This window comes from Chiloscyllium punctatum, chromosome 51, assembly GCF_047496795.1.
Source record: "Chiloscyllium punctatum isolate Juve2018m chromosome 51, sChiPun1.3, whole genome shotgun sequence".
Taxonomy (NCBI): Eukaryota; Metazoa; Chordata; class Chondrichthyes; order Orectolobiformes; family Hemiscylliidae; genus Chiloscyllium; species Chiloscyllium punctatum.
In genome coordinates, this window is record NC_092789.1 from 29,483,414 (window position 1) to 29,555,502 (window position 72,089).

Here is a 72,089-nt window from a genome sequence, read left to right on the forward strand (position 1 = left end):
CACAGAAATTACATCTCCAGGATCACCATTATCCATCTACCTTGTTCCTTCTTTAAAGAACTCGAACCAATAATGAAACCATTATTTCTCCTTCGTACAATTATGCTGACTATGATGGATTACAGTTTGATTTTGCAAAACTCCTGTCGTTTCTTCCTTGAACCTGGATTCTAACAATTTTCCTTCAGTTTGCTCATACTTTTTATTCCTCAGTGCACCTGGTTATTCGAGTTTCTTCCCTTTCTATAACCTCTACGTTCCATTTCACTTCCTGCGTAGTGAGCTCAAGGTCATAAAATCTGCTCCGGTTGCTATTTAAGAGGTTTGAGTAGTTGAAAGGAGTCATTCTTTTCGTGATATGCAATCTCGATGGGCTCACTGTCCTCCGAGTGTTCCAGCATTATATTATCGATGGGCTGAATGTCCTCCTAGTATTTTTACTTTCTAGTCTCAAGGGCTTGAAAACCTTGTTCCTGTTCCATAGTAAGAAACTCAAGCCCTCCTTTTCTCCTTCTGGTGATGCATAAGAGCTCTGAGGGCTCATGGAATCTCCCTGTAACCGTTTGAATGGCTGAAGAGTCTCCTGATTTTCCTCCAAATTAGGTTCAGAGATATTAAACATTCTCCTCCTGCACGTGCGTAATTGGCTTTCTGCTATTCCCTTAGAACAACCACGTGGCTAATTGATTTCCTCATTTCCCATAAAAAGTTTAATGTATTTTCGTAACCTTCTCCATTACCCGTTCAAATTGCTTGGTGTGCAGAGAAGACTCCTGTTATTCCAGTGGAGCAATCTCTAGTCACATTGTGGGCCTTTCCAGTTCCTGTATTGTAGACTTCACGAGGCTGAATGTCCTTTTCCTGTTCCTGTATAACTGTTACTGGTGCTGCATGGATACTCTGGGTCCAATGGTACTGGCTCGAGAGGCTGATTGTTCTCCTCCTGTGACTGTATAAAATGCACCTTGTGCTCATTATTCTCTTCCTTCACTGCTGGAACAGGGTCAAAGGTCTGAATATATTTTTGCTGTTCCTGTGTAACAGGCTGTTCTCCATTTACTGTGTAATTGTGAAGCTTTGAAGGGAAGACAGGCAATTTTGTTCCAGGTTGTTCTCCGATTGCATGTGCTTCAACATAGCAAATGGACGATAACACAAATGCCAAATTGAGACTGATATTTGCAGAAAACGAATTTCCCTTACCTGCATTGGTTATAATACGATTAATTTAAATGGTGCAGGTATTGGATAGCTTATTCTAAAGCGAGATCGCACAGGAACAGAACTATTGCATTGGAAGTTTACTACCTGTATTTGTAACAACATTCTCAGGTGCACCATATTCATATCCCTCAAAGATGCAAACAGTTAAAACGAAAAAATAAATCAACTATGGTTAATAAAAGAAGATAAAGTTTACATTAGATCAAAGGAAGTCGTTCAGAAACACGGCAGATTGTTTTTTGGTGAGCCATAGATTCAGGACCCACCAAAGGAAGGGTAAGAACCTGATAAGATCGTCAAAACAAAAGACAAGAATGCAAACTGGGAAAAAAGGATAAAGTCTGCTGAAAGCCTCCACTGATATTTGAAAGGAGAAATGAAAGTAAGATCAAATGTGGAAAACTGAATTTTCGGACAGGATAATGTACTGTACTCAACAAGGAAATTAGTGGAAACTACAGGGTTTCTTTGCGTCTGTCTTAAACGTGTAAGATGCAGAAAGTCCTAACTACCCAAACCTGACATATACCTCCTCCTTTATTCTTCAACAGAGCTTCAATATCCCCTGCCAAGTCCTGAACCCGTTGCTGCTCGCATTGCACCCTCACACTAACAGGAACATGCTGTCTCTGAACTGTTATTATCTCGCTTTTGAAATTTGCCCACTTGTCAGATGTCCATTAACTTGCAAACAGTTTTACCAATTTTGCAAATACCATCAAAATTGACCTTGCTCTAATTTAGAGCTGAAAATGTGTTGCTGGAGAAGCGCAGCAGGTCCGGCAGCATCCAAGGAGCGGGAGAGTCGACGTTTCGGGCATAAGCCCTTCTTCAGAAAAAGGGCTCATGCCCGAAACATCGACCCTCCTGCTCCTTGGATGCTGCCTGACCTGCTGCGCTTTTCCAGCAACACATTTTCAGCTCTGATCTCCAGCATCTGCAGTCCTCCCTTTCTCCTTGCTCTACTTTATATCATTAACTTGTTGAACAGTCGTCTCCTATTCCGTAACGATTGCAAAACTAATTCAAGTATGGTCACTGGTCCCAAAAGTGCTCCCAGTCGAACAGCTCAGTTACTTGCTCTGCCTTATTTCTGGTGGAAATAAAGTTGATGCCCAGAGTAGATCATCCATGGTCTTACCGAATGGCAAGTCAGGCATAAGGGGGCGAATGTCTTCATATGGCTGTGTGTATTTTGTTGTATTTATCTGTGTGCGTATCTGTTTTCGTGTATTAATGTGCGTGTCTTGGCAGATGCATCTCTGACCAGTTGGATTTCTGTTGTTTTGGGGGTGAATCCATTGAAATTGGAATCAAAATGTCCGTCTTCACACTCTTTCCGTCTGTCTCTTCCTGTTGTGTTTAAAGTTAAGTAATACTACTCGCTGCTGGCTGCCACACGACGCTGCTTTGTTTGGAAAAAGAATCAAAGATAATGACACTCACACATTTGAATTTAGTTGGCTTTATTTTCAGAAGCATTCGAATGTGTGCAGTGAAAAGTTTGCAATGTTGTTGGTGATTCAGCCATCTTCGGTACAATATACCTAAGAACAGATTCTTCTGGTATTTGTAAAAAATTGAAATACTAGCAAATGAAACCCCAGCAAAACGAAAAAAAAAGAAAAAGGAATGGATAATATTTACTGTCCTCTCACCCCAGTCTCTGACAGCACATCGTCTCCAGGCAACACCAAGCCCTATTTCCTGACCGGACTGGGCCCAGTTTCCAGATCACACCAGGCCCAGTCTCAATAACGCAATAGGCCCAGTCTCCAGACAGCACTGTGCCTAGTCTCCAGACCACCCCAGGCCAAATCCACAAACCTCACACGGCTAAGTCTCCAGATCACTCCAGGCTGAATCTCCAATCTGCACTGAGCCTAGTTTCCAGACCACATTGGTCCTCGTCTGCAGGATGTGCTGGGCCCCGCCTCCATACTACAACAGTCCAAGTTTCCAGACTGTGCCAGGCCCAATCTCCAGAGTGCATTGGGCCACGACTCCAGACCGAACCAGACCAAGTATTCTGAGCTAATAGGGTCCAGTCCCCAGACCACACTTTACCTGGTCCACAGATTGTATGGCACCCAGTGTCCAGATCACATCAGATCATATTTTTTGATTGCACTAGGTCAAGTCAGCACTGCCCTGTCCGAGACTTCAGACCACACTGCTCCTAGTCTCCAGACCACACCATGCCAAATCCCCAGACGGCACAAGGGCAAGTGTCCAGACCACAAACTTGACCGAGTCACCAGAGCACACTGGTTTAAGTCTCCAGACCACACCAGGCCAATTCTCCAAAGCACACTGGGCTGCGTCTCCAGATTGCACCAGACCAAGTCTCCAGACCTCACCTGGCCAAGATTACAGGTCACCTTGGGCCAAGCCTGCAGACAGCATTGGGCCAAACCTCCAAATCACACTGGGCCGTGTCTCCAGACCGCACTAGGCCACATATCCAGAGCACAACAGGTCCAGTCGCTAGACTGCACCAAAACCAATCCACAGACTGTTCCAGGCCCAGTCTCCTGGCCACATCAGGCGATATGTCCAGACCACACCACACCAAGACTCCAGATTGCAAGAAGTCAAGTCTGCACTCCTTACCGTGTCAAGTGTCCTGACGGCATTTAGCCCAATCTCCGTATTGCACCAGGTCCAGTCTCCAGACTGGACCAGTCCCAGTCTACGGGCATGCTCGGCCCAGTCTACAGACTGCACTGGACCAAGTCTCCATACCGTAGCCGGCAATATTTCCAGACTCCACCAGGATGTCTCTCCAGATTGGACCAGGCCGAGTCTCGAGACAGCACTGTGCTAAGTCTTCACGCTGCACCAGGCAGAGTCTTCACACCACACCGGGTCCAGTCTCCAGATGACACCAGGCCAAGTCCCGAAACCGCACAAGGCCAAGTCTCCTGACTGCACCAGGGCAAGTATTCAGAACACAGTAGGCCAAGTCTCCCGACCACACCACGCCAGGACTCCTGACTGCAAGAAGGAAAGTCTGCACACCCTACTGTGCCCAGTCACCTAACGTTATTGAGCCCCGCCTCGCAACCGCACCAGGACCAGTCTGTCCCAGTCTACGGTCGTGCTGGAGCCCGTCTCCAGACTACACCGGGCCCAGTGTCCAGTTCGCATCAGACAGAGTCTCCATGCTGTTCTTGGCCATGTATCCAGGCTGCATCAGTCCGAGTCGCTAGACCAAACTAAACTAAGTATTCACAAAGCATTGGGCCGAGTCTTCAGACTGCACTGGGACTCGTAGCCAGACTGAAACGGGTCCAGTCCAGATACCAAAGCCGGGCCTAGTCTCCAGACCGCACTGAGCCAATTTCGAGACTGCACCAGGCTTCAAAGCCTGAGGACTCACGTCCCACGCCAGCGTCTGGTAAACGACTCGCCTCCAGGACTCATTCCCCCGGACCTCATGCCCCAAGGTCAAACTCTGGTCTGGGACTCACCTCTCTATTCACCACCAATTAACGTTAGAAGGTGAAATGTTTGGGGAATGAAATCACTCCATGAAAACGAAAAAAATGAACAAAGAGCAGTGTAGCAGAAGAGCTCCGGCAGGGACATTCTGACTCTGATGTCATCGATAGAACATTTAATGGGTGATTTCTTCTTCAAAGAATGACTTTGGAGACTCAGAGCTGTTTTGTCCGATTCCTTGCAATGCTGTCCCTTTAATATTAACAGAAGGAGATGAACATGCACATTGCTGACCCGTATGTTGCCACTGGGTTTGTTTCAGGACTCTAGAATCCATTCACACTATAATTTGGAAGAGTACATCAAAACACATGCGAAGTTCCTGACAGTATAATAAAATTTATCTCAATCTCTTCCGACGTGTTTTACTTAGAGTGGCCAAGATAGAATGATCCTGCTGTTGTCTGCATAGCTCCTGTTGGGATACTGCTGTCTAGTCGGGGTTGAAATATCATACACTACAATGGTCTGCACAGCATTCTACTCTGGGCAGATTTCGGGGTTGGATCCAGCTTGGTATATACAGTTTTGCATGCTGAAGGGTTATGTCCTCTGGGTTTATGATGCCTGGACCAGTTCTGTGAGGGGATTTGAGAATGTGACATAACTCGTCATTACAGCTGATCTGTCAATGCCTTTATTTTATGTTTTCATTCCTGTGACTGGACCCTCAAGCTCTCACTCCCTGACTGTTGCAGTGTGACCATATACGGTAAATTATGTTGGTGAATAGTCACTGTCCTGGCAACAGCCGCAGTCTCTTCATTGAGAAATAGTTAAAAATTCCCATCGCTTTCGGGTCTCCACTTACTTGGATAAAGGCCACCACCATGTCCATAAAACCCTCCCCCTCACCACTCCCCAACCTTCCCGCCAACCAATCAAATGAAAATATCTCTTGTTTACTGAGAGCCGGGGGAGGGGGGGGGTGTACCGTGAACTTCAAGGAGTAAGCCATCTGGAGGATGGAGCCACACTTCCGATGTCTGAACGATTCAGAATGAACCAACTACCACCCACTGTATCAGTAAGCCTTGTAATCTCTTTCCACTTAATTAATATACTACCTTTTGTTGTTCCTGAAAAAAAGGTCGACAGTGACCTACATTATATTCCAACTGCTTAGTTGTTGTCCATTTTAAACTCATTTACAGATTCGCTGCCTCTTGTTAATTCCTCAATTTCCTGCCTATATTAATGTTGTCCACCAATTTATTTAAACTGTTGATATAACATGCAAATCGTTGAGAATCCAGCACTGATCACTGTGACATTGCAGTCCTCAACCTTTGATAAACCGATAGAAACTAAGTTATCCTTGGAGATTCTGTGGACAGCAAAGACAGTTATCTCAGATTACAACGGGATCTCGACAAGATGGGTCAATGGGGTGAGAAGTGGCAGATGGAGTTTAATTTAGATAAATGCAGGTGCTGCATTTTGGGAAAGCAAATTGTAATGGTCAGGTCCGAGGGAGTATTGCTTAACAAAAAGACCTTGGAGTGCAGGTTCATAGTTCCTTGAACGTGGAGAGGCAGGTAGATAGGATAGTGACGAAGGCGTTTGGTATGTTTTCTTTTATTGGTAAGAGTATTGAGTACAGGATTTGAGAGGTCATGTTGCAGCTGTAAAGGACATTGGCTAGGCCACTGTTGGAATATTGCATGCAATTCTGGTCTCCTTCCTAACTGAAAGATGATGTGAAACTTGAAAAGGATCAGAGAAGATTTACCAGGATGTTAGCAGGGTTGTAGGATTTGAGCTATAGCAAGAGGCTGAACAGGCTGAGGCTGTTTTCCCTGGAGCGTCGGAGGTCGAGGTTTACACAATCATGAGGGGCATGGATATGATAAATAGACAAAGCCTTTACCCTGGGGTCGGGGAGTCCAGAACTAGAGTGCATAGGTTTAGAATGAGAAGGGAAAGATAAAAAGAGACCTAAGGGGCAACGTTTTTCACACAGAGGGTGATACGTGTATGGAATGAGCTGCCAGAGGAAGTGGTGGAGGCTGGTAAAATTGCAACAGTTAAAAGGCATCTGGATGGGTATACAAATAGGAAGGGTTTGGAGGGATATGGGCCGGGATCTGGCAGGTGGGCCTAGATTGGTTTAGGATATCTGATCGGCATGGACAGGTTGGAGGGATCAGTCTGTTTCCATGCTGTCCATCTCTATGACTCTATTACTGCAACATTCCGGCTCAGAAACCAGTCTTAACCAGTAGAGAGTGTAGGCAATATTCTAACACATGGAATACAACGTTGGTAAATGTAAGGTCGTCCATTTTGCTGGAATAATTTGTTAGCACTAGCAGTAAAATAAAGGAAGATTCAAATGGAGAAAACCTGCAGCATTCTGCTGTGTGCAGGGATCTGTGTGTCCATGTGAAGGAATCGATAGAAGCTGGTTTGTACGTGCAGCAAATAAACAAGACAAATGGACGTTGTCCTTAAATGCTAAAGGGATGGAGTTTGAAAACAGGACGATAATGTTGCAGCTATATATAGAGCTGATGAGGCCAATCATGGAGTAATGTGTTCAGTTGTGATCGCCCTCCCTCAGAATGGATGTACTGGGACTGGATTGGGTGCAGAGCAGGTTCACGAGGTTGATTCTGGAGTTGGGATGTTTACCTTATGAGAAACGATTGTGTACAATGGGACTATACTCATTGGTGTTAGGAAGAATGATGGGGGTCTTAAAGAAAATCACAAGCTTATGAAGGGAGTAAATAAGATCAATACAGGGAGGCTGTTTCTACTGATTGATGAAACATTGCATGAAAAAGGGGGGAGCAGATTTAAGACTGAGTTGAGGAGGAAATTCTTGACCCAAAAGCTTATGAATCTTGATTAGATTAGATTGCTTTTAGTGTGGAAACAGTCCCTTCAAAACAACAAGTCCATGCCGACCCACCGAAGAGCAACCCACCCAGACCTATTCCCTTACACCTAACACTACGGGCAATTCAACTCGGCCAATTCACCTAAACTGCACATTTTTGGAATTTGGAAGGAAACCAGAGCACCAGGAGGAAACCCACGCTGACACGGGGAAAATGCGCAAACTCCACAGTCAGGTGCCCGAGGCGGGACTTGAACCCGCGTCTCTGACATGTGAGGCAGCAGTGCTCACCACTGTGCCTCCATGCAGCCCTCTGTCGGATTCCCTGCCGAGGGAAGCAGCTGAGGCTAATTGTTGAATGTTTTTAAGGAAAATAAAGATAGATTTTTTTTAACAATGCAGGAATTAAGGGCTATAGTGAGCGGGAGCTTAAGAGGAGCTGATCCCATGAAAATATCAATCATGATTTTATTGAATGGCAGAGGGGATAGATGACCTACTCCTTCTCCATGTGCTTATGTTCTTATGTATTGAATTAATCTTTTCGTATTTTAAGCAAAGTGCCAGTTGAGTTGGGTTTGGGGAGAGATACCCACGGTGTGGCTGAGTGAATCTCACCCAACTCAACACATGTGTTTGAGGCCTCACAGTGATAATCTTGTCGGTTTATTCCCACTGCTTACTGCACACCATTCCAGATAAACTCCCATTTACCGGAGTCCTGAATTACCCAGTATCCCGGAAACCAGTGCCATTTGTGAAAGCTCAATAGTGCACTGGGACAAGCACAGTCCATGCAGAGCTACCATGCACAGCCCTGAAATTGAGCCTGCACGTGGAAGGCAAAAGGAAATTTACTGCCCTCCCCAAACCTGCATTGTGGGAATGGTCACGAAGCTTCTACTGGTTGGGGAGGGTCACAAACATGACTTCCCTTTGGCCTGGGACGAGGATGGAAGCCATGAAAGCAAACCATGCTTGCTTGGCCTGTGGTTGTCTCCCCCACCCTCCAGATTACAGCATCGACAGCCATCAGGATGAATGCACAGCATTGCTGGGCAAACATTGTCCTTTTCTGCCCTGCCTGAGCAAGGGTAGACTGAGAGACAAGCTCACTATTCCCCTTTAGAATAATGAAGAAGAGACAGTGGGATTATCTTAACATTAAGGAAGGCCTCTGGAAACACATCACTGAATGTGCCATTAGCATCACCAGAAACAACAGTGCTAATATTACACAGAAACAATTTGTGTGGGTCTTCGAAACAGCAAGGAAACTTAAAAAAAAAACTGGTGAAGTTTTTATGTCCACTTCAAGCCTGCAGGGCAATTTTTATGCTTGTTATAAGCAGGAAATAAGATATCCAAGAAATTGTTTATAAGCCTCAGCGGTTCTGGCTGCACCTGGAGGATGAAAGCAGAGACAGCATGTCAAATCTCGACACTCTTCATTGTAAGATGAATTGTTTCAGATCTCTAGTATCTGCAGTTCTGTGTTTTATTTTAGATCAGAAAGTATTGTGTTTACTGCGGTATTAATGGTTGACTTGATCTGGGATCGAGGGGAAGGGTTGAGGGCAGAAGTGCAGCAGACGGGTCAGTTACAGCCGAAAGCCCAGTCCATTAGAGTTTGGGGCGTGGGATATGATTCATCGGGAAGGGAAAAGGATGAAGGGCTCTTGCCCAAAACATCTTTATTGCTGCTACTCGGGTGCTGCCTGACTTGCTGAATGTTTGCAGCACCGCACTCTCGATTTTGATCTCCAGCATCTGCAGTCTTCACTTTTTCAGAGGGAAAAGGAGGGCAAGTCACAGTTAAACCATTCTACCTGCTTCTGTGTGGAGTTAAGCAAAGTGAAGGGTGTTGATCTTTCAATGATAAATAACCTCTGTTCAATATGTTATCACATTATATGAGGAAAAAAGTCACCAACAGTGGTATCACGGTTAAGCAGTTCCAGAGAGTCGGGGAAGAGAGATCATGCTCTGGTAACATTAAACTTGAATGTTCTCATCATGGATCAGAATCTGAGAACATTGGACTGAAATCTTCCAACAGTGGAGCAGAATCTGAGAAGGTTAGACTGGAATGCTATAACGATGGAACGGGGCTTATGTGGGAGTGTTTGGAAGCTTGCTACATATTGGTTGTCATTATTTTCATGAATCTGTATGCATTTTTCATTATTCTTTTTCTATTGTCCTATTATGGCAATCATTGATGCCTGTGGTAAGTCTCAGATGTTATTTCTATAAATGAGGCAGAGACTGCATTAGTATTCGTCGCACCTACTGTGCACTCCTTATTATTGTTCCTGCAGAGTCTCTGGATCAAATTGTTCACTCTACAGACGATTACTAACCTCATCAGTAGACTTGTTCATTCACTCTATCCCTCTTTGCTTCTGGCACCGTCCTTCATGTGTCCTTAAGCTGACCTATTCATGTATGAAATACTATTCAATGCATCAATGCCTTTATTACTTAAATATTGGGAACATGGAGGTCACTGTCTTCTGCTCTGGTTCTGAACTCTATTTCTTTCATCTGACTGCATCGCATCTATGTACAATATTTGAGGTTGATAGAGATGCATCAAAGCTGGATCACTTTGACCATGAGCTGATGTCAAATTGATATTCCTAATTTTTAACTAATGACACCTCTAGAATACATTTCAATAGCTCAGCCAATTTGCTCTTCAAACTTGAGCTTTGAAATACAGCATTAATGATGCCAATAATCTGCTCTGTCTCTCCCAGCTTCACACCTGCAAAAGCCAATCTGAGTCGGTACTCCACAGCTTATATCCGACCTCACACCAAATTCCCATCCATCCGCCAATCATGAATGCACTGATCTATATTGTTATTTGGTCTGGTCATGATTTTACTTAACTATTCTAAAGCATATCATCATATTTGTTCATGAAACCGTCCCTCAGTCACTGTCTGTCGGTTCGCCAAATCTCTGCCAGTTGTTCACATTCAAACTCATTTTGTCCATGCGTTCTCTCTCTCAAACAATAATTTTCACATTCAACTACATCAACACACAGAGACCAACACACAGTCGCCCTGCCCCCAATTCACATACACACACACACACTCACACACACACACGTACACACACACACACACACACACGTGCACACACACACACACACACTTCCATACCTTTTTCTGCTTTGGTGGATATATGGAGTTCTTACTTTCTGGGAACCCCATATACTGTCACTCACAACATGGGCTGTAAATTTCCCCATGTGAGGCAGTTATCTCGTGAAGGGATAATAGCAATATACTGTTGTAGTTTTTCACTGATTCCCAAGCTGGGCAGATAGTCCAGTTAACCGAGCATAACAAGCATTGTCTGCACAATTGTCGTTGTTGGGCTGTCATCTAGTCTTTTATTGTTTATGGTTTCTGAGCTCATTTTGTGAGGCAGCTTCAGAATTTGATGAATCAAGCCATTCCAGCTGATCTGGCAATGCATTTCTGCAATTTTCCCGTTCTTGTGTTTGGACCTTCCAAGGTCTCACTCTCTCGTCTTTTTGTTTATGTTTCCACAACATTTTACTAGTTAATTAATTGCCTGTTATATCTTTAATGTGAATTTTTATGTCCCACTGTATCTTTCCTGGCTTCGTGTTTGTATCCAGTGCTGACATTGTGAAGCTCAGAAACAATAAAATGGTGTGTGTTCACTTCTTGGTGCGTGCAATGTTGGGCATTGGGGTTTCAGCAGCTTTGATTCACATTTTTGAAGCTTGGCTTGTGCCTGTCCACTGTTTGTCTGATTTGTTGATCGCGTGGCCAATAACACGAGAAAGTCCCTTGTGTACAACTGGAAAGGTGCAGAAATCTAACTTGCAATTGAAGGGCTGTCTCCTGTTATTGAAAGGTTAGTGGAGCTGCTGGGGACGGTTTGATGGAGGGTGTTCTGTGAGTTGCATCAGACTTTCTGGGAGACCTGAGAATTTTGAATCCCAACTCTGTATGGCGAATCGGGACTGTCGTGACACCATATGGGTCTATAACATGAACAAAAAATGGAGCAGATAATACACAGAGGGGAAGCTCAGGAACCACAGAGTAAGTGCGTATGGGAAAAGGGATCTGCCGTATCCACCCACGATTTTCCAAGAACAATTTCCAAGCTAAACATAATCAAGGAACAGAGTGTGTGACTGAACATGAAGCTGATTACAGAACGATGTCACCTCCTGCAACACGACGAGACCAACTTGGCCTGCTGCAGTCTGGAGACCTGGCCCGGTAAGAATGACCTCTTTCTCAATTAATGTTAGAGTGTGCCCATGCACAATCCATCATGTTGGTGAATACCCACTCTCAGATAGAGACCCTCTCCATGATACACAGCTCAAAATACCCTCCCCTCACCACTCCCGACAGTCAACCAACCACACAAAATATCCTGTGTGTACTGACAGCATTGGGTTCACTGGGAATATCAGGGAACAAAACATCTGGGAAATGGAACAACACTTCTGATGTCTGAGCGTGTCAGGGTGAACTCTCCAGTGTGCATTGCGTCACTAAGTCCTGTAATCCCACTCCATTGCAGGAGCATCCAGCCTTCCATTCTTCCTGGAAAATAAGACAGGGTATACATCATGTTACATTCCACCTGTCTAATTATTATCCATTTACTCTACTTGTTTATGTCCACTTGAATAATCTCCATCTCCTCTGGATTATTTAATTTGCTGAATCTCTCACCTTTGCTGTCTTATTGGCTTTTGTTGCTGACTCCTTCTGACGTTCCACATAAAATTAAAACCATTTTCATTCTTGTGAACTCCAAACAGCTACTAGATCAACATGACCGTCCTTTCTCAGAAAGCCAACATCTTCTTTGCAGGAATGAGCTGAGGGACCAATCTCTGAGCAGTTTAAAAAAAAATGTAACGATATCTTTTCATCAGTGAGGAGACTAAATCTGTGCACACTCTTTCGAATGTGATCGCACTAAGAACCTGAACAGCAACAGCAACACTTCTCCAGCCTGCTCTAAGGTTCCCACTCAGGTCAGAACAGACTCAGCCATTTGGAGGGATGCATAGCAGTGGACATAGATTTTTGTCTTTGTCTACTCCATCAGAATAATGGGATATGTGGTGAATGACACAAGAGAAGAACGAATAATGTGACGAGATGATCCGATAATGTCATATTCGCCTCACCTTGGCTGAACCTGCCATTCATCTTCCCAGAGGCCACGTCTCTCAGGTTCCACAGAATCTGCAAACGTGGAGTTTAAAAAAACAGCAAGTAGAAGTCAGTGTTGATGGGAGTTATGTATCAAAGCTAAAATTGCAACACCAATGTTGACCATATTAAACAAGAGGAAATTAGACAAACCACGTTTGTGGGACATGCAGCAATAATGGACAGCGTCAGGTTATATCTAAACGTTGTTAACCTAAGTCAATGGTAATGCTCTAAAATGGATTTCATGGGCATGTATGAGACAGTTGGTTTTACCAGTATGTGAAAACCTTGCAGTGAAAACGTTTTTAGAAATAGTGACCATAATAATTTGAATTGTACATGACGATGGATATTCAGTCCTTATACATGTCAAAAACTACCAAGGGTGGCATCCAGGCCCTCATCTTCTTCCTATCCCAACTGAAACATTCAATCTTCCTCCACTCATACCCTCTTCCGCCCACCCAATAATTCCTCACTTTCAGTAAATTTTCCTTTAACTCCTCCCATTTTCTCCAAATCCAAGGGGGTTGTCATGGGCACTCAGATGGAACCTATCTATGCATACCCCTTTGGTCGGTATTTCAGACAGCCCCTCTTCAATACCCACAGAGGCACTGTGACAAAACTCTCCTGCGGTTACATCAACGACTGAATCGGCGCAGCAACCTGCACCCAGATTGAACTGGAGCAGTTCATCGTCTTCGTCCATCACTTCCACCTTGCCGTCAAATTCATTTGTTCCATCTTGGACACGTCCCTCCACTTTCTTGGCCACTCCATTTCCACCTTCGGTGACTGTCTCCAAATGGAAACTTACTCTAACCTACGGACACCCATTAAACACTTGGATTACAACTTCTGCCACCCAGTATCCTGCAAGAGTTCCATCTCATTCTCCCAGTTCCTCCGCTTCTGCTGCATTTGCTTAGACGTGGAGTCGTTCTACTCGTGAGCAATCCAGGTGCCCACCTATTTCGAACAACGTGTTTTTTTTCTCCCTCTGTAATTCAACAGCCCTGCATCACCTCTATTCCTCATTCCACTGCCCGAAACAATACTTTCTGATCGTAATAAACATAGACCCCGCCTTGTCCTCACTTGTGACCCCATCAGTCTCCGCACCCAAGACATCATCCTTAAAAACTTTTGCTAACTTCCATCAGACCCCACCACCAAGAACATATTCCCCTCCCCACCCCTCTCTGCCTTCTTCAAGGATCTTTCCCTTCGCCAGTCATTGGTTTGCACACCAATCCTCCAGAACACCTAGTGACTTCCCCCCTGCAACCGGAAAAGACACAAAACCTGTGCGTACAGCAACCTCTCAATTCCGTTCATAACCCAAAGCCATCCATCCACGTGAAACAGAGGTTAACATGCCTCTCAATCTAATTTACTGCATCAGGTGCTCTCGATGAGGTCTTTTCTACATCAGGGAGATCAAACGTAAACTTAGGGAACCATTTGCCAAGCATCACAGCTGGGCCTACAGGGACCGAACGGAGCTCGCAGCCACCGCACGTTTAATTCCGCTTCTCACTCCCTTACTGACACGACAACGTCTTCTACAAACAAAAATAAACCAATAGGAAAATTGGAGGAACCACACCTTATTTTTCGCCTGGACAGCCTGCAACCCAAAGGATTCAAAATTGAATTCTTCAGTTTCAAGTAACCTCCCATCCCAACACCCGACTTCCTTCCCATCCCCTTCCCCTCCCTTCAATCGTCCCAGCTGCCTGCAGGCTTCATTCTCCCATTGATCAACAAGGTGGTGCCCTCGACATGTCTTACAATTTACCACCCTGCCCCCGACGACTCCTTTAACTGCAGCTCCCTTTACACCCACCCACAGTCCTGAAGAAGAGTTAACCTAAAACGTCGACTTCTCCACCTCCTGATGCTGCCTGCCTTGCTGTTTTCTTTCAGCCAACGTTTTGTCTACGATAAATATATGAGAGGTCAGATGACTTCAGCGAATTGCAAAAGCACATGACAAAGATGCAAGGAAGAGAGGCATTGTCTGTTGGTGAAATAAAAACTATGGCATTAAGTTTTAAAAGCGCCCAACACAGACCAAACAACAATAAGGAAAGGAGACTCAAAGATAGTTAGAAAAAAATATTGAAATTGCCTTAGATGAAAGGAATTTTCTCAGGAAAAATGCGAGGTATTGTGGTCAGCCTTTTATTCAGAGAACTGGAGGTGCCCGGTGTAGAAATCGATCTCTTGACCAGATTGATATGAAAGCAGGGATGGAGACATGGGCTAGTATGAAACGGGACTGATTGGCATGTCTGGATGGGTTGAATCATAGGCTGTCGTTAGAGACAACGTTGGAAAACACCTCAGTCAAATGGTTAAGTAGAATCTTTCAACAGCAGAGGTGCCAGAGGACTGGAGAACAGCTAATGAGGCACCAATTTGCAGGATGTGTGCAGAAAGGGAATTATAGACCATGAGTATCAAGAATCAGTGTTGGAGAAACTAAAGGAGAAAATAGGAAAGGAGAAAATCGATCTCCATTCAGACAGCCAATGTCTGGTCCGGGATAATCAGCATGAACCTATCTCAGGGAAGGAATGTTGAATGAATGTGATTGATTTTCTTTTTCAAGGAGGTTTTTTAATATAGTTTCGCAGCGATGCCTTTGACAAATCCCCACATGTGAAACTGATTAGCAAACTAACATCTCACGGTATCAAGGGTAACTTATCAGGACACATCCAACAATGTCTTGGTGGCAGAAAACAGACGGTGCTGGTGGAAGGCTCTTTGTGTGACTGGAGACAGTGTCTGGTGCTGTACCACAGAGATCATTGCTGTATACCTTATTATATGTAGTATTCACAAATGATATAAATGGGAATGTTGGTGAGTAAGGGTGGATTGTGATTAGTAAGTTTGCATTTGACATAAAGATTTTCCGGTTGGTTGGCAGCGAGGAGGAAGATATTATGTTACAGGAAGATACAGATGGAATGGTGTGGTTCTGTTCGCCGAGCTGGGAATTTGTCTTGCAAATGTTTCGTTCCCTGTCTAGGTGACATCCTCAGTGCTTGGGAGCCTCCTGTGAAGCGCTTCGGCATTCATGCAGGAACCGGAGTTGTTCGTATGTGGCGCTTAGGCGGTTGGCATAGGATTCCCATTTCCTAGCCTGTCTTAGCGTCTCTCGCCCGTAGGTGTTCAAAGTTTGGTAGAAGATTTGTAGCTCGGGTGCTCTTTGATGTGGTTCTGTTCGGCGAGCTGGGAATTTGTCTTGCAAACGTTTCGCCCCCTGTCTAGGTGACATCCTCAGTGCTTGGGAGCCTCCTGTGAAGCGCTTCACAGGAGGCTCCCAAGCACTGAGGATGTCACCGAGACAGGGGACGAAACGTTTCCAAGACAAATTCCCAGCTCGGCGAACAGAACCACATCAAAGAGCACCCGAGCTACAAATCTTCTACCAAACTTTGAATATAGATGGAATGGTCAGATGTGCAGATCAGTGGCAGATGGAATGTAATCCTGATAAATATGAGGTGATGCACTTTGGAAGAAGGAACTAGACAGGAGAGTACTCAATGAATAGCAGCACAGGAGGAAGCTGCGAAGATGTTTCACCACAGATCACTACATGTGACTGTACCGTGTAATCGGTTAGTTCAGAAGGCATCGGTTCCAAAAGCAGAGCGGGCATTCATCGAAGCATAAGTAACAAAATCTGGTTAGGATATTGCACAGGCTGAAATATTGTGTGCATTTATGCTGGCCATATTCCAGGAATTGCACTGGAGGGGTTGTTGAGGAGATTCACTAGGATGGACCTGGGATGGAGCACATCAGCTATGAAGGGAAGCTAAATAAACACGGATTGTTTACATTGGAGCAGAGAAGACTGACTTGTCAGCTATTAAGAAATATAGGATTTCGAGGGACATGGATCGGGCAGATAGACAGCAGCTGCTCATTTTATTCAAAGGGTAAAGATCAAGACAACACATCTTTAATATGAAGGAGTTGAGGCATGAATGAAATAGAATATAAAAGCCTTTGCTGGCTAGTCCATGTGAATGAGTTCAGTGAAAAATTTGTAATGTCGCATATCTTAGGTGCAGGGTATATCTGTACAGATCTTTTAGGCGTTTTTACCGTATTGAAATAGCAAAAAGAAAACTAGAATGGAAACAGAGAGTTTTAAAACGTCAAAAAAGATAATAAAGGATAACAGAACTTACTCACCGAGCCCGTTCCCGTTGGGCTTCTGTACACGAGGCTACGTTAACACCAAGCGCCAGCCTCTCTCCCAGATTCACCTCCCAGATTGTCCACCTGGCCAGACTATGAGTGATCTGCTCCTGCTTGAGGCTCCTGTTCCAACTCACTTGCTGCACTGTCCTGGTCTCCAAATTGTTTCCCTTGCTGGGCTGAGCTTGGACCGCATTCTCCATTCCCTCGAAGTCGGGTAGCTTAGTAAGTTAAAAGTTGGGAGGAGGGAGAAAAAAAACTGCAACAAAGAGAGAAAGAATAAGGAAAAAGGAACTGGTGAGCATCAGAATTCCAGCGGGAGTATCATACTCTGCTGCTATCGCGGCTGCAAAGTTGAGTGTTAGAGAGCATTTGAGGGTCCATGCTTCTGTGAATGGATGATTGTTAAAGGCCATTTGTTGAGTAGATTATGACAGGACTTGATGGTTTTCACAGCTTTACATTAACAAGGGTTGCATTAATGAACCGTCATAGCTTCTAAACTTATGCCAATGGAAAAGGTCAGAAAAAACAAGTACAGCTCCTTGCAGTCTAGGAGCAGAGAATGGACAATAGGGAAATAGTAGAACAATAAAGCAACTACGTAAGTTCTGTCTTCACGTAAAAAAAGCAAGAAAAAAACAAAACAGCTCAGCAAAACGAGGAAACCTGAGTCTGATGAGAAAATGGCTAAGAATGCATATAGCACATCAAGTTTTAGAATTGGAGACGCAGGTGTTGACTGGGGTATACAAAGTTAAAAATCACACAAAACCAGGTTATACCTCAGCAGGTTTATTTGCAAGCATTAGCTTTCAGAGCGCTGCTCCTTCATCAGGTGGTTATGGAGAATAAGATTGTACGATACAGAATTTATAGCACAAGTTTACAGTGTGATTTGTACTTGCACAATTACATGTTACTTTGCTCAGAAGCTGCATGAATCCATCCAAGACTCTGTAAACACGTTTTTTAGATTAGAATCAGTCTGACCACTATGGCACAGACAACCTCACACTGGGAAGTTCACACCTTTAATACATGATCTGCGCCGACATGACACCAATTGTTAAAGTTCACTTGAGAATACAAATTTTAAAAGCTGTTTTACGATTTACATGTTAAAGAACTGAACCCAACATAGCCATTCTAAAAGATGATAGGTTTAACAAACAAAGCAGATCTTTCTCACTACACAATTTCAGTTGCATTCCACTGTACATTTTCATTCTACATTCTGTGTCGTACAATCTCGTTGGAGAAAGTGAGGACTGCTGATGCTGGAGGCCAGAGTCGAAAAGTGTGGTCATGGAAAAGCGCAGCAGGCCAGGCAACACCCGGGAAATAGGACAATCGACGTATCGGGTATACGTCCTTCTTCAGGAATGAGGCTGGTGTGCCAAGCGGGCTGAGATAAAAGGTAGAGGAAATTTGGGGGAGGGGCACTGGGAATGCGATAGGTGGAAAGAGGTGATGGTGAGGTGGATAGGCTGGAGAGGGGGTAGGGGCGGGAGGTCGGGAAGAAGATTGCAGGTCAAGAGGGCGGTGCTGAGTCCCAGGGTTGGGACTGAGATAAGGTGGGGGAGGGTAAATGAGGAAGCTGGAGAAATCCCGTGTGGTCGGAGGGTTTCTAGGCGGAAGATGAGTCACTCTTCCTCCAGGCGTCATATGGCGAGAATCTGGCGATGGAGGACGCCAAGGAACTGCATATCCTTGGCGGAGTCGGAGGGGGAGTTAAAGTTTTCAGCCACGGTGCGGTTGGGTTGGTTGGTGCGGGTGTCACAGAGGTGTTCCTTGAAACATTCCGCATGTGGCCTGTCTCGCCAATATAGAGGAGACAACATTGGGTGCAGTGGATACATTAAATTATGTGTGTGGAGGTGCAGGCGGATTTGCGACAGATATGGAAGGATCCAGTGGGGCCTTGGAGGGAGGTGAGGGCAAAGTTTGGGTGCAAGGTTTGCACTTCATGGAGTTGCAAGGGAAGATGCCGGGAGTGGCGTGGATTGGTAGGGGAAGTGGACTTGACGAGGGGGTCGCGAAGGGAGTGGTCTCTGCGGAATGCTGATAGGGGTGGGGAGGGAAATATATCCCTGGTAGTAGGGTCTCTTTGGAGGTGGCGGAAATGACGGAGGATGATACGATGTATCCGGAGGTTGGTGGGGTTGAAGGTGAGGGCCAGTTGTGTTCTGTCCTGGTGACGATTAGAGGGGCGGGGTTCAAGTGCGCAAGTGCGAGAAGTGGAGGAGATGCGGTGGAGAGCATCGTCGACCACATCGGAGGGGAAATTGCAGTCTTATAAGAAGGAGCAAATTTGGGCTGTTCGGTAGTGAATTGGTTCTTCTGGAAGCAGATGCAGCGGACGCGAGGAATTAGGAATATAGGATGTCATTTTTACAGGGGGCAGGGTGGGAGCAGGTGTATTCTACGCAGCTGTGTGAGTAAGTCAGTTTGTGGTACATGTCTGTGTTGAGTCGGTCGCCCGAGATAGAAATTTAGAGGTCTAGGAAGGGGAGGGAGGAGTCTGAGACGGTCCAGGTAAATTTGAGGTCGGCGTGGAAGGTGTTCGTAAAGTGGATGAATTGTTCAACCTCCTCGTGGGAGCACGAGGTAGCGTCAATACAATCATCGATGTAGCGGAGGAAAAGGTGGGGTGTGGTGCCAGTATAGCTGTGGAAATGGACTGTTCCACATATCCGACGAAGTGGCTGGCAGAGCTGGTGCCCATGTGGGTGCCCATGGTTATTCCTTTGGTTTGGAGGAAGTGGAAGGATTGGAAGGAGAGATTGCTCAGAGTGAGGATCAGTTTAGTCAGTCGAAGGAGTGCGTCAGTGGAAGGGTCAGCGGGAGAGGAAGAAGCGGAGAGCTTGGAGGCCTTCGTGATGGGGGATGGAGGTGTATAGGGACTGGATGTCCACCGTGAAATTAAGGTGAAGCGAAACTCATGGAGGATTTGGAGGGCGTGGGTGGTGTCCCGAAAGTAGGTTGGAAGTTCTTGGACGAAGGGGGACAGGACAGAGATGAGTTCGGTGCAGCAGGAGCAGACTGAGACAATCTCGTTCTCCACAATCACCTGAGGAAGGAGCAGCGCGCCAAAAGCTAGTATTTCCAAATAAATCTGTTGGATTATAACCTGCTGTTGTGTGATTTGTGAAATGGGAATCACTTTTAAGAAACCGACTGACAGATAAATTAAGGAGAAGCAATGAATGCCGATTTTATTGGCAGGTGTATTTAACGGTAAAAATGCAGTAAAATACAATGAAACACTTTCATTTCTCACGACAATGCGCTGACATTTTGAATAATTTAAGGTCACGGTTAATATAGAAGCTATTGCTTGAAGAAAGTCGAACAGCCCTGGTCTCAAAACCATCAAGGATGCGTGGACTGCCATTATTCTACCACTACATCCTCACCGTCGACACCAGAACCAACCAACACTGAAGTAAGCTATCCTCAGGCAAAATGTTTGCCGCTGGTCAGATACTGCTCCATCGCTGTCCCGTCACATCCTGCACCAGAAACATTAACTGCAGAGCCGTATCTCTCACTGTTAGTCCTAAACACAATATTGCTATGGTGACTTTCCACCATTGCTTCACTTGTGCCAGCGCCGGAAAGAACCAACAACAAAGTCAATGACCCTCAGGTGCCATCTTTCGCTGCTGAGCGTACCTCGCCAACATTGCCTCTGCTGATGTAGTGGCTGAGAATTCCTGTTGCTGGTGCTTGTTCCAGCAAAGAACGTCGGGGCTCACTCGCGTCTAAGCTGGACTTGTTCATTTTTCACAGCAATCTTGCTCCAGGTCTGTTCTCTGGGTCCAGCTCGAAGTCCGTGTTCTGGGCCCAGCTCGAGGTCCGTCGAAGGCCTACTCGATTTCAACGAGCAGGGCCGACTCGAATTCAGCGGAAAGGCTACTCAATGTCCAAGGTATATCTGCTCAAAGTGTACATGCTTGACTCACACGTGGTCGGCAGTCTGGGAAAGCTTGAGATTAGGGCTGTGCCCATCTGACTTTTGCGCACGAGCCTCTTGCCACCTCTGAAGCTCAGGATAAGATACGTTTTAGGAAAGAGAGGAAAATAATAAGAAAAAAAAGAAAAGTGGTCAGGGCGGATGAGCTGCGGCACAGGAGCCATCCTTCACCGCCAATGTGGACTGAAAACATTGATTAAAAGAAGTCTTATTGGGCTGCTGAAGGAATCTGTGCTTTGTCCACAGCTTTTTCCCATATACATCAAACATTAAATCAAATGTAATTTGTCCAAGTGCTAAACAATGCTAGTTGGTGAGTGGGACAGGAGGATGTATAAAAGCTCCAAGGAACCTGAGACAATTTGAGTTAATGGGCAAATACATTGCAGAAGAAGAACAATGTCAGTCGACGTTACGTGTTGCATTTTGATGCAGAAAATCACCACAGCAGCAGAAGGTAGATTTAATCGCTGCGTGGAAAGCTAATTTTAAGACGTTTCGTCACCATTTTAGGCAACATCTTTCGCGCGCTTCCGAATTCCGAATGAATTCTGGAAGAGCAGCCTACAATTTGAAATGTGATTGGTTAAAAATTGTTTGTGTATTTAGGCACACATTCTGCACTTTCGATTCTGTCTGCGGAGACCTCCAAGATCCATGAAGGGCAGTGAATTCAGAAGCCAGAAGTCATTACTGAGAACCATATTGTCACGCTGACCAGTGTACATAGAGCCACCAACTAGGTCACTGTAACATTGAAAAGGATCTGGATCTCCTTGCACACCAGTCACTGAAAGCAATGTTGCAGGACCAGAAAGCAGTTAGGAAGATAAATGGTGTGTTGATCTTCACTTCAGTTTTAATTGAGTAGTGGAGTAAGGATATCTTACTGTAGCTGTACAGGGCAGTGGTGAGACCAAACCTCGAACACTATACAGAGTTATGTGTAGTTTTGGTCACCTTAACTAATAAAAGGCAACCCTGTCTTTCAGGGAGTGCAGCATATGATAACCAGAATGATACCAGGGATGACAGGCTTGTTGTGAGTGTAGAGTTTGAGTCGACTGGTTGTTTATATTATGCATTTATGTAAATGAGTGGGAATCTCGTGAAATACATAAAACTCTGATAGCGTGAGAAAGACTGGAAGCAGGGATCATAATTCCCCTGACTGGGGCATCTAAAAGAAGGGCCCACAATATTAGATGTCGGCAGGCCACTCTGCATTCAAGTTTAAGTAAAGGTCTGCCCTCAAAAATGTGGCCCCTGGGGGAGCATTCACCACATAAGGCTATGGAAGCCAAGGCACTGAATAAAAATAACGATTTCTACACATCCTTTTCTGATGCTGAGGCAAGTGCCGAGTTCTCTGTCTGGTCTTATACTTTCGTATTCGGAGCAGTTTGATGCAATTGGGTGTCTTCCTTGGCCGTTTCATAGACCATTAAATGCTTTATCACATGTTTGGGGTCATTTTTACAACAGAGCAGGCACGCATTGGACATTTGCTTCCTTAAGTTCATTGGGGAAGCAAGTGGGTGTTTTCCATCGGCATAGGTGTCTTGGTCAATGGTTCTGACGCCAGATTTGAGATCTCGCCACTTTTTAATTGTTCTTAACACCCACCAGCTGTCAGACCAATAGCATGTTCTGGATTAGTAATCGAGTGACTAGATTACTTACTTACAGTGTGGAAACAGGCCCTTCGGCCCAATAAGTCCACACCGATCCGCCGAAGCGCAACCCACCCACACCCATTGCCCTACATTTACCCCTGCACCTAACACTACGGGCAATTTAGCATGGCCAATTCACCTAACCTGCACATTTTTGGATTGTGGGAAGAAACCAGAGCACCCGGAGGAAACCCACGCAGACACGGGGAGAATGTGCAAACTCCACACAGTCAGTCGCCTGAGGCGGGAATTGAACCCGGATCTCTGGCGCTGTGAGGCAGCAGTGCTAACCACTGTGCCATCGTGCCGCCCACAGACATTTCCACGTCAGCACCATGTCCATTTTGAGACCCATCAGAAAGAACTGAGCAAGTTATTTCTGTGCTGGTTGACAGTTCGGTCAAAAAAAAAGCTTCCCACCCATTTGACTATCGTGATGGACATGAGGGAGTGGTAATTGACCTGATTGCAATTTTTCTCCTCTCAGTGAAAGGGGCATAGTTGAGCAATTTTCCACATGGTGCAGATACGATATTGTTGCCTTTTGCACTGACGTACAATGCTGTTCCAGTGTCAGAGGTGAGGATATTTGTGGAGCCTTCCCTTCCAGTGAGTTTTCCAGAAGTCCCTTATCATTTATGACTGGATGATTCTGGGCTGTGAAACTTCGATCACTCATTTTGGCTTTGGGATCGTTTCTCTCTCTGTATTCGATGCGAGTTTTCATGTCTGGAATGTAAGCAGCCAATGCAGTATCTTTCCGGGTTCTCATCAGGTTTAGATACTCATGATCGTTGCATGTTCACCCACACTCGTCACTGAACCACACGTTGGCTTGATAGAGGTGGTAGACTGACGGATTATTGCAGGACAATGTAACAGATTGGAGTTGAATACAAATCTTTCTCTGTTGCTGCTGTGGTCTACAACCAGCAGACAATGTCAGGTATTCTCGATTCAAAGTTAGAGCAGCTCGATAAGTGGAAGTATTTAAAGTCGGTGTTTTACCTTTAAGTGGATTGAGGGTAATGAATAATTTACCATTAACTTGGAGTTACAGATTCATAGAATTTTGAAGTCATACAATTTGCAAACAGACCCTTCCAACCAACTCCTCCATGCTCTCCAGGTTTCCTAAACTGTGTGGTCCATTTACCTTCTTTTGGTACATTCCACTCTAAATCTTTCATATTCATGCACATGTTCAATGTATTTTAGAGACTGTAATTGCATTTACATCTACAACTCCTCTGGCAGCTCGTTCCATACATGCACCACCGACTTGTTTGAAAAAGGTTGCCGTGAAGTTATTTAAGATTTTAAATCTTACCCCAATCTCCTTCAACATATACTGTCTACTTTCAGATCACTCTGCCATTGGATCCTCAAAATACAAATGTCGCTTTTGGTTTAAAAAAATATACAAGGTCATTCTTCATCGTCCGATGTTAGACGGTTAAAACAAAAATCCCAGCTCATTCTTACAGCTGAAAACCTCCAGTTTAGGTTGCATCATGTGGAGTAAAGCAAACAAGAAGGCAAAACACCTCCAGAAACTTTAGCCACTTTCCCCTACATCAGAGACACTTTGGAAATGACCGCCAGACTACTCAGACCCCTTGGCATCATGGTAGCCCAGAAACCGACAATTAAACAGCCGTTAATGAACTTGAAAGACCGTATTAGACAACAAGCAAAACTAATACAATTTAGAAAATAACTTGTTAGAACTGTAACAGACACGACATTGGACAAACAGGCAAAAAACGAGCCAACAGTACACGTGAACATTCACTGGCCACAAAAAGACATTATCCAGTGTCACTAGTATACTTACATATGGATGAGGAAGGACACTACTTCGACTGGGACAACACATACATCCTAGAACAAGCCAAAGAGACATGCACGAGAATTCCTATCATCATTGCATTCCGAGTGGAATTCCATGAATAAACACATTGACTTGGATTTCATTTACCAAAACCTGAGAAAAATAACAGGAAATGACATCACTAGATGAAATGATGTCACCACAGGAAATGACATCACCAACCCAAGGAAACCCAAACATTTCAATGTGAAGCGGCCTACACCGACAGCACTTCATTTGGAGACTGACTGATGGTGTTACTCAGTGTGTTGACGAAACGTCTGAAAATGAACTTGCCAGCTCAGCGAGCAAATGTACATCAAGCGTGTGACCAATATTGGGAACTGTATGTCCAAGACATTTGGGAGTGTTACACAAAGTCGACCACCAAGACTAGATAGTTATCCAAACAGGGGATTATTTGTGTCTGACCATGGAGGAGGATTTTGCAGGAAATGATGAAGGTATTGGCTGAATCTTATTCTATTTTGTTTAAAATAATAGCTGAGTTTAATTTGGAGACACATTACCGCCTTGCGGCTGAGCGGATCTCATCAAATTATTGGGCACAAGAGCTTCTGAGATATGGATATTTATAAATCTATTACATTCTATACCCGGCACTCCCTGAAACACTCTGCACCCGACTTTGCACGGAGCATTGTATAACATAAAATACCCCGAACATTCGACAAACAACAGTCTTCATAACGTTGTGCACCGACATTCCCTGCAATGTTATGCAACCAACATTCCATGGAGCATTCTATACCAAACATTCTCTGGAATATTCTGCGACAACACTCACTGGAAGATTCTACACCTGACTTTCCACAAACATTATATACCCGACATCCACGGATCATTCTATTCCTGAATTTCTCCAGAACATTCTGTAACTGGCATTCCCTGAAATGTTCTATATTCGATATTCTCCAGAACATTTCACAAATGATATTCTGGAACATTCTTCGAATGACATTCTCAAGAACATTGCATACCCGATATTCCTCAGAACATTTTATAAACTGCAGTCCCTGGAATATTCTACACCTGACATTCCTCGCAACATTTGTAACTGGAATTCCCCGGGACATTCAATACCCGACATTCCCAGGAACGTTCTATATCTGACATCCCCAGAACGTTCTATACCCAAAGTTCTCTGCAAAATTCTGAAACTGTCATTCTCCAGAACGTTCTGCATCGGAGACTTCCCATACAGTCTATAACTTACATGCCCAGCATATTCTGTAACCGACATCCTACAGAACATTCTGTGCCGACATACTCCAGAACATTTCATACCCAATTTTCTGTGGAACATACTGTAGGAGATATTCTCTGAAATATTCTATACCCGATATTGCCTGGAAGAGTCTAACAATGACATTTCCAGAATATTCCATACCCAATATTCCCAAGAACATTCTATACCTGATATTCCCCAGAACATTCTCGTGTCGGCATTTCCTGGATCATTCCATGCCAATATTCTCAGGAAGATTCTGTGACTGAAATTCCCAGAACATTCTATACCTGACTTTCTCTGAAACGTTCTATACCCAACCTTCTCCAAAGCATTCGATATCAGGTATTCCCCTGACATTCCCTGGAAAATTCTTTCCCCGACATTCCCTGCAACGACATTCCGTTGAGCATTTTATACCAGACGTTCGCCAGAGCATTCTCTATTTGCAGTCCCCGGAACATTCTGGATCTGGCATTCACTGGAAATGACATTGCCCAGAACATTCATTAAACAACATTCCCTGGAATGTTCTACACCGGGAATGCTCCGGAACATTCTGGAGTCAACATTCCCTGGACCATTCTATACCCGACAATCCTTGGAATATTCTAAACCCGACATTCTCTATGAAATTCTACTCCCAGCAGCCCAGATTTGTGAACTTTCAACATTAGTTAATTGAACAAAAGATAAGATTCTGAGCGAAGAGATCCTCTTCCAGTGAGAAGGAAACACGGTTTTGATATTACCTCTGGCAATTAAAGGAATGAATACATTTTCCCTGCATTTACATTTCTTCACGGCAAATGATTGACCACAATTGAGACAAAAAGGCAGAAATATCCAAATGTCGTTTGCCTTCACTAAACTGGGATAGAATACTCAGGACAGCAACGTTCAGGATAGAAGTGGGATGATGTGACCTGTGTCTGCCCTCGAGTGATCGAGTCTGTAGGAGTGTTCCAGAAACCATTCTGTTCTATGGATTTGTCTGTGTCTGTTTGGGGAGGGCGGATTTATTGTGTTTCACGTCACATTTTTGTGAGTACTTCAGACATTTGTCTTTTATATTTCAGCTCCAATTATTTCAATAAATCTCTGAATGTCGAGACACATTTCATACTCTCATTGTGTTATCAATCAAACTGGTAACGTTGGCTCCAGGTTGATGTTTAATTTGTATGTTTGTCTTTTTTCACAGTTAATATAGTGACGATCTATGTCCTGATTTATAAAGATTGTGGATTGTCTCCGTGTGTCAGGTATTACCTTGGGGCCATGGCAGTGGCGGATCTATCAGTTATTATCCTCGACCTGATATTGAGACACATTCCCATTGTTTTTACGAAACAGTTTTATTTCGTGAGGTTCATCCCCGTGTGTAATATCCACGCCGTCCTGCTTTATACCGCCACTGACTGTTCTGTCTGGTACACCGTTGCTTTGACCTTTGATCGATTCGTGGCCATTTGTTGCCAGAAGCTGAAAAACAAATATTGCAGCGAGAAAACGGCGACTGTGGTTCTGGGAACAGTCACTGTGCTGAGCTGTTTAAAGAACATTTTCTGGTATTTTATGTACACGTCTTGGTATTGGCTATGGAACTCCCCCTGGTTTTGTACTGTAACAGACAATTTCCAGTACTCTCCTGTCTGGGCAACAATTGAGTTCCTTCATCACGTTCTAACCCCGGCTCTCCCATTTCTCCTGATTCTGCTGCTCAATGTTTTCACCATCAAACACATTTTCGTGAGCAGCAGAGCCCGCAGGAGACTCCGGGCTCACACCAATGGGAATGCTCAGTATGACACAGAAATGCAAAATCGGAAAAAGTCCATCATTTTACTGTTTGTCATCTCGACCAATTTCATACTGTTATGGCCAATGTTAATGGTGTATTCTATATGGTATCGAATGTATGATATTGGATATCAATCTGTGCATCTCGATGACTTTGTGCTGGAATTGGCCTTCATGCTGCAGCTCCTCAGTTGCTGCACAAACACCGTGATTTATGCCATGATCCAGACTAAGTTCAGACAGCAGCTGAAGAATGTGCTGAAATTTCTCTTTTGTTATGAAAATTGTGTGTACTGTACCTTTAAGAATGTTAAATACTAGCAGAACTACTTGACAGCATCAAGTGTTCTGAACAAGATACAATGTAACCTTTCGGTCTGGCAGCCAGTGTAGCTGGTTGCCTGCAGAGAAAAAAAGAAATACGAATTCGGGCAATCAATTTATACTATATCCCCAAAATAACAAACGCCAATCCATTTTTAGTTTAGTATATTGAAAATATTTTAAAAACAGTGACATAGTCCGATGCTTTAGTGGTAAAATACCTGGAAAACGTGAACAGCTGAGGGAGAATTGCCAATCCCATCAGCATGTAGACTACCAGAGACACAGCTCTCTTAAACATACATTTATCAGTCAATGACCTGTGACACAGAAATCCCAAAGAAGAAGAAACTGTACAATCAAGATACAAGGGGAAGGTTCGGCAGGTGGCTGGTTTTGAAATCAGAATTTGTGGTCTATGATACTCTCGGGTTTTATCGGTTTAGTATTATATAAGGGAAAGTAAAATATGGGTGAGAGGAAGGAGTTGTAAATAATTGTTAATCAATTGTTCTCTGTTAGACTTGGAAAAGCAGATGTGTGTTTGTTTTTACATTAAATCGTGACTTTGGCCTCACGAATTTTTCCACGTTAATGTACGGGCAAATCTTTCTCTGCTGCAGGTTTAAATTAGTAGAGTTTTACCCCATGCCGTAACACTTTGCCAAAGTTCATCTAAAAGTATGATTTTATCATTAATTAGTTCTTCCTGGATTTTCTGCTCTTAATTCAAAGTTTCTGCAATGAATCAGCCTGTCGCTATGGTCACACACTCAGGTGAGTGCTCGGTTGTCTGACGCTATCCCACAGGGGGTTACAGGGACCCATTTCAATGCTTCTCTCAGCTCAGGACCCAGTGCGGAAATACACCTTCCCACTGACTGCATCTATCACTTCAATTTGTAAATAATAAAAATGCTCATTAAAAACGGTAAAACAGCAGCGTCAACTATAATCTTATTTCTCGTGTTGAAGAAGAGAAAGACGGACTCAGCCCCACCTCTCGATACTCAGAGAAGGGAAGGGGACACGGCCTGATGTGAGGGGTTGGGCTTAACTCGCTTTGTCCTTGCTCTTACCCCTGGTGTTACACACCGTCCCCAAAAAACTCCACTTCCTCTCCTTCTAGCTCTCTCTCTCCACATCCTAAAAAAACTCACCCTCACTTACCTTATGTTTGATTTGTGTTTCATGGATATGGGTTCACAGTCCATTGCGGGGTGAACAGAATGAGGACGGGTGAAAAGTCCGTAGCATGGAGAACCCCTTGGGTTGGATTTGTAGTATGTTTCTAGGGAAATACCGTGATGATGGGTTCACAGGCCAAGGTAGGAGAAGAGAGTGGGGATGTGTTCAGAGGTCGTTGCTTGGAGAACAAAATTGCGATAGGTCATCAAAGCAATTCCGGGAGAACAGATTTGGAACAGTTTCTTAGACCGTTACTAGGTTAATTGTCTGGGATTGGTTCTCAGATCGTTGCCAGAGAAACAGGGTTGAAAAGAGGTCACAGGCCATTGCCGGGTGAACAATGTGGGATGGGTTCACAGGCTAATGCTAGGAGATCAGAGTTGGGGATGATTCACAGGCCAATTCTATGGAAAGAGAGTGAAGATTTGGCCACTGGCTATTTCTAGAAGAACAGAGTGGGATTCGTTCACACACCATTACTAGGAGAACAGAGGGAGGATGTATCAGAAACGGTTGCTGTGAGAACACAGTGGCAAAGGGTTCAGGCCGTTACGAGGGTAATACACATTGACGGGTTCACAGGCCGCTGCTGGTGGAACAGATTGGGGATTGTACGAAAGGAAGGTACTAACGGAACAGAGTGGGGTTGGAATGAGACACTGTTCCAAGGAGAAAATGGTTGTGGTAAGTTAACAGGTCATTGCTAGATAATCGAGTGAGGATGGGTTCAGAAGCTGTTCCTACGGGAACAGGTCGAGGATGGGGTGACAGCCAGTTGCGAGGGGAACACAGCGTAAATGTGGTCACGTGCTCTTGCTCAGTGAAACGAGCAGAGATGGGATCACAACCCATTGCTAAGTGAACAGAATGAGAATGTATTCACAGGCTGATCCTCGAAGAACAGGCTGTGGATGTGTTCACAGGCCGTTGCTAGATGAACAGAGTGGGGACATTTTAACAGAGCGTTCATAGTCGAACAGGTTGGGCATGCGTTTCTAGGCCGTTGCGAGGAGAAAAGAAGTTGCATCTGCCCGCAGGCATTTACTTGGGAAACAGAATAGCGATGGGTTTCCAAGCCGTTTCCAAGGAAAGAGAGTGGAAATGGGGTCAAAGACTTTTGCTTGGGGATCAGGGCGGGAATGGTTTCTCAGGCTCTTGCTAGGGGAACAGATTTAAGATAGGTTACCAGTCCGTTTCTAGGAGAGCAGAGTTGGGCTGTGTTCAGTAGGCGTTTAGATCGGGCCAAAGTGAGGCTGAGTTCACAGGTCGTTCCTTGGAGAACAGTGTTATGGTGGGTTCACAGGCCATTGCTGGGAGGACCGAATGGGGATTTATACACAGGCTATCACTGGGAGAACATTCTGGCATAAGAACAGTCCATTGCAATGGTCTTCGGGATGGTTTCACTGGCCATTGTTAGGGGAATAGAGTGCCGATGAGCTGACAGGCTGTTCCAAACGAAACATAGTGGCGATGGAGTCACAGGTAGGATTGGTTCACAGTCTGCTGATGGGAGAACACAGTTGGAATTTGCTCCAAAGCCCGGTCTGGGATAACAGACTTTACATAGGTGTTCATAATTTGTTCATTGGTGAACAGAGTGGAGACGTGTTTAGAGGTCGATGCTGGGGGAACAGAATGTGAATATTTTCCGTGGCCGTTGTGAGGGAAATAGAGTTGGAATCGGGTCACAGGACGCCTCGAGCAGAGCAGTGTGTAAATATTCATGGGGTGGGATTTCACATTCAGCTGCAAGAGAAACAGAGTAGGGATGAGTTCGCAGGCAATGTCTACGGAAACAGCGTCGGATGGGTTCACAGACCATTGCTTGGACAGCAAAGAAGGGATGGCCTACAGGCAGTTGCTTAGGAAATCGAGTGGCGATAGAGTCACAGGTGTTATTTCTCCAGGCACAGAGTCAGGATGGTTTCACAACTGTTGGAAGAGGAAGAGAGTGGGTGATTGTTTAGAGGCTCTTGCTGGAAGGACAGATTTGACGTCGATCGACAAGCCGTTTCAAGGACAGCAGCGTTCGGATTGTTACACAGTATGTTGTAGAACATAGGACATTACAGCGCAGGACAGGCCCTTTGTTCCTTAATGTTGTGCCCACCAATGAAACCAATCTGAACCCTATCTTTGACTGCACTTTTCCATTTTCAAATATATCTTCATAATTAACAATTAATTACGCATGAAATTGGCGAGTCTACCACTGTTGCAGGCAGTGCGTTCCATATCTCAACTATTCTGTGAGTAAAGAATATATCTCCGATATCTGTCCTATATCTATCTCGCAATTTAAAGCTATATCCGCTCGTGCGCGCCATCCTACGAAAAAGGCTCTTCATATCCACCATATCTAATCCTCTGATTATCTTGTATGTCTCAATTAAGTCACCATTAACCTTCCTCTCTTTATGCTAAACAGCCTCAAGTCTCTTGGCCTTTGCTCATTAGACCTTCCCTTCACAACAGGCAAAATCAGAGCAAAATGTCCTCTGGGCCATTTCCAAAGCTTTCACATCCTCCCTCTTAACAGAAGTGTAAGCAATACTCTCAGTGCAGTGGCAACAGAGTTCCAGCATGACTTCATGGTTCTGCAACTCAATCCCTCCGCCCAATAAATGCTAACGCCCTATTGCCCGTATTAACAACCCGATCAACTTGGGTGGAAACTTTTCGGGATCTCTCTGCTCACCCACACTAAAAAGAACCTTACCAGTAGCCTAGTTTTCTTTACTCCTGTTGCTCCTTCCAAGTGAATCATCTCAATCTTTTCTGCATCAAACTCCTTTGTCAACCTTTCAGCCCAATTCTGACTGTGTGGAGTTTGTACGTTCTCCCCGTGTCTGCGTGGGTTGCCTGCGTTTGCTCCGGTTTCCTCCCACAGTCCAAAGAAGTGCAGGTCAGTTTAATTGGCCATGCTAAATTGCCCGTAGTGTTAGGTCAGTGGTAAATGTAGGGGCATGGGTAAGTTGCGCGTCGGAGGGTCAGTGTGGACTTGTTGGGCCGAAGGGCCTGTTTCCATACTGTAATGTAATTTGTAATCAAATCTGTCATCTGAACTATGTTCCTCTGAAAACTGTAATGTCCTTCAGCAGTATCCACATCTCCACCGACCTCAGTGCCATCCGCGAATTTTCTTACCCATCCTTCTACGCACTCATCCAGGGATTTTTTTAAAATGGCAAACAGCAGTGGACCCAAAACTGATCCATGCGATACGCACCTCGTAACTGAAATCGAAGATGAACATTTGCCCTTCAACACCAAGCTCTGTCTTCTTTCAGCTTGCCAATTCTGATCCAAATCACTAAATCATACTCTACCTCCCAACATTAGACTCTCTCCCTACTGCCTCCCACATTCAGCCTATCCTTCTCTACACCCTTCTTCCGCTCTCTTCACGCTTCCCCTCCCATTCTATCTCTGTCACTCTCCGCCCCACTCTCTTTCGAACCCATTCTCAATCTCTCTCATTCTCAACCCTCCTGTCACTCAATCTATCTCGCCTCCTCCCACTCTCTCTGCCCCTCTCCGACTCTCTCTGTCTCCTCCACTACCCACACTCCTCTTCTCTACCCCTCCAACACCCAAGCTCAATCGTTCTCTCATTCTGTACACCCCATTCGCTCTCACACTATCCCATAACTCTCTCGTTCTCTCTGTCTGCATTCCACTCTCTGTCTTTCTCTCTCTACTCCCTCCCACTCTCTCTGTCTACCTCACGATACACCTCCACACTCTTTCCCTCTACCAACCTCCCTCTCTCTTTTTCTATCTTTCTTACCTACTTTCACACTCTCTCTCATCCCTCCCACTCTTTATCTACCACTCCACGCACCGCGCACACTCTCGCTCTCTTCCAACCTGCCTATGTCTCCTTATCTCTCTTTTTCCAACCTTTGCACTCCCTCTCATCTCGGCCACTCCCTCTCTGTACCCGCATCCTACTCTCACCCTATTTCTACAAACCTTCCACTCTCCCAGACTCTCACGCTCTCTCTCTGGCCCCTCCCACTTTTTCTTTCTCGCCCCCTCTGACTCTCTCTCTCCACACCTTCCCAGTCTTGCTCTCTCTCTGACCCTTCCTCTCCATCTCTCTCAGCACAATTTGCACTTTCTCTCTCTACCCCTCCATCTCTCACTTTACCCCTTCCCAGTATCTTTATCTATCCGTTTCCTCTCACTTTCCCTCTGAGCCCCCTACTCTCGCTCTCTAACTGCTTCCAAATCTGTCACTCTTTCTCTTATAGCCCTTCGAACTCCCTTTTGATTTCTTTCTCTCTTCACACTCCCATTATCCCTACGCCCCTCCCACTTTCTCCCTTTAGCTCCTGCCCAAACTCTCTACCCCAAAAGCTCTCTCGATGTTCTCCTTCACACTATCTCTCTCACTACCACCTCTGACTCTCTGTCTCTAACCCGTTCCCACGATCTCCCCCTCCTCTCTCTATCTATCCTCCTGCCACTCTCTCTCGGCCCATGTCTGACTCTGCCTCCCATTAAAGGCTTCCCGCTCACTCCCTCTACCCCCTCCTATTCTCTCCACCTTACCACGCGCTCACATTCTTCATCTCCCTCCCGCTCTCTCTCTCGCCCCGTACCACACTCTTTCTCTGAATCTTTCAACTCTTTCTATCTACCCGGTCGAATTCCTCCCACTCTCTCTACCTGCTTGTGCCTCGCCCTCTGCCCCCTCTGACTTTGTCTCTCTACACCATCCCAATCTCTCTGCATTTTTCTACCCATTCCCACTCTCTCTATGTCACGACCCCCTTCCTCTCACTGCTCCTCTCTAGCCCCTAATCTCTCTTTTTATACCCCATCCACACTCTCTCTGTATAGCCCCTCCCACTCTCTCTCTGCCCCCTCCCAATCTCCGTATCCAAGCCTTCTCAACGCTCTCTCTCTCTCGCTCTCTACTCACCCACTCTCTCTCTCCACCTTCTCCTTCACTCTTCCCGCCTCACCCACTCTCTCTCTCCCCTCCAAACTATATCCCTCCTTCTGTTCCCTTTCCACTCTACCACTCTTTAACCCCTTCCCACTCCATTTCTCTCCAGCACCTCCCACTCCCTCTCTCCACCCTTTTCCATTGTCTTTCACTTTACACCTCTCCCACTCTCTCTTCACGCCTTGCACTTGTCTCTCTCGGCCTCCTCATACTCTTTCTCCCTCTGTCTACCTGATTCCACGCTCGCGCTCTCTCCCAACTCCTTTCGTATTTCCATTTCTCTCCACCCCTTCCCTCTCTCTCTCTCTGGCCCCTCCCAGTCACGCTCTCTGTCCCACTCTCACTCTCTCTTCATCCGTTCATAAGTTATCTCTCTCTAAACACCCTACTCCTTCTGCCTTTCTCCAACCCTCTCTCCCACTAACCCCATCCCAGTTTTTCTGTACACTCACCCACTCTCTCTCTGCCCCGTCTGACTCCATCTCTCCCTCACCACCCCTTCCCAGTGTCGCTCTCCCTTCTCTCCACCCCTTCCTCTCCCTCTCACCCTCTACCCGTCTCGCATTCTCTCTCTACTTCCTTCCCACTCAATCTCTGTAGCCCCAATTCCACGCTCTCTCGACGGCCTTACCACTCTCTTTACCTTTCCTGCTCCCACTCCCTCTTCCGCCAAACTCTCTCGCTCTACCCCTTCCCATTATCACTCTCTACATCTTTCCCCTCACTCTCCCTCTACTTCCTTCCACTCTCGCTCTGACCCCTAACAAATCACTCACTCTTTCTCCGTAACCCCTTCCCACTTTCTTTCATTTTCTAGCTCTCTACACACTTCCACACATTTTACACTGTTCAAAACGTCTCTCCTTAGCCCCTACCCACTCTTCCTCCCTCTCTCTCTGCTATCCTACTCTCTCTCTATTCCCTCCCTCTCTCTCTACCCCTTCCGACTGCCTCCCTCTCACTCTCACTCTACACTCTGTACCACCTTCCTCCTATCACTCTCTCTACCCCCGACCCACACTCACTCTAGCCCCCTCACGCTCTCTTTCTCTGCTCCCTCTCCGCTTCTCTCTCACTCCCTTTCCCACTCATTCCCACTCTCAAACACTCCACTCTCTAGCCCCATCGCGCTCTTTCTCTCGATCCCTCTATCTCTCTCTGTCGCCACCAACACGTACTCTCTCTCTAACCGCTTCCCAATTTCGCTGTCTCTCTCTAACATCTTCCTCTCTCTCCCTCTACTCTCCTCGCAGTCTGAATCTCTACACCCTTCCATTCTCACACGATTCCTTCCAACAATTTCATTCGTTCCCACTCTCTTCCTCTCTGTCTCTCTACTCCCATCCCAGTCTATCTCTGCAAAACCTTCCAACTTTCTCTCTGTTTCCTTTTGTCTACTCTCCCACTCTGTCTCGCGCCCACACTTGCTCACACTCTACACTCTCCCACTCGATGTCTGTCTGCACCACTCCGTCTCTCCCCTCGCTCTCTCTATCTTTCTGCCTGATATTCACTCTGTCTTTCTGCAGCCCTTCCACTCCGTGGCTCTTTATCCAACCTGCTCCCTCTAACTCTCGAACCCTTACATCTCGTTTTACCTCCGCCCACTCTTTCCCTCTACCATCCCAGCATTGTCCTGGCTCTGCCTTTCTCTCTCCCTCTAGCCAACTCCCACTCTCTCTTTCCACCATTTCCTACTCCCTGCCTCGAAACACCTACCATTCTCTCAGTCTCCTTCTCTCTCCATAGCCTCTTCCCACACAGAATCCACACTCTCCCATTCTCTTTCTCTACCCCTTCCACTCTCACTTTCTGTACTCCATCCTTTTCCTCTCTCTGTACACACCACCCATTCTCTCCTCTCTCTCTCGAAACATCTCCAACTCATTCCATCCCTACGTCCCTACATATGCTCTCCAATGCCTACCACTACCTCTCTCCATCCACCAACTATTTCTGTCTCTGCTCTCTCCTCTTTGTCTCTCTCTGCACTCCCCAATCTATCTCACTCGATACCCTCCACTCAAGGTCTCTCTGCACTACGCCACTCTTGTCTCCCTCTCTATCTTTCCGCCTGCCCCTCTCTCTCTGTCTCTCTATATATATCCCAAACCCCTCCCTCTTTCTCTCTACCTCCCTCCTACTCTCCATATCACCCTCACATTTTCCACACTCTCTCGCTCAACCCAACTCCCCCTCTCTCTACCTCATCTCACTCCCTGCCTCAAACGCCCCCCACTCTCTTTCGCCTTCTGTCTGCATAGCTCCCTTCAGCTCTCTCTGTATAATCCTCCCATCCTCTCCCTACCCCCTTCCACTCTCTCTTTCTCTAGCCCCTCCACTACCTCTCTCCCCTTTCTCTCGACACCCACCAATCACTCTCTCCCTTCGCCCTCTCTACCCGCCTTCCAAACATTCTATTACACTCCTACTCATTCCATCTACCCCTTCCACGATTTCTCTCGATCATGTCCCACTCTTTCTCTACCCACCGCCATCTCTATCTACCTGTCTCTCACTCATTCGCCCTCTATACCAACATTCTCTCTCTCCCTCATCCCACTTTCTGTCTCCCCTCCAATATTCTTTTCCTCTACCTCCTCCCTCCCTCTGGCTCTCTCCTCCCTCTCTGTTACCTGCTCTCTCTGTCTTCCCTCTCTCTCTCGCCCTCTTTCTGACTACCACCTCCGACTCTCTTTCCCTCGATCCATCCCTCCAATTCTCTCTCCCTTCCTGTATCCCTCCATCTACTCCATCTCATCCTCTTACTGTCTTTGTGTATCTCGTCCCATTCTCTCTCTCTACCTTACAATTCTCCTCTCTCTCTTTCCCTCTCTGCCTTCTCCCATTCTCTCTCCCTGTGTGCATCCTCCCACACTCTCATTCGATCGACCTCCCATTTTCTCTCTCTACCACTCCCTCTCACAGTCCCTCCCTCTCTCTCTAATCGCCTTCCTTACTCTCTCTCAGTCTGCACCCGTCCCACTCTCTTACTATGCACACCTCCCACTGTCTCTCTTAGTCTACCTCCCTCCTACACTCTCTACCTTCCCACTCTTTCTCTCCGTCTCGATAGCCATCCCACTCCCAAACTCATTCTCTCAACTCTCTCTCTACCACTCTGTCTCTCTCTCTTCCCCCCACTGTCTCTCTACCTGACTACGCTCCCTCTCTCTCGAATCCAACCCTCTTCCTCTATCTCCTTCACTCACGCTTTCTACACCCCGATCCCCTTCTCTACCGCCTCAATGTCTCTCTGTGCACCCCTCCCACTCTGCTTTCCCTTCTCACTCTGTCTACCACGTCCAACTGTTATTTTCGCTAGCACCCTCCTTTGTAACTTTCTCATCTGCTTTTCCCTTCCCACTCTGTCTCTCTAAATGTACCATTCCACTCTTTCTCCCTCTCTCTACCCACTTGCCCCCTCGCTCTTCCACTCACACTCTTTCTACTCCTCTCTCCCTCTCTTCCCCTCTCTCACTGCTCCGTCTATCTCTCCCACTTCGCCGTCCCACTCTCTTTCTCCTTTCTCTCTTTATTTCCCTCTCAACCTCTCTGTACCCCCTCCTACTGTCTCTCTACCCCACTGTCTCGCTCTCTCTGTCCCCTGCCACTCTACCTGTCTAATCCCTCTGTCTCTACACACTCCGGCTCTCTTTTTCACTCTGCCACTCTATTCCCATCCCATTCTCCTTCTCTCCTCTCTCACACTCACTCGTTCGCTTCCTCCCACTTTCTCTTTACACTCCCTCTCTCTGTGATTGATTCTCTCTCAACCCACTCCCTGTTACCCACTCGACCCACCAATAGATCTATCTCTTTACGCCCTCCCATCATTTATCACTCTGCACCAATCCACTCTTCTCTCCCTCTCTATATCTATCTACCCCGCTCCCACGCTCTGTCTCTACCCCATACCACTGTCTCTCTCCTTCTCTCTCTCTCTTGTACCCGTCCACATTCTCTTTTTCTCTCGTATGCCCTTCACATTCTATCACTACCACTCTCCCAATCATCATTCCTCTATCCCTGCGCGCTCTCTCACCTCTCTCACGCCATACTCACTACACACTCACTCCTTTCTCCACACATATATACACCCTTTTGGCACTCTGTCCACCCGCCTCCTACTCCGTCTCTCTCTACACACCACTTCATTTATTCACCTTAACTAAACACTCTCCACCTCCTCCCCCTCTCTGTCCTCCCCCCACTCTCTGCCTCCCTGTCTCATCCCACGCTCAGTCTCTCCCCACCCCTCTCTCCACACACTTTGATCCCTCTCTCTCTCTGTTCTTCCGTGCATCCCCAATATCACTCATTCCACACTGCCCCCAAATATCGTTCTCCCTCTACTCCCTTCCTCTTTCCCTCTGTGCACTGCATACACACTCTCTATACATCACCGCTCTCCTCTCCCTCTCACTTTCCCTCCCAATGTCACGCGCTCTCTCTCTGCCCCCCAACTCTCTATGTCTCTCTCTCTCCTCTCTCTCTGGCTCCTCCCATTCTCACTCTACCCCACTCCAACTCTCCTTTATCTTTTCATCACTCTCTCTACCACAGTCCCTATCTGTCTCGCTGTCAGCCCTCTACCAATCAGTCAGCCTCTCTCTACCCACGTCCGACGCTCTTTCTCACCCCCACTCTGTTTTAACGCCCCCCACTCTATCTCTCCGTCTCTCCCTACAACCCCTTCCCCCACCTATGTTTCTATCTGTCACATATCGCTTTATTGTCCATGCCTCATACTCCACCATTACATTTTTACTCTGTCTCTTTTCCTCGTCTCTGTCTTCCACTTCAATTTATTCCCCGCCTTTAATTCGTTCTGCCTCATTTTCTACTCACCCTTTCTCCCTCTCTCTTTCTTCCTCTCATTCATTTCCCTTGTCGTATTTTCCCATGGACCTCTTGCTATCCAGACGGTTTCTTAATCCCCCGACTCTTTTTCTCCACCCCTCCCTCAACTTTTCTATGTTTTATGCAGCTTTTCCACGATTTTGCTGGCACTCTGATGTGGCATTCTCCCATTTTTATGACCCCACGACATTTTGTGCTTCGCAATATTGCAGTGGTTTAGAACAAATTTTGCTGCCTTATGAAAATTCGCTGCAGTCTTCTGCCCAATTTTTTGAATCCAAAATTTTCCAGATCACTATTTCACTCCATGCTCAAGTTTATGGCCCTCTTCCCAATTTTGTGAGAATCCTATTTCGTGCTCTCTTAAGTGTTTCCCCCAAATAGGTTGCATTCGCACACATTGTGCTGTGCCCCATGAACGTTTTTCCAGCCCTTAGGTGTTTGCAGCCTCGATTCACTCCGTTTAGCGGCCCCTCAAATTTACACCATCCTGCAGGTTTACCTGCTCTCAATTTTTGCACTACCCCCAAAACGACATTTTCGCTCCCTTTTTTGCAGACAACACATTTGTACCCTGCATCCCTGACGTATGCACCACCGGTTACTTGCTCTACTTGGTTTCATGACCCCCAAATATTGCACCCCTAATTATTGCACATCCATCAGACACTCTCAAGCATAATTTGCTTCATCCTGCGAAAATGACGTGTGCCCAAATTTGGCACTCAACGACCGAATTTCACTTTCCCACCAACGATTACGAAACCCATTAAATGAAACCTCTAATTTGCACTCACCCCAAAGTTGGTGCTGCCACACCTTCCCCATTTTTCAATCCCAAGTTTTTCCTCTGAAGTTTCGTTTCAAAATTTCTGAACTTCCAATTCTGCATCTGCATTTAAAATTCCCAAGTATTGGGCACCCAACAGAATTTGCGACTCTTCAAAAGTTGTGTCCACACCACCATTGTGGCAGCTCCCACTTCAACAAGATGTGTATCTCACATCTCTGACACTGAAAAACCTTCTTATTTTCGACCTGCCTTCAGGTCTGTTACTCAATGTTTCATTCTCTCAACTATTGAACCCACAACCATTTTTCCTCACTCGAAATATTTTGCCCTCCGTTTTTGCCCGTCACCCGCAAGCATTAACGCTCCAATTTTGAACCCATCAAATATCATGCATCCTCCCTCAGTTATTCGGACCAGAGAGATTGAAGACAAAAGAGATAAAACCACGGAAAAGAAGATCCAGGGAAACAGAAGGGCTTGGAATGGAAGGGAAAACAAGAACGAGGAAGAGAGATTGGAAGAGAGAAAGACAGACCGATAGAGAAGCAGGGAAAACTTGCCCGTCCAAATTTTTAGGTCACATATGTTTGCATTCGCCGAGTCTTTGCAGACGCCCGTACAAAGTTAGTTAAACTCCCACACAATTTGTGCCACTCATTCTTCCCAACTCAAACACTAACAATCTTCATATGTGTATTTTCCCTCCCTGTGTAACTTCCTTATTTTCCTCACACTCCACGAGCCCACAAGATATCTTTGACTTGATGTTAACGAGGTTTCAGAGTATTTGTAGTCCAGGTTGAGGTTTTGGATGCAGCTCTGCTCGCTGAGCTGGCAGGTCCTGTTCAGAGTTTCCGTCAACATGCTCGGAAACATCGTAAGTGAACCTCCGAATGACGTACTGGTTGCATGGCCTACTTTATATATTTAGGCTTCCTTGGGTCTAGATATTGTAGTCCCGTGATTTTCCAATCAACGCAAAACTATTTACACGTGAAGACTTTGCAATCTCAAATATTGTTATCCGTATTTTAGATCCATCCTTTGTTGTCACCTCCCCAAACTTTGCACCTTGCCAGATTATGTCTGCTCAAGAAATGTCACGCCAAAATATTTTGCATCCTTCCTAAATTTTTCCATGAATATTCCACCCAAATGTTTTGCCCATCCCAAGACGTTATTGCTTTTGGTTTTGCATGATAACCTCTTCACCTCATTGGCCTTCTCTGCAAATCTTCTCCACGATCACAATTTTGCGACGCCTTATCCACTGTATGTAAAAACACCAATGCATTTCCACACGCTGACCACGCTCCCCAGGACAAAGAAAGAAGTGGAGGGGAAAGGTCCTATACAGAGACTGTGTGAGAAGGTAAAGGCAGAAAATTTGGAAAGGAGGAAGAGTGAGGTCGGGGAAAGGGAGAGTGAGACAGAGAGAAGAACAGACATAGTCGTGTGAAAGACCAGATTCAGTGAGAAACAATCAGAGCAGAAACAGAGTGAAAGGCGGAGCAAGAGAATGGCAGGGAAAGAAGTCCCATGCAGCGAAAAAATTCTTCTGTATTTGTCTCCCAAAATCCTCATGGGACGCCCTCTGCCCTTTAGGTCACCGATCTTTCCTTTTTTCAGGTCCTGCACACTCTCCATGCAAACCCTTCTCCCCACCAAATACTTTCCTCCATCAGTCCTCAGTGGAACAATACCCGATCACATGGATCAACCAGTACTTGACGGGTAGGGTTCAATGCCACTTTACACTGATTATCCAATCCTCCAGTTAATCAAACAGTTAGTCAGGCTGGATCCATCCCAAATCAACCTCCTCCCCTCTTTGAATAATTCTGATTTTTTTGGACGTCTCCGGTCCATTGTCCTATGCCAGGCCAAATGTATGCCTCTTCCTTTTGATTGGTGCTAACTCTATTTTCTCTTGGAAATCTTGGTTCTACCATGTTTTGTTATCATGCAAGTCATGATGTTGCAGTTCATCCTTGCGCTGCTATAATGTATTCTGTTGTTATTACATGGAATATTTCCGGTAATGTTTCACAATCTAACACAGATGTCTTGTGCCTCATATCGTTGAACTTACGTCCAATGAGATCAGGACATTTGTCGCAGAGTAGCGTCCATCACTCTCCATCATATTCATCATACTCCTGCCATTAATTCTCAAGGGTCTTCAGAAAACTACACTGTTCATTGTTAATTCTCATTATTCAGTTCCCAGACTGCTTTAGCCTGTTTTCTGTTCGAGTACTCAACATTTTGGTCATGGAAACCAACTCATTTCGACTACAGTAACTCCTCCTCTGTCTGGTTGATTTCCCCAATACGTATGCAGATTCAAGTGATCGACGATTATAGATAATGCTTTTATTTGCACTCCTCTCCCTTTTAATTTCGAGTTTAATGTCGCTCCCTGCAATGACCTTGCAGATCAACTTTTATTTCTGAGTCTTGGTATGTGTCAACATAATCCAAACAGATTCCACAAGATGGGAGCCAATATCTAAACGCAGTATTAGTTTAAATTTTCATTCACTATTCTTGTATCTGTCTAAACGCCTCTTCAAACTTGCTATCATACCTTCCTCTATTAGCCCCACTGTCAGTGCCTTCCGGGCACCTACCATCGTCTGTGTGAAGAAATCGTCTCACAAGGATTTTCAAAACTTGCCCCATGTTGGTACAAAACTATGCCACCCCTACGTGACATTTTCACACTGAAAAACACTGACGATCCACCCTATCCACTCCTCTCATCATTTTATACACTTCCATTAGGTTGCCCCTCAGACTTAAATGCTTTTGTACAAAAAAATCTACATTTCTCTATACTATTCTTATAGCTAATTAAATCCAATCTTTCAAAACATCTTCCGCATCCTATGCAGAATCTTCTCATCGATGCTATAGTGAGGCGACTAGAAGTACACACGAAATCAATACGTGGCTTAACTAAGGTTTTATGCAAATATAACATGACTTCCCGTTGTTTACGTTCAATGCTTCGACCAAGGAAGGAAAGAATGTGGTACGCCATTGTCCTATCTTTTAATCAAACTTCAGGGGTTTCGCCTTCATCTAAAGCATATGAAAATATACTTATAAAGGTTCCAGCAATCTCTCCCCCTTTGCCCCCTCAACATCCGACGTTAGGTTCCATCAGTTCTAGGCGACCTATCTGCCTTATTGTTTTTGAAGAGCCTTGATATCTCCCCTTTCATAATATCGACATGCTCCAGGAAGTCAACATACCCAATCGCTAACCTTACCACCACACATTTTGTTCTCGTTGTTCGATACCGAGGCAATGTACACTGTCGTGAAATAATTCATCTTTCTGGCTTTGTGCATATATTCACTCCTTTGGCCATGAGTGGATCCGCCCTTTCCCTCGCTTCCCTTTTGCTCTTAACATATGGAAAGAACCTCTTGCATTTCCCCTTAATTTGAATGGCTAAGAACATTCCATTAACCATTTCAGACATCCTAATTTCCTTCCTGATTTTGGTCGATCCCTCAGCGGTCATGTTTTAGCTTACTGCACCTTCTGTACGTTTCGTTTCATTTTTTAACACGAGTCTTTCAATATCTTTTGTCTCCCTGGACGTCTGGCTGTCTTCTTCATTCATCCTCAAATGAGTCAATTGGCCTTCAAAATATACAGCACTTTCTAATGTGTACACACCTTCATCAGCTGCCCCAATGTAATTCCTCGACTTTCATCTAATTCAGTTGTCGACAGCTTTCCCAAAATTTAGCACTTTTATCCGGGGATCAGTCTTATCGTTGTCCATTATTTATTTAAAACTTACAGATTATGATCATTGCTATTGAAATGTTTTCCTACTGATCACTTGGTTCGGTTCATTCTCCAATACCAGGTCGAGTGTGGCCTCTTACTCAATCCGAAAACCTACATGCTGTATCAAGAGCCAATCCATTCTCCATCAGTTTCTGCACCGCAAATGGAACTATCAAACACTGTCCCTTCAAAATCCCTGGCACTAAGAGTGTCCCAGTCAATAGAAGGAAAGTTAAAATCACACACGATAGCAACGCTGTTTTTTTACAGCTTTCAATGATCCACTTGTGTATCTGTTCCTTTATATTCCTTTGGCTATTGGGAAGCCTATAATGTAATCCTACTGTAATCGCAACTTTCTTATTTCTGAGTTATACCACATAGGTTGTTGGATAAGGCCTGCAAGATATCCTCTCTTACAACAAAGTGACATTCTCCGTCATAATTAGCATAATTATGCCACCCTTTTAAGTCGCTCTGTATCTTGCCTGAACGATCCAAATGCTGGACCGTTTAGCTGCCAGTCCTGCCCTGCTCTCTGAACAGTCGCTGTAATGATCATCACGTCGTCAGGCTTGGAATGCAGGCTTGGAAATTCTACGCCCCATCCCCCCGACCCTCACAGTGGACTCTCATCTCGTTGCAGTAAAAGTTATTAGGGAGATATTTCCTTGGGTTTAGCCACATTTGGGAGATTTATGCAAACCTTAGATAAGCACTTGAATGATTTTGAGATAGTGCAGAGGGAAGAACTAAGAATAGTTCACAGGTCGGAGCAACATCGAGGGCTGAAGGGTGTTCTGCGCTGTATTGTTCTATGTTTGAAATATTACGAACTGTAACATCACATTCTTTCAGAAGGTCAGATCGTCCCTTGAAGAAGCATATGATACAGTCCTTATCGAGACATCCGTTTGTTCAGTTCACCCAGAAATGTGGTTCGCAACATTCCACCAGCCGCTATAGTCGCTACCCAGATGTCCCCAAATGTTTAGACAAATCCTAGATAAAAGAGAGAACAATGACTGGACGACACATCTTTTTTCAAAACAGTTTCTTCAAAAGCAAGCGGATAATTGTGAAAAATCAAGAGCAGAGCAGGATTAGTCGTAGTCAGAAATTGCAGTTCCAAAGAGGGCTGTTTGATTTAATTTGGATTGAGCTAAAGAATTGCAAACGCCATGCCTCAGCTGTGGCAATGCAATTTAAAACCTGAAATAATCAGATGGGGTAGAAGAGCAAATGAATCCGCTCATGTCTGAGCAATGCAAAACAATAATTAGGAACTGAGGACGAGAGGGTATCAGTTTAAGATAAGAGGGTAAAGAAGAAAAGGGACCCTGAGGGAATTCTTTTGTCACACAGATGTTGGTGTGTCTATGGAATGAAATTCGTGTGGATGTCGCTGAGTTTAACAACATTTAAAGTGCATTTGGACAAGTACATCGATAGGCAAGGTTTACATGGACAATTGCAAGGAAATGGAGTTAGCATGGATGAACATTTTGCACAGCATGATGCGGTTTGGGCCAGAGGACATGTCTCCGCGCTGTAGCACTCGAAGACTCGATGACTGTAACAACACAGAAAAATAAAAGAGATGTGAGGAATTCTATATCTACTGGGCAATCATTGCATCAAACGAATGAAGGTCACAGAAGTCCATTCAATGCAACCGATTGGAAACTCAGCAGTGAGTACACTGTTCTTGATTGAGTCATTGCAAGCATCGTCGGCTTGCTAACCGCGTGCTTTTGGGTGAACGTCGAGTTTCTCCTGCTCATAATTCGTTTTATCTGAGTACAATTTTGGGAAAGAACATAAAGCAGGAAATGAAATTGTTCTCCTGGATTATAGCAATCTTACTAATCTGAAGAATGACTTCTACAAAGATCGACTAAAAATACCTGTGTGAAGACATATGGGATACTTCACTTCAACAGCCGAGACAGAGACAAGGGAGGCATTGCTAAAACTGTCCGTAACACCGGCTGGGCTGCAGCAACAGTTTTGTGTGCAGTTCTGATATCAATCGTATTGGAATAGTGAGAGAGTGGGTGGCCTGAACAATCCGTATGATGGTTCCCTTTTTGATATTCATGATTGAAGAAAATGAGGATTAATGATGAACAAACACATTCGGGCGTGCTGAGGCTGGGGTGGTGTATGTTGATGAGAGATGAGAATCACTGTTTGATATTTCAGTAAACAGAAATGCTATCAACCGATTCACACTTTGTCCGTAAATGGGATTGGAACCTGGTAATCTCCAGAGAGATAACAAGCTAAAAAAATGTGTATTTATTCAAGTTCATTAATTTATTTTGGATAAAGTCAGAACTTTGGATGCTATGCTATAAATTATCTGAATATCTTTATCGGTCTTTATAGGAGGTATGTGCAGAAATCTAGCTGGGATTTAAGGCTGTAACTTTTTGTAGTTGTTCTCAAGGGCAGGTAGTTTGGTGAAATATTTTTGCTCCGTAATAGATGTGAGTCCCGCGCTTCCAAGATCTCGAGGTAATTGCGCAGTCTCCTGCGCCACGACCAGTGCAATCGTCCTGGCTGGTGAGAGCTTGTCCTTATTGATATCTCACTGCTATCAAGCTGTATGAGCATGATGCACCGAATGCCATAATCTGTTGTACTAATTCCATACTACTGCTTTTAATTGTGTCACGAATCGCGGACCTGGTGGGGATTAGCGTGGGACTAAGCTGCAATCTTTCATAGAGGAACCGGCTGCATTTTATGATTTGGAGATGCCCGTGTTGGACTGGAGTTTACAAAGTTAAAAATCACACAACAGCAGGTTATAGTCCAACAGGTTTAATTGGAAGCACACTAGTTTTTGGAGCGACCCTCTTCATAAAGTGATATGGAGCATCGCTCCAAAAGCGAGTGTGCTTCCAATTAAAACTGTTGGACTACAACTTGGTGCGGTGTGATTTAAAACCGGTTACATTTTAGGCAGTGTACACCACTGTGTCTGTGTCTTTTGCAGGCCACTGTAAGCCCAATCGAGATAAGTCATTGTGAGCAGATTTCCTATCTGTCAGATATTTGGTCATCAGTTGCCATCCTGTCTGAAAGCCTTGACTGACGTTTGATATTCATGACTGTGTCCGACAGCTCACTGCCGCTCTCGTGGATAAATACTGCTGTGTATCTAATCAATTTCTTTCATTCTATGGTGTGATGGGTTTCAGTGTTGGAGGGAATGCACTCGGGAAAGCTATGAAATGCTGAGATTAATGCGTTGAAGGGGCTGCCTTTCTTATGCAACCATGGTGTGACTTACAGATTAGCGACATATCGTCACTGGTACCTCAATCACAGAACAATTCTCTATAGCACAAACCTCAGTTTTGGTCAAAAACAAACAGCTAAATTATGTAATTCCAAATTCGAGCACTTGATGCATAGACGCCTATATCTTGGTATGGCAAGTGGATTTCTTAGTACTTCACTGTTCTTAGGGATTGTGCCTCCACCACCCTTCCAGGCAGCACATTCCAGATTCACACGACATGCTGGATGAAAAGGACTTTCCTCGTGTCACTGAACCTGCTGCTCCTTTGACTTAAATCTAAGACCCCGATCATTGATCCCACTGAAAAAGGGAAGCATTCCCTCCTATCTACCTTATCTTTTACCCTCACATCTCATCCATGCCCTCTCTAATTCTCCTCTGCTCTAAAGAAAACAAATCGAGTCGGCCCAATCTCTCTTCTTCACTGAAAATCTCTGGGGAAGGCAGTCTCCTCTGCTCCCTTTCAAGTGCAGTCAAATTTTTCTCTGATGTTGGCTCAGGAACTGCACACAATTCTTTAGTTCAATATAAACAGAAAGGGGTTGTTGTGCTGCAGTGTTTGAGAACCTCACTCTCAGCTACTTTACACCGGTTAAAGTCCCACCTGAACTAGAGCTGTGTCAACATACCTGCAAATAGGTCTGTTTGAAAATATGCGAACTGAGCAAAGGAACAGCTGGGCCAAATTTGGGATCATCAACGTAATCTGCGTCTGCGCCTGGAAGACGTGGGTTTTTCCTGAACAATTACAAAGCATTGGTTTTCACAAAGTAAAAACGAAAACGCAGCACAATCCATCAGGATGCATCGACATTAAATTTTAGATAAAATTACTGCAGACAATAGCGAGAAGCTATCGTTTCAGCATCAATAAAAGTACATAAATTTTCAGTTATGGATATGATGCATCCCTGAACAATAATAATAAAAAGAAAACAAAGAACTCAGAACGCTGAAAATTGCAAACAACAGCAATAATTGCTCGGAAAGTTCAGCAGGTCTGTCGGCATTTGGGAAGGGATAGCAGAATTCGTTTTCAGGTGTTGCCAGATGGGTTGATTTTTCCCACAGATTTCTGTTTTTGTTTGTTAACTTTCCCTACTTAATGAGGCGGGGAAGCGAGTATAGACCAGCGCCGTGGCAGTAATTTGCAAAAACTTTTATTGCGGGTAAGTTGCGAGAGAGCTGGTAACGATAATAAGATTCCATGGGACTCAAGGCATGTTTAACCCCAAATTTTCTGTGAGAAGGATGGCAGGGGGATGCATTCATTGTTGCAGATCTTGCTGAGCAGTGTACAAATTTAGGATTTGAAAGGAACTAAAAAGTCAGAAGTCGACAGCTGACATAAAATTTGGTAATTGCTTAACAGTCAAGAGTTCAGCAGTGGCACAGTGTTTAGCACCACTGTTTCACAGCGCAAGAACCCAGTTTCTATTTCAGTAGTTGAGCGACTATGTGGATATCACGCATTTTCCCGTGTCTGCAAAGGTTCCACTGGGTGGACTTGTTTCTTCGCACAGATCAAATATGGGGTATTTCTGGTGGCTTGCTGTGCCAAATACCCCGTAGTGTTCAGGGACGTGCAGGCCAGGTGGATTATCCGCGGCAAAAGCACATTCACTGGTGCGGAGTGAGTCAGGGTGGGATGTTCTTAACAAGTTCAGTAAAAATTTGATAAGTGGAATAGCCTTTTTTGCACAGTCGGAATTCGGTGAGCTTGGCAAGAAATTTCAGGCAGATATCACCGTGTTCATTACGTGGCAAATATAAGACATCTGGAGAAAGAATGTGATAGACTCGATTCATGACGAGCTCACAAGACAAATGATGATATCATAAGCGTGGGACGCTGGGAAGTCTGAAATAGCTGACAATTAAACAATGTATTCGCAAAAAAGTCGCTGGCAAATTTGTTCATGACTATTTTATGATTCAACTGCCAGAATTTCAATCCGAAAACTAACTCAAACATTTTAATATACACGGGTCTCTGAAGATAACAGGTTATGTACATGAGGTGGATTTTAGAAGGCAATGGAATACTTCACTTTATTAAAGAAACAATTACTACATGATATAGACAGAATCGTGGAGAGTGAGGAAGGTTATCAGAAATTGCAGTAGGATGTTGATCGGGAGAGAAATGGGAAATGGAGTCTAATACACATTAGAATGTGGTCTTTCATTTTGGAAGACAAATCAAGGTAGGAGCTTCATGGTAAATGGCCAGACCTGAAGGAGGCGGAGTTCAGAGCATAATTCCATGAAAGTGTAATCACAGATGACCAGAACAGTGGAGAAGGCTTTTTGCACGCTGGCCTTCATCAGTCAGGGCATTGAGGATAGAAGTTGGGATGTTATGTAGCAGTTGTGCGAGACGTTGGTGAGGCTGCACTTGGAGTATTGTGCTTAAATTTGCTCAACCTGCTATAGAAATGTTGCTTTGAAACCGGAGAGAGTTCAGAAGGTATTTGCAAGGATGTTGCGTGGAGTCAATGCTCTAAGTTATAGGGAGAGATAGGACACGCCAGGACGTTTACTTGTGAGCGTACTAGATTACAGGGGCCTGATAGCATTGGAAGAGATAATGAGAGAAAGGTTAGCTTTAATGCCTTCAATCTTTTTGTCAGGATTCATGAATCAAGGAGGATCGGCATCAGTTAGAGTTTAGAGGGGAATGTGTAAAAGGGAACTTGAGGTGCAAACTTTTGAAATGAGGTTTGTACGCATATGGAATGAACAACGATCCGACGTGGTGAAGGCGGGTACACTAGCAAGATTTAAACGGAATTTGGACAAATATACTGGATTGGTATCGTTTAGAAAGATATGGGCCAAGTGCAAAGAAATGGAGATAGGCTCGATGAGCATTTGGTTGGCATCCATCGATTTGGGCCAAAGGACCTGTCTCTGTGCTGTCGCAAATATGAATCTCTCTCAAACAGACAGTAACCATTCTTAATGCTGATGAAAATACTGCCCCCATTTTAAAATTTCTTTCGCGCTGCCGAAGTATGAGGAGGAAATTTGGGAGACAAATCCCGATCTCCTGAATCAAAAAGAGGTCTCTTCCACTGCACCACATGAGTCCCCAGTAACTTGACTGTTATTGTTACATCATTACAGGAAAACCAGTGTTTGAGAATCAGCTGCAGACTAATCTCAACACAGAAAAGCTAGAGCAGGCGAAACGCCCTATGAATGGCATAATTACACAAATACTTACATTTTGAGGATGTGACGAGCAACAATCTCTGACCATTTTGGACAGTCTACCTGTCCGCTAAATATTCGGCACTCACACGAACTTCACTGGCCCCAAGGCTCCATTCAGTCTGTCAGAGTTCAACAAATTTCATATTGTATCACGGTAAAGACTAGAAAAGACCCAGAATCTCTTTGTGAGCTTGTGTTTTCAATATACAGACAGCACACTGCTGTAACTATCTACTTTCCGACTGTTGTGAAGCTGAATAGCGTACTTGTGGATTGGGAGGCAGGAAGTTAGAATTTGGTGTTTGCATAAAGCTGTCAGGAAAGCATTGCTTGTTTGTTTTCAAAGATGATGTGCTTTTTCCGTGCTTGCAGATTTAAAATGGATATCTGTGGGCAGTAGCCAGAGAGCGTGTAACGACACAGAGAATACCCAAATTTAACGTATGTATTAAAAAGGCCGGACAGTCAGCAGGACAATCAACAGTTTTTACCAAGGCGACAGGCTTTTGAATTTAGCCAATCAATTTGAACCAGGCACTTAGATTCCAAAATGCGATACATTTATGCCTGCTGGTTTTGACAACATGGGATCAATCTTATTTTAAAAATTATTGGTATGTCATCATACAAAGAAGGGCCCAGCACTAGCTGCCATCCACTAGATACAACAGTCATTAGCTCCAGACAGAAAATGTCTAGCTCTCACAAATCCTCCATAACTGAGAGGAAGCCCCATCGAAATACTAACCATAACATACACGCAACTATCTAATATCCCTGAATTTAGACTCAACACAGAAAGCAAACAGTATTCAGGAAGACTAAATTTTGGGAGAATAAGTTTCAATTTTCTAGAAGACATGGGACCTGTATTTATTGGAACAGCATGACAAAATCATCTTGCTTCATTCGGGATTATTTAGTAATCAGAAGGGATTTATTCAGTTTGTTGATGGTTCAGATAGGTTGTTCACTGTTAGAATCGGACAAATGAATTGTTACTTTTTTAAAGTGAGTGTCAAGAATTTATTTTATTGAGCAGAAGAAGTTGATGAAACCCAGTTGTCACTACTTCCCGCACCGTGTACGTTGCCATATTGTAGACGTTGCATGACAGTAGTAATACAGGCTGCAAAATTCTAAAAATACAAATATCAGTTGTCCTACATTGTAGCCATTATATTGCTGTCGATAGTATGAAAGAGCAGTCTGCTGAGTGTCCAAATATCAGTCAATATGGTCGTCCTATTTCATACAATATTTCGACTTCCCTGTTATTTTCCCTGGCTTCCAGTATAATGGAGGTGGAGTCAAGTTTCTGAATCCAGCGGCGTCTGCTCCATCGGGTTTTCTTCTCGTGTCTTTACATTTCTCTCCTCTCTTCGTCTTTTTATAATCTTCCAATACCTTTTCTTGCCTTTGGTGAAGAGCTCTAACACAGCGATAGCATCTGTGGTGGAAAGTAAGCCCAGCAGTGTCGAATTGTGCAGGCTCAGCAGCCCGGACTGGTGATGGTGGCTTCTGCATTATAGAAACAGTCTGAACGCAGATTCCTGGAGGCGGTGGCGGAGGCGAGTTTGGCCGCCTCAACAGAGGCTGCATGTCAGACGGATGCCAGAAATGGTTTAGCTGAAATTTAGAGGATAACAGCAGGAGGAGGCTACTCAGCCCTTTGAGCCTGCACTCAAATTAATTACGACCATGGATGATCGTCCAACTCAATAGCCTCAGCCTGCTTTTACCCATTCACAAAGGGGTTGTCATGCATAATCGACCCTTCATAAATCCATGTTGACTCTGTTTGATCCAATCACTGCATTCGAAATTTTCATGGCGGAGTTTGTGCCCGTCCTGAACCTGTCAGCACACGTTGGGTCTACATGGGTAAAGCCCAGCGTGGACTCATAGTCGCAAAGGCTTCAGTGGAGGCAAGATTGCGTGGAATAGCTGTAATGTTCGTTCCAGTTGCGGTGGCAGGGAAGCACTCATGCATAGCCACAAGGAGCCCATGATGGAGCAGTAAGTTTGGACACTTGCTTTCGTCCAAAAGTTGTGCCGGTCGGGTGAATTGAGCATGGTCTTTAATCAGAGAGTGGGAAGGGTATGGAATGCTTCACCTTCAACGGTTGTAGATTCGCCGACGTTAAGTTCTTCTAAGTCGTCATTGGACAAGCATAGAGACGTACATGGAATATTGTAGGTTAGATGGGCTTCAGATTGGTATGACAGTTTGGCGCAACATCGAGAGCCGAAGAGCCTGTACTGCGTTGTAATGTTCTATCTATGAATAAATTCCACATTGTGTTCTGGCATGTGTGGATTAACTGCAATTATCCGAGAAATGTAGGGTCATGGGATAATAGGTCTGGGTTGGATATTCTTCAGAGTGTCGGTGTGGACTTGTTGGTCACAATCGCCTGTTATTTCAGCGCAGGGGCTCTATCACTCTTATTACTTTTTCCTCCATTTTTCTGCCTTTCTATTTGAAGTTTTCATTTATGTTAATTTGCTTCAAGATAGCACTCGAGAGTGGCGACCATATAAAATATTTTTCATCATATTTGGTAATGATATCTGCGTGACAATAAATAATACAATGAATAATTAAACAGATTTTAGACAGCATTTCCACCTCTAAATCTTCCTGTTATTTTCATAACAATTCCCACTTCCTCACGATCATTTCATTTCAGATGCTAATCGATTGTCCAGATCGTGCTGTTGTTTTAAACAGTACTACCACTTCCACACGTTCCAAATATTTTGGAAAGAGTTCCTTATTCCACATTTCTCTATTGTTTTGTCGATAATCAAACTGCGACATATTCCAGGTTAGTTTGGACATGATTCGCACGTGCACATATTCACTGTTAGGTTCAACACAATTTGTATTTCCATGCATCCCTGACTTTTTTAGAAAACATTCCCGCTTTCATACGTCCCTGTTTGTAAACGACTATTGCCACTTCCACAAATTGTCTGTTAGTTTAAGCAGCACCCCACTATCACAAGTTCTCTGTCATTTAATACAGTATTCCCAGTTCCTTACGTTGCTGTTATTTTTGACTGTGTTGGAGAGAGATTTTAAAGAGCATTCTTGTGTCTTGTGTTTAGAATTCGATCTTTATTCAGAGCTCCTTATCGACCCAATCTGAGAAAGGTCATTGAAATCACAATGCAATGCATTGTGCACACTCCCTAACCACTAAGAAAGGAAAGGATGTTTACACATATCGCATTAAAATGATTGTATGCAACATTGATATCAGCGCTTGACAATTATCTTTCTACAGTTGTGTCCCACAACAGATATTTGCCAGCTGTATCGTACCTGAGTGGGTGATGTTTGTTCCTTTCAGCAGCTTTGATTGATCATTTTCCCGAAGAGACTCATTCACACTGCAGTACATACAATGCTTCCATATCTAAAGCAAAGAATGCGAATGCTGGAGATCTGAAATCAAAATTCTTCTGATGAAAACTCGCCAGAATTGAGATATTAACTGCTTTCTTTCCGCAGGTGTTGAGAGACTTGCTGAGTTTCATTAACAATTTCAATCGTTGCAAGTCCAGTTGTCTGCTTATTACATGCACGTAACTTGTACTGCAGTTCTGACGTCGATATAACAACCCCACATACATTTGCTTAACTTGGCCTTTTCTGAGCTCCACTCAAACTGATACTGTAATGGCAGAATCGACCAGAATGTTCAGTTCGAGGCCGTCTCGATGATGAGATTTTCTCACTTCTTCTTGTTCCTACTTTTGAAGGAGAATGGTGAAGTTATCATCAGGCCATTCCTTGCCCTCATTGAGTGGAAAGGACAATGATCTCCTACTATGTTGGACATTCCACCGGAAGCTGACACTGTTAAGGCTAGGCTATCTCCCAGATAGATTGTTCAGAAGGCATATGGTGTGTTAGTGTGTATTAGTAGACGGATTGAGTTTCGTTTCGACGAGTTCACGCTTCATCTGTACAAGACACTGGTAAGGCCCTTATTGGGGCATTGCATACAGTTCTGTTCACCACATTACAGGAAGGACGTGAATATCTGGAAAGATTTCAGAGCAGATTTCGAGGACGCTGCGTGTTATGGAAGAATGGTTTGAAGTGGAAAGCTTGAGGGAACTGTGGTTGTTTTCCTTTGAAAGATGAAGGTTAATAGGTGAATTGATCGAAACGTATCAGATAATCAATGGGACAGATAGGGTGGGCATTGAGAGAGCTTTTTTCCTCGGATGGTGAAGGCTAACACGAGGGGAAGTAGCTTTAAATTGAGAGCTGATAGATTTTGGACAGCTACCAGGGGCTGTTTCTTTACTCAGAGCCTAATCGGGGCGCAGAACGCCCTGCCTGCAGCAGTTGTAGATTTTTCGATGTTAAGGACATTCAAATGGGCATTGGACAAACATGTGGAAAATAATGAAATAATGTCGGTTAGATGGGCATCAGAATAATGTCTCAGGTAGGCAGAACATTGAGGGCCCGAAAGGCCTTTAATGTGCTGGAGTATTCTATGTTCTTTGTTCTGTGTTTGCAATTTTGTTCTGTCAGATGGTATGGACCTAGAATATTTCACTATGTTGGTTGGCAACGCTGTTTAATGACGTCTATTCAAGACTAAGACATACGTTTTAAAATCAGCATGTGATTCAAGGGGTATGGGAATGAGGTAAGGAGTATTGGCTAAGACAGGTTTTCATTTACTGACAGAACAGAGTCGTTGCGAGAAGTGGCCTTCGTTTCGTTCTGAGACTTCTGGTTTTAGTTCAAAAGATATGCCCGTACAGAGATATGTGATCTGCTGCGTCGTGTTTGGACTGTTCAAAGCACGAGTCGGAGTCCTACATTGCAGGACATCAACTCTGGAGGACAGATCAACCAGGTAAACAAGGTGCAAAGGGTCGGAACACAAGGGCAGACTGCCCTGTTGGTCGCCGGGCACTGTTCTTACTCTCGTCATGGTTCTGGTCCGAACAGTGTAACATCTTCTCCCATTATTTCCCACCTAATATGTCCTCCTGCATCCACCGTCTCAGGAGCGGCCATATTCGAATGACACGAACATTATTTCCGTTGTAAAATATACTTTTCAATTGCCGAAATGAAGAGCGTGAACTTAAAGCATATGCACTGGGTCATCTTTGCTTGAGATCACCACAGCCTGTGGCAGAGACCGAGGCATTTTTCAGCCAAATATGATTATGAGAGTAAAGGCTAGCAAGGTTGCATCTGCTACCCGGGCCTTGCAATCACTGCTTGGAATGTCGCAGTTGCAAATAATTGCTGACGTTGCAATCACATAAATCACTTGATTGGAGACGTTAGTTTCGAAAAAAATGTAGATACTTGTGCATCGTTTAAAAAAAGAGAGGTGCATTACATTCGGCAGAGATGAACACCGAAAGTGACAATTTCTTAATTAATATGTACGGAAATTAACACGAAGTAAACTGAATGTCGAATCCTCATTCAATTGTACTTCATTTGAATTTATCCACTTTGAAATCCATCACTGTCGACCTAACTTACTGCTAAAAGTTGCCCATCACATATTTTCCACCGATTACCAAATCAATTCTCATCATCTCAAGTTAGTCATTCCATTTTTTGCATTCACTGACTTATTCTGTTGTGCTTTCACGATCACTGTCACATGCAACTAATAATGCAGCACTCACACAAGCTTCCATTGTTCCGTGTACAAACCAGATTAAAGCTTAATGGTCTCTATTTCAATACCACACATAATTCCCAAACAATAGGATAATGTCAACGACTGCTCAATGCTTCAAATTCATATTATCTTTCTGATGTGGAATTACGCTTGTCCAGGACATGTGCACATACTAAGTATGTAATCGTTCTTTCTTGGCAACTTTGAAATTCAGAAAACTGACAAATGTTTCATGAGTTGTCATTGGCTTTTACATATAAATCAATAAAACCATGCTCGTCTAATCATACTTCTTGAGAATTATGTTATGATTTCATCTGCAAAACTCCGCCAAATCCATTCATTTTAAATTAACTTAATTTTATATGTTATTCCCTGATTCCAGACTCACAGGTACTGTCCCAAGGCGATTATGAAACCGGAGAACGTGCAAAGAAAATTTGCAAGAATGTTGCCGAAACCTTTCGTGGCAAGTGTCGGGGTGGGTGGAGGGGAGGACGTTTTGTGACCGTGATTGAGTTACATCGAGAGGCTGGAGAGGCTGGAATATTGTTTACTAGTTCACAGGATGTTGGTGAATAACAAAGGTCCTTTGCCGAGGAAAGAACAGTTCAAAACAAGAAAGTTTTATTTTAAGGCGTTAGGAATAAGAATTAGAAGGGATTTCAAGGGCAAACGTTTTGTATAACCTGCGGTTCGTATGTCGAATAAACTGCCAGATGAAGTGCTCGAAGCAGGTCCAGCTACATTTAAAAGGCAGAGGCACGAGTGCGTAAAGAGAAAAGATGAGGAAGGAGATGGAAATAATGCCAGAAAAAGGGGCTAGTTCAGTGGGAAACTTGGTCGGCATGGATGCATTGGATGAGCGATTCTGTTTTGTTCTGGAGTGCTCCATGGATAACCTGACATCACATCAAAATATCTTGAGCATGAATGAATGATTCGATACTCTGAGCAATTCCGACATTGCAGAACCGTGACGTAACTACTCACATACAATGGTGTCCTTAGTGGTTAGCATTGTTGCCTCCCAGCACCAAAGACACGGGTTCAACACTATCATTGCGGGATGGTCTGTATGGAACTTTCACATTCTTCCCGTGTTGTCGTGGGATTCTTCCTGGTGCTGCAGTTTCCTCTGGCATTTGAAAGATATGCAGGTTATTTGGATTATCTTTGCCAAATTGCGTCACAGCGTCCAGAGATGTGCAGGCTGGTTGTTTAGCCATGTGAAGTGCACAGTTATTGATATGGGGTGGGTGTAGAAAGGAGACAGAGGTTGGAGAGAGTTGTGAGGAAGCGAGTACTCCATGTGGGGTTGCAAGGATGGAGAACCTCTGTTGCACACTGTTTGGAAGTTTGGTGTAGACACAATTACTGAATGACTTATTTCTGTATTGTAGGGAATCTATGATTACTCAGTGAAATCGTAAATCTTCTGACCTTCATATGATTGGAATCTTAAGTAATCTTCAGTTCACTGTCTTAAGACAAAATCTGAGGGCCACAGCATTTCTCTGGCTTAGTTCTACTTTAGCTGTGCATATTTCCAAATAAATATCAGCATGCACTGCCAGTCACGAATATCTACTCGAATCCAAACAAGAATCGGTTTCTTCTACCAGCTCTCTCTCTCTCAAAGCAAATCTAGTGGCAATTGTGATGCTATCCCAGGAAATTGGGGAAGCTCCAGGTGCTCCATTCGTTCTGTGGTTGTCATGGTAATGGTGTATGTACTGACAATTTTCACGAAGGTCATGCTGAACAGAGACAATAATTATTAATTTACATTACCTTTTTTAACTGACCTCTTTGCCTAAAGGTTGCTCCCACCTGGTTCGCATTGTAATAGACTGTTCCTCGGATGATGCCTGACTTGTGGTTCTATTCCAGCGCCATACTCTCGAGTCTAATCTCCAGCATGTGCAGTCCTCACTTTCTCCAAATGGACTTTTCAATCAGTGTCTCCATTACCTTCATTTTTATTTGAAGTGTTGCAAGACGCTAATAAATAAATATTGCAAACAAAAAGCTGTTGCAGTGCCTCTTGAAATATACGGTATTTTTCTTGGTTTAAGAAACATTCTCATCTTCTTTTGATTTAAGCTCAATCTGATAAATAACAATGTTAGACTGGAGTGTTCTATAGGTGAAGCTATCTTACCACCTAGGATGAGATTCATTTAGAATGTTGGATAAAGCTTCAACGATATCCTTACGTTGGGCTTTAATTATGTTGTTGAACGTTCCCTTAGACACATTTTCGTGTGCTATTCTAGTTGGGAAGGAACTGACTGGTCAGAGCAAGGGTCAGAATCAAAATGACTCATAGTTGGAAATCAGACAGAAGTCTGTGATTATACTCTACACCATATTGTGCACTTTTATGCTGTCATGTTTTTGTGTATGTTCCGTTTACTTTTAGTGTAAAGAAAACTTAAATGATAAATATGCCAACATTTTTGAGATAGTTGCATAAATACTGGCGATTTTATTCTCCTGAACAGACACATTAATTGTGTTGCAACTCAATGGAAGTTCAGAGTGCAGTTGAAGACGATTGTGAAATGTCCGGTTACATCAATTATAAAAACTACTTTCTGCACAAAACAGCTGAGAACTACCGAAAAGTGAAGAGCAAACGGAAAGAGTGGATCCATACAGCATCGTTAGGAAACAGAATAGAGAAGGAATGATGACCAATTAACACGAAGGCACACAGGAAATAAATTCGCAGCTGAAGTCTGATTCAACAAAGTAACAGTGGCACCAGATCAAATATAAACTTTATGGCGGCCTGGAAGAAATAAGCAGGCTTAACTCGAAACGAAACATAGCCGCAAAATAAATTTAATATGAACTTTGATGTGATGGTGAGCATTATAGGACAGGTAGATTTTCACAAGCCAGAAATAGAAGGACAAGATCAAGAGCTGACATCGTTCAACAAAATCAATAGAAAAGTTAGTTTGAGGGAAGAATGTGGCATACATAGAAATTAGAAATCAAAATTGTGTGCCTGCAGGATATTTCATGACAACAAATGAATTCAAACTCTGACAGAAAGGGCTAAGTGATTCAACAACAATAACAACAAAAAGGGATTTAAATATATACTCTCGAGATTTCCGTATTTCAGAAAAAAATAACATTTGCCAACAAATGACTTGGGAACCCTCAACTTCCAAATTTCAGTGCAATTCAAATACAGCATTGTTGTTGTTGTTTCAGAGTTACACCACTCCGTTCACTGTGATTGCAGCAGCTATTTGAAAGGTCATTATGACACAGTATCAACCTTACCAACAACTGCCAATCTCCCAGCACCGTCCTACATTTCATCCGCTTTATCCTCGACCACAACGTTTTCACCTTTGACGAAATTTTCTTCATGCAGGCATATGGAACAACTGTGGAGAATAGATTTGCACCCCAGTATGCCAACATCTTCATGCACATGTACTACAAGACTTCTTCTCTACTCAGGACATCCAACCAACATTATACAGCAGATACATTGACGACAATTTATTCCTCTGGACCTATGGTGAGAAGTCATTGACAAAACTACACAATGATATCCACAAGTTTCATCCCACCATCAAACTCACCATGGACTATTCTCTACTATCTGTCTCATTCTTGGACACATGAATCTCTATCAAGGTTGGACACCTCAGCACCTCACTCTACCTCAAACCTACGGATAAATACACAATGCTGCATTTCTCCACCTTCCAGCCAAAACTTATGAAAACAGCCATCCCCTATGGAAAAGCACTGCGCATACACCGGATCTGTTCAGATGAGGAGTAACGTATGGGCACCTGGAAGTACTCAAGGATGCCCTCATAATTACGGGGTATGATCCTCAACTCATCGACCGTCAGTTCCGACGTGCCACAGCAAGGAACCGTAATGACCTCCTCAGGAGACAGACACGTACTGCAACTGACAGGGTACTCTTCGCTGTCCAGTACTTCCCAGGAGCCGAGAAACTACGCCATGTTCTTCGTGACCCGCAACACATTATCAATGTGAATGAGCACCTCGCCAAGACCTTTCCCACAGCTCCACTGCTCGCCTTCAAAGAGCCTCCAAACCTCAAACAGATCACCGCCCGGCGTGCACGAAAACTCCATACAACTTTGTCAAAGTAGGCGCTGCAAGAGGTGTCAGAGTGTGGACATACATACCACAATTACACGTGGGGGCACCTCCCACCATTTACGTGGCTGGTATTTTTGCGATTCAGCCAAAGTTGTCAACCTCATACGTTGCAGGAAAGGATGCCCTGAGGCATGAAACATTGGTGAAACCGAGCAAAGGCTACGGCACTCTATGAATGGGCACCAGAAAACAATCACCAGACAGGAGTGTTCGCTCCCAGGTGGAGAACACTACAGCGTTCCAGGACATTCAACCTCGGATCTTCGGTGCCCATCATCCAAGGCGAACTTCGGGACAGGCAGCGGCAAAAGGTGGAAGAGCACAGGCTAATAGCTAAGATCGGTACCCATAGGGAGGGCCTCAACCGGGACCTAAGGTTCACATCACACTACAGGTGACCTCCATTGCACTACACACACAGAGACACTCCTATGCACAGTCATGTACACAGACACTCACAAACACAGTCCTACAGACACACACTCAACACTCACACATTTCATCCTCTCACAGATTTGGACCACTTTACACTCACACACACACATATGCACGCTGCCTCACAGACACTCACAAACAGCCACCCCAGACACACACACACACACAGGCACTCCTATGCACAGACATGTACACAGCCACTCACACACTCGTACAGACACACACACTCCCACATGCATTCACTCACAGACTTGGACACTTCACACTCACACACACATATACACTCTCTCACACAGACACGCAAATTCCGCACCCTAGATATGCATACAGTCCTACAGGCACACACACTCCAACACTCACTCACACATGCACCCTCTCACAGACTTAGATCACTTTGCACTCACACACACGTATATACACACTCTCTCACCGCCACTCACAAACACCCTCCCCAGACACGCACAGACACACATAAACAAACATACACACAAATCCGACATGCACACATATACATATATGTATGTGGGGTGAATTTGTACTTGCAGAGGAACATCGTACTTTGCTCCAAAACTGCATGAATCCATGTAAGTATCTGTTAACTCACTTTTTAGATTAAAATTAGTTTCAACATTTTGTTATAGATAGGGAGCACAGGGGGCTAACATCTTCAATATCTCAACATCTTATCTGCGCTGATACCAATTGTTTCAGTTAACCTGAGAATGTGACGTTTAAAGAAGTTTTTTTAAAATTTACATATGAAAGAAGTGAAACTGCCATGGTCATTCTAACAGATGAGAGACTAAGCAAACAATCAAGGTAGTATTCAATGTATAATTTCTGTTACATCACACCGTAAACCTTTGCCATAAATTCTGTGTCTTTGAATTGTGTGCTCCACAAACACCTGGTGAAGGCGTGGTGCTCTGAAAGCTAGTGCTTCCAATTAAACTTGTTGGACTATAACCCGGTGTTGTGGGATTTTTAACTTTGTACACCCTCGTCCAACACCAGCATCTCCAAATAATGGCTGACATAGCAATTAGCTATCTGTCGCCGGAAATCTGCCTCGTGTACAAGGGCCTAAATATATTCTTGAAGCAGCTTTGAATACTGAAGAAGGAAACTTAACCAGGGGCAGATTCATTGCAAATCTACACAAGGAATTAACTTATAAAACACGTGGTCAGTAAAGGAGCGTATGTTCAGTCTGTGGAGCCTTCCCAAACTGATTCAACGGTTGCATAATAACATTTGGGAATTGTTCTGCAATAGGAATTGGGTACAATGGGGGAGCATGTGATTCACTTCGTTTTTCCCGTAAAAGATAAAATATTCAGACTGGAGAGTTTCGTGTAGACCCCCCCCCCCCTTCTTAGAACCAAGTTCTTGTGAGTACAGGTGGAGGAGAAGTCAGCAATTACACGTGGTGGAGTGTAAAAAATATACAGTAGGGTGATGTTTAACGTTCTGTAGTTTAGGGCCTATTGTTAAGTTTGTGGCATCTCTGCAAGGCTGAAGTGCCAAGATGACTTTGTCTCTGAGTCATGCAAGATAGGAATCTGCAAACAGAGACATACTGGAACTCTGGTGTCATTGAACTTGGAGTTCAATGTTCTGAGGAAGAAAGTCCAAAATCTGCCATTGTCAGGTGCAACTCCCTGAACTCCCCGAGCATCCCTTCTCCACAACTACTGCAGGATCTGATCAGACGATCTAATATTTCTACATTTTGCCATTCTCTAGTCTACTTTTTTATTGTATTCTATAGCCCTCTAAACGTTGTTGTAACTGTGAACTGACTGGGCTAGCCCTAAGTTGTGACTGTGAATTAGATTGTCTCATGTAATATCAGCCATGTTCTAAAAATCCGTCAGAAATGCTGTTACATCTTTGTAAAAACCTGGTGGACTAAATTTACAACCGTTTAACGAGGGGAAAAGTCATTTACTCTTTCTTGAAATTTCTGCTGCATCACTCTGATATTTTCAGCAATAGAATAGATTTATCTACACAAACTAAACTCAAACTGGCTTGTTTCCAAAATACTGAAATCAAACGTAAACTTGAACAACTCTATCAGAGTCCTTAATTCCGGCCAAGAAATGTCCTCACAGACCTTAACAATGAAGATTGCAAAGTAGTGAAGTGCATGCACACATTAAATGACAACGTAAATCGGGCCCATTTGGGAAAGACAGGGATGGACCCAAGGTCTGGGAACATTCGTTCAATGAAGCACAAGTCGTAATATCGTTTAATAATGTTTTGCCTTCGATAGCTGACCATTTTCACAATCGAAAAGTAAAAATTCAGTCATTAATTCATCGGATTTTGTTTGGCAGCTTTGCAAACTGTCTTGTGTGTTGATAAGTGCAGCAGATTGTGCGCATTTCTGTCAATCTCAGGTCGTGCAAGCGAATATAGAGTTCCTTCTGCATTATCCAGCGTCTGCTTCTGTACTTGACTAAGAAGTCTATCTGTCTCTCACTGTCAGATGCATCAATGTCTTGGAGTGTGGGATTCTGTATCTGTACATGCACTGATTGCGGGATTCATTATGTCTCTGAATCATACCGGCTGTCAGTGGGTATGATAGAGTTTATTTCAAAGTTGTCTGGTATTGTACGCGAGGTTGAGATTCACTCAGCATTCAGGTCCCTGTTATTCTTTGCACGCCTGATGGATTACGTCCACTTATTTAATTTTCTTTGGGATGGGAATTGGAATTCTTTGTCCAATACTTTAATACAAATAAAAGAAGTTAAGAATCAGAATTTGGGTCTGTAAGTGACAGGATTACCATCTAAAAGTAAACAAAAAGAAAGAAAATGGAAGCAGACGTTATAATTGGTTTACTCTGTCATGTCCCTGTCACTGTTTACAAGATACACCATAACGGTCAGATTATGCGTGAATTCTGCCCGATATCTCAACATTAACTCGAAATAGCGGTGACTCTCGGTTCAATACGATCGTGATCCAGCAGATGGTAGTGAATTCAAATGATCAGTTCATTGCATTTACAAAAATACCGATTCACGCAAGTGTGAAAACGCTGGCAGAGATGTCCCCTGGAACTTGAAGCGACATGCACTTCCTCTCAGGCTATTGTTTTAGGTTGCGATCTCTGATTCAAACAGAAACTTCCTGTGTCTGTAGACAGTGGGCAATCGTTGTGGGCATGACCAGTCTCCTCAACCTGACAGATTTCCAGATCAAAATTTAATTCCAATGTAGTGTTTTCATTGTTTAAATGAAATCATTTCACTTGTCCTTCCAGGGAAGTGAATCTTCGATGACCACCTTACAGACCCGGTTCCTAACCACTCTGGGACCGAGAAGCTTAGATTAGATTACTTACAGTGTGGAAACAGGCCCTTCGGTCCAACAAGTCCACACTGACTCGCCGAAGCGCCAGCCACCGATTCCCCTACATTTACCCCTTTACCTAACACTACGGGCAATTTAGCATGGCCAACTCACGTGACCTGCACATCATTGGACTGTGGGAGGAAACCAGAGCACCCGAAGGAAACCCACGCAGACACGGGGAGAATGTGCAAACTCCACACAGTCGCCTGAGTCGGGAATTGATCCCGGGTCTCTGGCGCTGTGAGGCAGCAGGGCTAACCACTGTGCCACCCGCAAAGCATTCTTTTCAATTCTGGCATAAAAGTCACATTTCGAATCGCCTACTTGGAAATGAAGGTTTGGTCCAGTCTCTTCAGGAATATAACACGACCTGTGGGACTGAGGGGCTGTGGGCACACTTCAGTTCTTTCGGCATGAGTCTGGAAGGCTGGCAGGGAACTGTACTCTGTGTTCAGTGATTTCACTTCAATTCCTGCCTGCAATTTATCATTTTACTAAGCCAAGATTGACAAGTCTGTCGAATTGCAGAAACACTCTTGAGCTTTAATTTACTCTGATCTACATCACACAATATTACTTTATCAGCGGGCACACCTCAGTTCTTTCGGCATGAGTCTGGAAGGCTGGCAGGGAACTGTACTCTGTGTTCAGTGATTTCACTTCAATTCCTGCCTGCAATTTATCATTTTACTAAGCCAAGATTGACAAGTCTGTCGAATTGCAGAAACAGTCTTGAGCTTTAATTTACTCTGATCTACATCACAAAATATTACTTTATCAGCGTGCGTGTGGGGCATGGGTAAGTCTGACTGTCTGTGTGGTATTTAACGCGATGATATGCCTCCTTTTGGGGGTTTCTGAAACTACTTCATAGCCGGCAACAGATTTCTTCGGAAAACATAAGGGATTTAGTGAGGAACACATGAACACAAACATAAACATCACACAATTATGCACACACACACCACAAACACTGATACACACAGAAAAACAAACATTCACGCAATTACACACACAGGCACGCACACACAGACACAGACCTGCACACACACACACAAACACAGACACACATACACACACACACACACACACACACGAGAAATAAGGTCGGAGACACCGCAGTCGGCAGCATGTCCATGAGCTGAAGTGCTTACACTCCTTCGGCAATAAGTAAACATTTTGTCTTTGGGCATTGTTCGTAACACTGTGCATTTATCCGGCGATAGTATGCAGGCATTTCTGCGTGATGCCTTTTTTTGAGAAGCTGAGATAAATTTATTTCCATTTCTGAAAACTTGTAATATTTTCTGATGAACTATTACGGATTTTAAGCGAGACATCAGCGAAAACTCCTGGTATGGACACAATGGTAGAGGAGGGTCAGCATTGCCCATGTCCGTCTTAATCTGTTAATACTCCCTTGGATTACATTGCAAAGGACAGACAGAACTGCTTTCTGTCAACAAAAGCTTTTTTTTGGAAGAATGAAGGAATCGTGAAAACGGAGAAATTCCCAGTCTTTCCTGCATTCTTCTTATCTTGTAATGTCATGGGGGTTCAGCATAGGGCATCAATCTATCATTTCCAACACAACAGTGACAAACAGAGAGAGAGAGACGGGGGGGGGGAGGGGTGAGAGAGAGAGAGAGAGACTTGGACCAGCACGTCAGTGGATTAATCCCCAAAACAACAGTGATGTCCCTCAGGGATCAGTGCTGGGCCCATTTCTCTTTCTTGTCAATATCAATGATTCGGGTGAGAATATATTAGGCATGACTAATAAGTCTGCTCATCACTCCCTTGACAAGAGGAAGAAAAAGACTTGTGTTTCAATGAGATGTGAGTGCTCAGTTCGGGCACTTGTGATTTACAAATTAGTAAAGAAAGAACTGAAGAAGGAGGCAACAAGAGCCAGGAGGAGACATGAGAAGTTGTTGGCGAATATAATCAAGGAAAATCCTAAGGCTGTCTCTCAGTATTCTAGGAATAAAAGAATGACGGGACTAAGACTTGGGTCAATCAAGAATAGTAGTGGGAAGTTCTATGTGGAGTCCAAGGAGACACGGGAAACGCTAAATGAATATTTTCTGTCAGTATTCACACCAGACAAAGATAATGTTGTTGAGGAGAATCCTGAGACAGAGTCTACGAAACAGAATAAATTAAGGTTCACGAGGAGAACATGTTAGCAATTCTAGCAAATGTAAAAATAGATAAGTCCACTCGGCCGGATTTGATATATTCTAGTAATCATGGGGAAGTTAGGAACGAGATTGGCTTTAATCTTTATGTCATCATTTCCCACAGGAATAGTGCCAGAATATTAGAGACTAGAAAATGTTCTTCCCCTGTTGAAGGAGAGGAGTTGAGACAACTCTGGGAATGAGAGACCAGTGAGCCTGACTTCGGTTGTGGTTAATTTGTTGGAAAAGGTTATAAGAGAGAGGATCCAAAATGAATAAGGTGATTAGGAATAGTCAACACGGCTTTGCCTCACAAATCTGATTGAATTCTTTGAAAATGTGACAACATAGATGGATGAGGGAAAAGCGGTCTCTGTGGTGCATATAAATTGCAATAATCGTTTAATCAGGTGCCCCACCATAGGCTATTGTGCAAATACAGAGGCGTGTGATTGGGAGTGATTCAACAGTCTGGATCAGAAATTGGCTAGCTGAAAGAAGACAGATTGTGGAGGATGGGAATTGTTCATCATGGAGTTCCCTTATGAGTGGTATACCTCAAGGATCTGTTTTCCGTCCGCTGCTGCTTGTCGTTTTATAAACGATCTGCATGATGGCCAGGAAGGATGGGTTGTTAAATATGCGAATGATACGAACTTTGGAAGAGATGTGGAGAGAACAAAAGGATGTTGTTCGTTTACTATCAGGTCTGCTGTCTAGCTGGGCTGAGAGTTGGCAAATAGATTTTAATGTTGAAATGTGTCAGCTGTTTAACGTTAGAAGGAGCGACTGCAATGCGGAGTTCTCAGCTTATTGTAAGATTCTTTATAGTGTAGATGAGCAGAGAGATCACGGTGATCATGTACATAGATCCGTGAAAGTCGACACACATGCTGATGCAGTTGTTAAGCAGGCATATGGTTTGCTGCTTTTCTGAGCAGAGGAATTGAGATTCGGAACCATGATGTCATACTGCAGTTGTACACCACCATTTTGCAGCCGCACTTGAGTTATTGTGTACAGTTCTGGGCACTTCATTATGGGAAATTTGTAGAAGCTTTCGAAAGAATTCAGAGGAGATGTCCAAGGATGTTGCTTGGTATGGAGGGAAGATCTTACCAGGAAAGAATGAGGGACTTGAGGCTGTTTTCGTTGGTGAGAAGAATTGAGGTCGATTTGGTGGAGACTTACAAGATGATCAGGAGGACAGCGAGTGGCTTTTCTCTCGGGGGGTATTGGCGAGCACGAGGGAGCATTGCTTTAAATTGAAGGTTGACAGATATAGGACAGATGTCCGAGTTAGTGTCTCAGATAATAGTAGAGGTGTGGAATGCACTGCATGCAACAGTGTCAGGCTCGCCAAATTTAAGGGCATTTAAATTGTCGTTGCGTTTTCATATGGACAAAATATGGAATATTGGAGGTGAGATGGTCTTCAGATGAGCTTCACAGGTCGGCACAACATTGACGGCCGAATGGTCTGTACTGTTCTATGCTCAAAGTTCTGTGACACTAAAAAAAAATGTATGGTGGATGTTGAGGAAGTTTGTCAGTCATGGAAGCAGCACCTTGGTATCTTTGGAAGTGGGCCGAGAAATGGCAAATGAGGTTTAGTATCGATAAGTATGTGGTCTTGCATTTTGGAAAGTCAAATGAAGTTCTGTGTTTCACGTTGAATGGTCGGGCCTTAAGGAGAGGATTGTTAAAGGGGGACTTTGGATTTCAAGTGCACGGTTCTCTGAAAGTGGAGTCACCGGTAGCCAGGGCAGTGCAGCGGGCTTTTGGAACACTCGCCTTCTGCAGTCAGGGCAATGATATTGAAGTTGGGAAGTCATGTTATACGGGACATTGGTGAGGACGCACTTGGAGTATTGCGTTCAGTTTTGGTCACTTTTCTATTGGAAGAATGGCATTAATCTGGAAAGAGTGCAGCAACATTTTACAAGGATGCTGCCAGGTCTCAATGGTCTGTGTTATCCAGAGAGGTTGGACAAGCTGGGGCTATTTTTCATTCGAGCTTCCGAGACTGACTGGGTGTCTAATAGGTCATGAGAGGCATGGGTGGCGTGAATGCAAAGAGTGCTTTTCTCAGGGTTTGTGAATAGAATAAAGGAATACTCACATTTGATGTTAGAAGGGAAAGTAGAAGAAGGAAGTGCTTTCTTACACATGGGATTGTTTGCATATTGAATAAGCTGCCCGTGGACGTGGTTGAGGCGGGCACATTAAAAACATTTAAAAGTCATTTGGACAAATACATGGATGGAAAAGGATTAGGAGCATATTAGCCAGGTGTAAGGGAAATGGAGTTAGCGTGGATGGACGTTTTGTTCAGCATGGACCAGTTTGGATCAAAGGGCCTGTCTGCATACATTAGGACTCGATGACTGGATCATAGAAAACCCATTCAACAGAGATGCACAATAAAACAAAATAATCGATACATTCACGAATGCGCTAACACAGAGAGACAGAATCACAAACATAGACGCACCCAGAAACACAGACAATTACACATGCATAAAACCATAAATGCACACCGAAGGATGAACGCAGAGGCTGAAACACGCACACCTAAACGCACAACAGGCCCCAGAAACACACGTCATATGGAAGGTTCACGGAAACAGCTACATATACAACTTACACACCACATGCAAATAAGGACGTTTTTATTCAAACACTCTCACAATCATTACTCAATGAAAATTTTTTTTCAATTATTTTCCATGTAGGTCTCCGTCTCTCGCATTCTCCTCTGCCTATGTTTTTTTAATCTCTCAAACCTCTTCGCCTTCTTTCGCTGTCCCTCATTGTTCTCTTTCTCAAGCACAATTCTGTCTCTATTCCACATTACACGGCAACGCCTATCCCTTTTTCACACTGTCCTTCATTCTTTTCCCTTCTCTATTTCGCTTTCCAATCCCTTTTATCTTTATTCTGACTTCCTGATTACTCTCTCCCTCTAACACCTTAACCTTCTGTCTCTTTGTCCTTCATTCCTGTCTCCATCTCATTTTTTTCTGTAATACAGTTATTTATTGCATTTCTTCGCGCTTCCCATCTCTCCTCTTTCTTTCTCAATCTCCATTACGCTTCTCCATTACTCCCTCATTATACACTCGACCTTTATTTCGCACTGTCACTGTCTTTTACCCATTCATCTGGATGTCTTAACATTCTCTTTGGTTCCACTTTGCGATGCAGTGTGAAACTCCAAGCGCACCAGGATCGAAATCAGCAGCACACCTGGCTGGAAATGGTGAATGCTGTCTTCACTTTGTCAAGGATCCTTCCCAACAGTTCCTGCGGCTATTTATTTACCTTTCAGCCTCCTGCTATCAGTGCTCGCTTGATCAAAATGCCACGCTCCGAGTAGCATGAGCACAGCTTTCATTAACACCTACAAACTTCCACGATATCCCAGTGAGATCGATGAGTAACAAGAGTTACATTCAGCGGTTCAGAGACTCTGTAGTGAATAGTCTCTGAAAGTCTTGGCAAGGCGCAGCACCATCCGTACTTCTCTACAAGCTATCGACTTGTTAAAGTGACAGTTCACAAACAGGGAACAGGCAAATTTGCATCACTGTGCCATAGTTCGGCTCAAGTACTCTGATAAGAAGTGTTAAATGCTTACCTAGAACACTCCCCTGCACCCAAGCTAGTCACTCTGGATTCAAGTCCCATCTTGGGCTTTACATTTGTTCTTTTCCACTTGTTACGGGTAGGATATGATTCCACCAGAGAGTTGTCTCAGTAGAGAAATGTCTCCAGCGTGATCAGGTTCTGCAATGCAGAGAAGCTGGAGAAACTCGGTTTGTTTTGTGAGAAGCAGAGAAGGTCGAGTGAGGGCAAGAGGTGGCATGGACAAGACGAAAAACCATCTAGTCTCCTTATCCGAACCTTTAATATCAAGAGGCCAGAATTTAAAAGTGAAAGGCAGGGTAAGAGAATGGAGTTCAAATGATGTTTTCACCCACAGGTTGGTTATTCGTCTGCAATGGCCTGCCTGTGTTGATAATTGAGAAGGGAAGCATCACTAATGGAAAGTGTACTTATATGAGCCACTTGACACGTCTGAAAATTCATGTCTCTAAGTCAAGTGGAAAGGCGGGTCTGCTGGAAGTCGTATTTTGTTTTGGAAGGGCAATGTGCCAAAGGGTCTCTGCTGTACTATTATATATTGCTCTTCAAACCCCTCTAAATGCTATCGCTGCTAACAGCAACAATCACTGGTGATCTCTTCCAGTTTCTACTTGGCACAGGGGAGTTCCCGGGCAACGGCAGCAGCACTCGACTTCTGGCACGATTTTGTGTGTGTCCAGTATTCACTGACAAATACACCCTTCAGGATTTTGTGGCACAGTGTTAACGTTACCTCACCCAGCCGTCTAGGCTGACTCTTTGTGTACAACAATCAGATCAAATCTCAGGCAGGCACGAAGTTAGAGCAGAAGGAACAGGTGCAGAATCACGTCATTAGCCCACTGGGTATTCCCCACCACTCGATCGATTAAAGTCGTATTTGAATTTTAAGCGACATGGAAATAATAGCGGCTCGAACCTGTTCACTGTGAGTCTATTTAAAATAGAGTCCATCTGGCTCAGGTCAGGGAATGAAGTCTGCAGTGATCACGCAGTCTGGGCCTCACATCACTCCACGACCACAGCAGGGATCGATATTCAACTGCCCAAAATGAGCAATAGTCTGTTTTCTTGTTAAGTCGATTAATCTGTAATACCTTATGAATCAAAACATCCAAATATTTTGTCTCTATCGACCATTTTATACGACCTTCCATCCTCTTCCGGCGGGCAGAAGATTTAAATGTTTTAATTCACGTGCCAACAGATTCAAGAACAACTTGTTAAACTTCACTAACAGACCTCTGAGCAGACCTGTGAAATTCTCATCTTAATTTTCCTCCTCGGCTTCTCTGAAGCTGTAACATTGAAATCTGCACTCTGTTATGTTACTGTACTGTACTTTGATGGTATTACTTTCCTGCTTGGCACGGAAAAGAACACTTTTCACTGTATAACAATGCATGCATGAGACAATACAACTAAATCTAATCTAAATTTGTGCTAAGTGTATTGATGATATTGTCAATGTTTAAATGATTTGCTGTTACTTCCTTCATAATAGAATCAAATATGCTCACAATGTCAGAAGTTAAGCTGACTATAGTTGTGTTATATTTGTCTCCATATCTTCTCAGATAATCATGCCTGTAGTTTTTTTCCAATTTTCTGGAAGAAAAGGGATGATAAGGAACATAAGACCAAAAGACAAATAAGCACAAATTCAGATAATCGATTCTGCTCTGCCATTCAATCATGGATGGTAAGTTTCTCAAAAAAAATCTCTCGCCTTCTCCCAGTAAGACTTTATCCCATTAAAAATGAAGAACCTATCAATCTCTTTCTTAAATATATTCAATGCCCTGGACTTCGCAGGCTTCTGTTGCAGTAAATTCCATAGATTCACAATACTGTGGCTAATGAAATGTTTTATTATCTTCGCGGTAAAGTGTCTTCACTTTATTCTAAGCCTGTGCATTCGGGCTCTGTTCTCTCCTGTAAATGAAAACGTCTCCCAACATCCACTATATCTCGGCCGTTCAGTATTCTTTACAATTCAATGAGATAACCTCCCTCCCATCCTTCAACAATATACAGACCTACAGTCTGAACACGTTCCCCACATGTTAATCCATTCATTCCTGAGATCATTGTCATGATCCTCCTCAATACATTCTCCCTGACATACGGGACCAAAATTGCTCACAATAGTCAAAATGAGGTCCAATCTGACTAGAGACTTATAAAGCCTCAGAAGTGAATCCCTGCTTTCTTTCTTCTCACTCCAACTCTCTTGCTGACAATCTTAAACGTGTCAATCTCTTTTTGCCTACATACTAACGAGAGGAAACAGAATATTGTTTCTTCCTTCGTTAACAGACATTAAATGATGTACCCAGTCAAAGCCGCCCACATGCTATGGCACTTTTATTTCAGTTTCTGAACTTTTCGCCTTATGATGCCAGTATGTTATTTCATCTTGTCAAATATTTACCAGGTTCACGGAACAGATTGATTGTCGGTTGCCATTCTGTCTGCTTGGAACTAAGTTATTAAGCTTTTCACGAAT